Source organism: Rhipicephalus microplus, chromosome 7 (assembly GCF_043290135.1).
Source record: "Rhipicephalus microplus isolate Deutch F79 chromosome 7, USDA_Rmic, whole genome shotgun sequence".
Lineage (NCBI taxonomy): Eukaryota > Metazoa > Arthropoda > Arachnida > Ixodida > Ixodidae > Rhipicephalus > Rhipicephalus microplus.
This window is the reverse complement of record NC_134706.1, coordinates 4,783,471-4,855,559: the sequence shown is the minus strand read 5'-3', so window position 1 is coordinate 4,855,559 and position 72,089 is coordinate 4,783,471. Positions and strand designations below refer to the sequence as shown.

The following is a 72,089-nucleotide window of genomic DNA, read 5'->3' as shown; positions in this document are numbered from 1 at the left end:
CAAATCTTTCTATGAACACAGCGCACACACACAAACTCAAAAGCATAAGAAAGGAACCGTCGGCACGAGCACGTAATAAAGTGAGAACCTTTATACAACACGCACATACACAGACACACATGTGTGTCGGTGCCCGTAAGTGCCGACGCTGAGGAGTCGCCAGCATTGGAGCTCTCGTCTTGAGACACTACCGCGATCTGTTGGCACAAACGACGACCTGAACGGAGCTCCAGAGGTGCATTGGATTGGCTGACGTAAAGACACTGGTCGAGCGAGAGGACTGAGGGTCCGCACAGCACAATCCACCCTCCGCGAGAGAACGTTCAGGCAGCAAAGCACTTCTTTATTCACATTCGAGCCTGATTGCACTACGACCCAAGCGGTGATGACGATTATCTACAGGTGATAAGATAAATTGTACAAATAATAGTCATATATATATATATATATATATATATATATATATATATATATATATATATATATATATATATATATATATATATATATATATATAGTCCAGTGAATCCTTCGTGAGCGGTCACAACGTGGTTTATTTCGCTCACGGAGTATCTACTGGACTATATGCAACGCTACGGCCACTCAACCACCATGCCTGCATATATATATATATATATATATATATATATATATATATATATATATATATAAGAAAATTTGGTTTTTTTTTCACTGATTTACTGGCTGAAACTTGAAAGTATATTTTCATAAGTGTGCTATTTATTGACTTTATTTAGAGTAGATAACAATGGATCCGCACGTAGAAGATTGGATTGATATATATATATATATATATATATATATATATATATATATATATATATATATATATATATATATATATATATATATATCAGGAACATAGGAAAAATCGTTATCGTTCGGGGAAAAAGTGGCATTTCAGCAGCGGGACTGGGCTTCGTCGAAGTGACGCACACATTCGACAGTAAAATGATAAAAGGCAACTAATGACGAAGTATAGCACTGTTACTGGCTGACAGAGATTGTTAGAAGCGGGCGTGGAAACGATGCCCGCGGGATCGGCGAAAAAAAAGATATCGCGCATGAGCCCTTACACCTAAAAACGGAGTAAAATAATGAAGCTGCAATAGATGTGTCACTGGCACAAACTATAACAATTAATGGGTTCAATTGTGAGCAGATTATCGATAAACATCAGCGCGCGCGCAGCACACTTTGATGATCCGACAACGAAATGGAGAACTAATCTATCTGCTTGAAAGAGTAGCAGCAAAAACAATAGGGTGGGTCGAGATGAACTAAATGGGTATAAAAAGGAAAGTTTGCCAGCACTTTCATTTATACCACAAGTATATAGGAGCTTTAAATTCATGGGTTAGATATGATTCTCGAAGCTCTATGTTGTAGTGGGAACAAAAACCAGATTGAAGGATCGTAGTTGCAATATCATTTATCAAATGATTGGCCTGGAATTCGCACGTGTGTTGATATCGGAAGGCTGCAGGAATACTGGCACCATGACATTTGTGGTTATTAAATCGGTATCAGAAGGGCGTTTTGGTTTGTTCAATAAACATTAATTTAAAGACAGAACATTCGAGGAACATTCGAGCTTTTTAAGAATTTAGAAACGTTTGACACAGATGCTGAGTGTGTTAGGACCAGATTACTTTTTCCCTGAACTGATTATTGCTCTTCAGCGCGGAAAAGTTCTTGCGATTATGTGCATCGGCTCTTCTTAGTCGCAATTTCTAGCTCGGCCATCCTTATCGCAATTTTCTAGATCCTTAGCAAGTTTCAAAGCATCATAAACGCCAGTCGCAGGACAAAAGGTGAAGCCCCGTGACAAAACGAGCGGTTCGTCCTTATTTTAGCTATCATGTGCACATGATAGCTAAAATAAGGACGAACGTAGTCAACCTCTCATGAGAGGTTGACTACGTTGGTGGACGGCGAAGCGCTATTCTCAAGAAACGCGTTGGTCGGCACCAGTGTTTTGCCTACTTTGGAAACGAGTGCTCCAAGCACGGAGCAGCTTTACACGTTTTCGATCGCAAATCTCTTAGCTGCTTCACTTATAATATTTTTTCTAATTCGAAAATTTCATGTATATAATAAGGTCACCAGTCACGTACAGATGTCGTTCCGTGTTTAGAAAGCATTTTAAAGCATGCTGGTAATGGTTCTGGACTATACCCGGGTAAGATCAATCATCCAATGGGGCGTTCGTATTGATGTCATGCCATAAAGCGATACTTTTAGCCGAAATATGACTCGTGGCTGCTTCTATAGCAAGACCGAATCCCCTAGGCGCGACACGAGCCGCCAAGCATATGCACTAACGGTTGTGGTATGCAGTTTGTGCCGGATGCGTTTTCCCACTGTTTTTTTCTCAGCTTTAAGAATGCACTAAAGGTAGCCGCTTTTTCGGCAGCAGGCTCACCTAGTCAGTTGGCCGATCTGTTTCTCTGTCACCGAGACTTACGGGAACTGGTCGGCGTGAGGCCTTGCGTAGCTGCTTAGGGCGGTCTATAGGTCGTGGTCTGGCTCCTATACTGGTTGCGCACGGCGTCTGGTTGATCGTTGAGGACTCGGTAACGGAATCCAGCTGCTGCACTCAATTGTTCAAGTTCGTTGTACAGCCGCCCAAATCTCCAACTATCGTGTGCGAGTGCCGAAAATTTTGTGCGTCAGCGCCGTACGACGGAGCCAAGTTGCAACAGGGTGATAAGCGCATGCCCACCAAGCGCGCTCAGCTGTGCCCATCGTTTGCTTGGCTGTTCCTTCGTGGGAACTTCGCCCTGCATTAACTCGCTTGAAACGAACAAGCTGCGCGTCTAGCTCGAATCTTATGTTCCAAAGATCAGCAAGGAACCAAATGAAATTCGCAGGTACCTCGCACGCATTAGTATAAGCTGAGAAAATGTGGATCGTCTGAAGTGGGGTAATGCAGGGCGACGTTATCACGAAGAAATAACGAAGGGTGCTGCATACGATGGGCCCAGCTGAGTGCGCTTCGTGGGCTTGCGGTTAAGGCCTGACCCCACGTATCCGTTCCGGCGCGTCAACGTGTAGCTTTTTGACGTGGCACTAAGCCTTCTCCCGTATTGAGAGGGATAGAGAGCGCGCGTCTTTGCGAAGCCATGCGCCCCTGGCGCGGCACTGCGTGAAAATACCACGCGCTGCACCGAATACGTGGGGTCAGGTCTTTACTCTCACCCTGTTAACAACTTGCCTCCGTCGCACGGCTCTGACGTACAAAAATATCGGTGCTCGTGCACGATAGGTAAATATTTGGACGGCTGCACCATGCCCGGGAGCAGGAAGGCCTATAGGTTGCGGGTCGGTTGGTTCGACGAAATTCTAGTTCCTGTTTTAAACGGCACCAGTGCCGACGATTGTTGCGGTATTGAACTTTTGGCAGGGAATTCACTAGGACTACAAAAACTTGATCTCGTCAGTCAGCTGGCTTGCTGACTGTCGAGATCACATTGGCTCTATCAGCAGGCAAGGAGCAGTGTCTTTGCGAAAGGAAGAAGTATTTGTTGTTCTAAAAAGCACAGTCTCTGGACATGCATAACCATTCACGCGACGCCCTCTGAACTAAGATGGATGCCATCAACAGCGAAAACGCGAGCGAAAGGCAAGCATTCAAATTCGTGGTCGATAAAGTACACGAAACTTGAACGCCGGCAGTAGCTTTGTAGTACAGGTTGTTTAGAGCACAGGCCTCGTGATTGCAGTGTCGAACAAGCTGATTATTCCGCTCGCCATAGTGGCCATTCGTACATCTCAGCAAGACCAGGCTGGCGTATACACGACTGATACCTGGTCGTGCCTTGGCTGTGATGTGAAACAGGTCACGGTAGTTTTCAAAGGTTGCGCGTGCGGTATAGAAGAGTTCAAGCAATTGGTGCCAACTTTGAGGATCAGGGTTGCAGGCGACGATCACGCGCGCGGCAGTCCTGTGGGCCTCTGACAGCCAGTGAAAGCTGGAGTAGCATTGCGGTTATGGTCAAAATGGTCGAAGAGGTATTTGACTTGAGAGTCGCCCAATATCGTCGTAGAAATTCGGCTTGATGGATACTTCCAGTTATTATTTTTCCTCATGCTGTTGCCGGGATTCATTGCAATAGAAAAAAAAAGAACACAGGACCCGGACGTAAAAGTTCAAAAGAAGGTATCAGGGACGTAGGAAAAATCGTTTCGGAAAGAACTGACGTTTCGGCCGAGGGACCACCCTTATAGTCGAAGTGATGCACACATGGGACAGTAGCGTAACATCAGACAACCAATGACGTAGTATAGCAGTGTTATTGGCTCACAAAAGATTGTTAGAAGCCCGCGGGGAAACAATACGCGTGAGAGGACAAGAAAAGAATTTGATTTAACGTCTTCATCTTGAAATATTTGTGCAGGGTCACAGAAGAGACACAAACGGGAACAATGTGTGTCTCTTCTGTGTAATATTTCAAGATAATGTTACAACTTGGCGGGATCACAGTTTTTCATAGATTTAACAACCACAAGTGTCATGCTGCCAGTATTTATAACCTTCTGATATCAACGCACGTGCTGATTCCGGGCCACTCATTTGATAAAAAATTCCGCACATCCCACGTACGTTGGCAATCGACGAAAGGAAGGTGAACGTGTTGTAATTTTTTTATCAAGCTGCACATTAGGAAATCAGACTAAAGACTGCCTCTAGTTATCATCCCCAGACTAACGGCCTCACTGAGCGATTCCACCGCACTCTTGCAGACATGATCGCCGCCTATATTCAACCAGACCACAAAAACTGGGACGTTGTTCTCCCATTCGTCACTTTCGCCTACAATACGGCCATTCAGCGAACAACCGGCTACTCGCCATTTTACCTAGTTTATGGACGCTCCCCTACTACTTTCCTGGACGTCTCCTTCTTTACCTGCCAAGTGAATTCATCTCCATCCTCTTCAGAGGAATACGTTTCACGACTCGCACAGTGCCGCCAACGAGCTCGTGTAAACACTGAAGCCCGCCAGGAAGACAGAAAGCTAGTTTATGATGAATCGCATCGTGATGTATTCTTCCAACCTGGAGACGAAGTGCTCCTTTTGACGCCTGTTCGCACACCTGGTTTGTGCGACAAATTTCAGCCTCGGTTTATTGGACCGTACACAGTTCTTGAAGAGACTTCACCAGTGAATTATCGCGTGACGCCACTTGTAGCCCCAGCAGATCGCCGTTATCGAACTACAGAGGTCGTCCATGTCTCCCGTATGAAGCCCTTCATGCGACGTTCTTTGTCCCCTTGACTTGCCGCGGCCAGGCTGGCCGCTTTCACGTGGGGGGAATTGATGTGGGCATTTAGTATACGCATCCTCTTCACCGGTACATTATCATCATTATCATGTGTGGCTCATGCATCCCCATCGTTGTCGCGAAGCATCATCATCTTGGTCCGATCATCTCAGCTGTCGGCTGCCGGTTCTTCGGGCCTAATAAAGGTCTTCCAAACCAAGACTCCATAATATGTACAATTGTTGCACGTAGACATATGTTGAAGAGTTGCAAATGACCGGTTCTTTGCACTTGCGCAACGATGTCAACAGGAATATGGGAATCAGCAACACCAGATTCGATAATCTGATCCGAATCGCTGGTGCTCGCGAAGATGGTAGCCCTGGATACTCCTATATAAACCAACTCCAGCGCATGGCACTTGATCGATTTGTAAGGTTTAACGTCCCAAAACCACCTTATGAGAGACGCCGTAGTAGAGGGCTCCGCATATTTCGACCACCTGGGGTTCTTTACCGTGCACCCAAATCTGAGTACACGGGCCTACAACATTTCCGCCTCCATCGGAAATGCAGCCGCCGCAGCCGGGATTCGATCCCGAGACCTGCGGGTCAGCAGCCGAGTACCTTAGCCACTAGACCACCGCGGCGGGGCCGCGCATGGCCTCGTAATCTGGCCAAGGAGTGAGATGCAAAAGCAATGAACAAACAATAATAAGAAAGACCATTATAGCCAGAAAGGCGAAGCACTGATAGTAATTGCGAAATAAGTCTATAGCTACTCGCTCCATTATAGAAACCTGGAGGCTTACAAAGAGTGTTCAGCTTAAATTCAGCACGACGAATTGAGTGGGGATGGAAAGAAAATGATGCGTAACCTTAAGAGACAAGAAGAGAGCAGAGTGGGTCAGGGAACAAACCAAAGAAAAGGAATTGTGTTAAAGTCTTGTATCGTAATTTTAAATTGTACAGTTGGGATATCAATAAAACTGTTTTTGTCTTATGATGCAATCACACGATATTTCCCGTTTGAGAAGCCGTCGAAAGGACTGTGCCACCAACGTTTCTATTAGTAAACTTGTCCGTGTGAAGGCGTCTATTCATCGAGACTGCATGTTGAGGGCATGTATTGTCTGGCACAGTCATTCGACTATTCAAGTCATCGTTATACAAAGGATTGCATTGCGGCTTTGACAAGGATGACGAGGAAAAATTTCTAGACGCCTGAAAAACACCACAGGAAGAAGGATCGAGGCACACAGAAAGAGCGTCACCCGCTACAGTCCAGCAAAAAGTACTTCTAATTTACGTTTGTCAAAAATGTCAGGTCTCCCATCTGTACACTTGTCTGTACGGTAGTCCGGAATTTTACCATCGGCCCCTGAGATATTGAGTAGCTTCCTGGAGCTGTACTCGCGCTGCTTTCATCTAAGATATGGCTTTTAATGGTCCTGGTTTTGAGTATGTTTGAGTGTATCTGTATTTTGTTGCAGACAGTACGTCATTTCTGATTCGCTATGATCCACATTGATCTATCTCGTGCTTTAGTTGTAATGTCACCTTGCGTAGTTTGCGTTGAGCTTCTGCTTGTTACATTGTTACTGAAGCCCATCCAATGCTTCGAGCATACGTAGATGTTTTGTTATTCAATTGTTCTACACCAGCTTCGTACGGTACACATGTGGTTCTTTCTTTCCACATCCTTCAATAGCCCTTTTGTGTACATATAGCCCCTTTGTGTATTCTAGAGGCTAGCTATGCATGAACAATATCAATGGATGTCTGTCTTTCGCAAATTGTTCTAACTCCATCTCAATTTGTGATGTATGAAGGACGTCCTTCTTTTCTCTGATACAGATACCGTTCAATTTGAGCTTGAATAATGAAATGATCGCTACCACGATGCTGTTCTGTGTTTGGCAATCTTCCTTTGCCAATATGTGTGGGAAGAGCGAGATCTGGTGGGCATCTCTTGAAAAACAATTTTCAAGGCGTGTGGGTTAGGTTGGTTCCGTAGGGAGTCAGTGAAGAAGATGCGGTATGTCTTTCCACAATCAGCGTCTGACCCCCCCCCCCCTTTTTTTTTTCAAGATTAAAGGAATATAAAAAAACGTTTCTGCCAAAGCGTGGCGTAGCCTGCTCCGGTACTTTTGGATATACACAAAGACGCAAAGAGCAACACTCAAGCACTTAAATATCAATACGGAAATGAGGGCCTACTCAAAACAAGACTTCACAAAGCACAAGTATTTGCACATATTAAATGTTCGCGCGTAACATAAAAGTTCCCTAAGAATATGTCTAACCGATCAAAAGTCACTCAGGAATTGTCTCTTGAAGGCCACCCTCAAGCTGAAACAGTTAGTTTCATATAAAAAAATCTGACATTTATCAAATTGATAGCCCCATATGTGTGGCGGTTGTTTTTGACCACCACACACATTTTAACAACCATTCCATATGTCAAGTGCGTGGTGGTTCAATCCAGCACCACAACACCGAGGCCTTGAAATCGCCCTCCTCGAACGAGGGTACCATGCGGGAGAGACGATCCTCTGCCATTAACATTTATACTGAACGCGGTGTTGTTGTTTGGGACTTTTGCATAAATTTAGAATAAACAATCTTTACCTGTGTCAGTTGTGGGGTGAGCTATAGTGAAAAAAATTACCAAATCTCACTAAAGAGAACCATGTGTAGATGCGAAGCAGCGGACACTGACGCTTACACTGGCGGCGACGTTGGCGTTGGCCCTTATCGCGGCGTTGCGCAGGAGAGAAACCTCGGGAGGCTCAAAGACGCAATGATGGAGCGCTGCTTCCTACTGGAACATGCGAATCACTGCTATTGGGCAATGAAAGACAGAAGACTCCGATTGCACACGGAGACCCACAGTCCGCTTTTCGTTAACGCGCACGCTGCGATTTTTTTTTTTTTTTTGCTCAACAACACACCAGACAAATTTGCCACTGGCCCTACTACGGGGTGGCCAGTGAGCGGTTGTGCAATGCGAGCAGTCAGTTTTCTTTTTTTCTTTTTTTTTTCAATCAAGAAATTCACTAGCAGGCGCTCACTTTGTGTAAACCACATTGGATACATATGCACGTGCGTACGTCGGTGCGTAGTAATCGATGTGGGTTATGTGGTCCCCTTCGAGCAATTATGGGCTCTAGTTGAACATTAATCCCTGCTTTGACATGAAACTACGCCACACTTTCTCTTTACCATCCTTATGAAGGAAGCAGGAAACATTTAGGAATTTAGCTGTATCGTCGCAAAGAAAGAAGGTTTGTGCGAGTGCCTTCTAAGAATACTGGCAAAAGGACATGCGAAAAACAATAGCCCATTCATACCTGCTAATAAATCATAAAGTTTGAACAATATATTTCCGCGCGGTTATTGTCTAGCGTGCAAGCTATGTATATATCAACGTTCAACGCTGTGCGTGCGCTGCAGTGAACACTGTTCCCTGTACTGGAAGGCACCATGGGGATCCATGTCCTAGGATTAATATTAATTGCATCCCTGGAAGTGACCCTAGCAGGTGGGTAAGCGTACTCAGCAAATAATGTCGAAGTATGGACACCATTTCTACGTGAAGCACCATAGCAGCAAATGCATTGTGTAACCCCTCCAGCCGCTGAATATATTTGCGAAAATTTGCAGACTATAATATATTCCACCACTAACCAGTCGATTCATCTTGACAGTACTGAGAGCTGGCCTTTCCTTTTTTATCGAAATGAAAAATAAACGAAGCCGTTGTTGTCACCGTTACTTGGCAACTGCCACCCATGATTGATTAATTGATTGATTGATATGTGGGGTTTAACTTCCCAAAACCACCATATGATTATGAGACGCCGTAGTGAAGGGCTGCGGTGTCTCTAGCTATGGCCGAAGGGCTGTCTTTTAGGTTTCAAACAAAACACTTTAGCAATGTTCGCTTCACGCTCTGTCGCCGAGGCTCATGGGAGTTCGCCAAAGGCACAGTGGTTGTAAAGCACCTGACTATGCCTCCTACAGGGCAAAGGCGTCTCCCACGTTTCGCCAATCAAAGCACTGCTGTGCTTGCTGAGGCCTCATTATCTTGGAAAATCTCGCCCACTCACCTAACTTTCTTTCTGCTTCTTAAGCTTTTACTCTCTCTTGGAATCCAGTCTGTTACTGTGAATGACTGGCGGTTATACAGGGTGCTTTTATTACAAGGAATACAAATTTTCCTTAATGAACATTAAAAGTTAGACACTTGTCGTCCTCGCAGCTTATTTCCATGAGCGAGATGCAAATATTTTGCCACTAATTAGATTACTTGAGAAATATTAATTGATAAAAATAATTGAATTACCTTTTATTATTTTGGGGTGGTTGTTATATGGGAAAGTTGCTCTGCGTCACAAACTATGGCGAGCCTAAGTCTAGGTTTTAAAAATTTTAAATATCACGCGTGGTTTCAGAGATCCATCGTCGAATTTTCAAACCGCGGTGCCAGAGAAGCCGAAACTAACGCACCGAGTGCGGCAAAACCAGCCAAGTGCATCGATACTAACGCACCCCGCGGTCTGGAAATCCGACGATGGATCTCTGAAACCACGCGTGATATTTTGAATTTTTCGAAACTAGATTAGCCATAATTTGTAACGAATAACAACTTTGTAATATAAACAACCACCCTAAAATTAATAATAAAAAGGTTAATTCAAATATTTTTATCAATTAATCATTCCTAAGTGATATAATAAGTGGCGAAATCTTTACACCTCGGCCTGGAAATCAGCTGCAAAAACGACAAGTGCCTACCTATAATAGTTTTTTTTTAAGGAACAAATCTGCAACCCTTAAAAAAAGAAAAATAAATACCCCGTATAGCTTACGCACATGTACTGCCCATGCTCCCTTCTTGATTTCGACTAAGGTGTCCTTAACAGCAGTTTGTTCCGTGACCACTCTGCTCTCTTCTCACTCAAGGTTATACATATGTCATCTGTCTTTACACTGCTTGCTGCGTCATCCTTAGTTTAAGGTGAACACTTATTAGACTTTAACCGTCATGACAGATAAACTATATAATTAACAGGTGCTTCCAATATATACCATTGACGGGAGCATTCGTATGATGTTGATAACGAGCTTAGGGCAGTTACTTGCAGGCAGAAATATCACATGGGCCCAAGAGACGACCACTGCGAAACATTTTTTAAAATTTTATTACCATGGATCCACTATTGCTTAAGTCAACGAATTGATGGTTGTTAGAGTAGTATATCACATATGTGTGCACCGCACCAAGCGCACCAAATTTGGCTTCACCAGACGTCGCGACATACCGTAAAAAACTCCTTTATAAAATTCAGAACTAAACATCATGCATACAATTGTTTTAGATGTGAGCCTATTTTATCTGCAATACCAAGTAATGTAATTTCCACGAGCAAAGTCAAATTTTTGTTTGGGAAGAGGGGTGGCTTAACCCCCTTTTTTCTAATGTCATGCGTGCAAAATGTGGGGGAGGGGAAATGGGCATGGAGGTAAAGCCCTAAACTCAAGCTCCTGGCTATGCCATCAGTTATTCGCAAGATTTACTTTGCCTAACGTAAACCAGTCTTTCCTTGATAGTGATGTCTTAAAAGTGTAACACAGTTACTTACTAAATAGAAACAACCACAATGCAATTACCAGAGCTTTTTTTTTTTAACTCTGTAGTCAAGAGCTCTGAGCATGAGTGTTTTTCTTTTTTTTTTTGTCCTACAAAGTTACCAATGGACGCGAACGAGGCCACCCTGCCACGAGACCCCACAAGCAGTTGTACGACTGTCCACCTCACGAACACTGGGAGCAAAGTGGGAACGACTGCTCAGAGAAGACATGCGCACGGAGCCTTAGCAACTTAGGTTACTGCAACAAGGCCAGTTTGTCCGGTTGTTATTGTAATGAGGGTTACTACCGAAGATTTGACGAAAAATGTGTCCTCAAAAGCGAATGCGGCGGGGAGGGAAAACAAGAAGGTCAAGGCGGAGGAAGTGCAGGAGGCGAAGAAGGCGACCAAGGAAGAGATGGTGACGAAAGCAATGGAATGGGAAGGAACAGAGCACACAGTAAAGTCAGAGAAGGCCGAAGTAGAGAAGGACGCCAAAGAGACAGAGGAAGCGATGAAAGCGAACAAGGAGGAAGAGAGAGAGAACGTGGTAGGGTCGGAGAAGGCCGCAGAAGAGGAGGACGCAGACGAGGCGGAGAAGGCAGTGGAAGCGATGAAAGTGGAGAAGGTGATCAAAGCAACGAAGAAGGAAAAGACAGAGGAGGCACAAGGGGTGGAGGACGAGGCAGAGGACAAGGAAGGGGCAGGGGACGGAAAAGAAGTGACGAAAAAAGGAGACACGGAAGAGGCGGTATAGTGCAAAGGAGAGGCAGTGAAGGAGGCAGAAGAGGCGAAGATGACGACGACTAACAGTTACATAATTTTCAAACAATCAATCATCGCATGAAATAAAGCACACCTAACTGTCAGGTACATTAAAAGGATGACAATTTCTTTAGCTCTTTTAGACAGGGCGCCCTCCTTTGAAGGCGTGACTTTGGTCGTTTTTGGACACCACGGGCTAGCAAGATGTGCAAACAATGAGCTTGTGGCAAATGAAACATTTTTTGCTGAAGCTCATTTGCATCCATTCCAGCCGAAATATTTTGCCACAAATGATCGATTAGGCAAACCAGGTTTAAATAGACGTTGGACGGGGGGCACTTTTACAGAGATTTTTATTCTTTTTTATCTTTCTAGGAATGCTTGCAGTCACGAGATAACTATCACATAAAATTGGAATGAGCCTATAAATTCTTTTTATGAAGAAATATAGCATGTGTGTATGCAAAGTGACTTTATAATTAGGATGTAATTGGAAGCAATCGATATAAAATTCACTATAAATCATTCTTGCACTATTACCTCATTTTATTAAGTTGGGTCTCCAGAACCTTGCTATCTAATTCATGCAAATTCCATGCACTTACAATTGAATCTTCAATTGCGTAGCTGCAAAGGGCTAATGAGACACCTTACATTGCACATGTGTTGCCATGTCATGCTACGACAATTCACCCAATATACCACACCTCGATTACTTCGAATTCTCACATTTTTTAGTAATGTCTTTTATCCTTCATCCCGGACGCATGCATAATGCAAATGTGCATCAACACTAGCATAAAATATGGCTTAAGAGAACTTTTTTCGTGCCTTAAAATCAACTGGCGTGAAGGTGTCGATTCTTAAAGCTGCTGTCTGCCATTCATTCCCAGCACTCTCAAAGTTACAACCGCAGAATGATCACAATTCAATTATCTGTAATAGAATCCCATAATTAAAACAAGATGCAACTACCAAAATGTAAGAAAGCAAGCAAACATACACTCTAAGAAAGAAAATTGATTGTGGAAAGTAGCATCTCCCATGACACTCAGAAAAGAAAATGATTATCTCAAAAAACATTAATGTTTATCTTTAAAGAAAGTTAATGTTTCACATGACTAGAACTAAAGACCATGCGTGCAGACTATATGGCTAAATGAGCAGCCGTGGTTCTAGACATCAGTTTCACAGTGCGTAAGCAAATTATATGGGGGCACACAACAAGGAAGTGTCGTCTCTGATAAGCAACAGGATGGCGATCAATATGCAGTCACTTAATTTTATAAAAACACGGTATGTACATCACACCCCTTATGTGTTGACGGAAATTCTTTGAAGGCTTCACACAAAGCTGGAGCACTGCACATGAGCAAACGCAGATCGCATTGGCACATTTCTTCCTCAAGTGTCGTTATCACCTTGTTACACTATACATAATTCTGAAGGCAAACTGCGCCCTCAGTGCTCGAGGAGCTTCGGTACTGTAGTAGATCATTTTGTTAAGATCACAACGCCTTCGCAAACATTACAGATTATTCTGGAACCCACATGGCCGCTAGCGATAATGCTAGAATATTCGACGGCACGTGTATAAATACCGACGCGCTTCATCACTTGTCAGTTGAACGACGGCCGACGCTCTGCTCGCCATTATCATTGCCAGTGTGTATCTTTAATCGGATTCCCCTTGCTGGACAAAAGTTCGGCCAATTAGATAAACACTTTCATTTGGACAAGTCTTTACCTTTGTCAGTGTCAAGACCCTGTGACAATACTAACGCGATAGCGTTAAAGAGCTCGTGTCGCAGAAAACCCGCCGCCGACGTCGGCCCCGTTGGTTGTGAGCGAAAAATCGTCTGTGCGTCTGTGACCAAAAAATCAAGTTACCGAGATAGCCGCAGGAGGCCACTACTTGTCCACGTGCGTGCGCGTGATCACACTGAAAAAGCCGCGCATTCGAAGAAAAAAAAAGTGCTCAAGGCCACGAGGTGCGGTAGTCTCATTGCTCGGCCACCTCTCTGCTTAGCTTCCAGCGCTTTCGTCGAGACGAGAAAAGAGATAATGCAATTGCAGAATGCGGCAAATATTTGTAACTCCACTTGCACTGGACGAATTCTTAAAATTTTTGGGGCATTGAATTTGTGAGGCAATTAATTAGTGAATTCATTACATGGTTACTTGAAAAAGTGTTTCAAAGCCCCTTCAACGCATTTTGTTCGACAGGTGTCACGACGAAAACGAGCCGATTCGGCGATAATAGCGCGTGCTGGTCCAATCTAATGTGTGCGTGTTTGTGTGTGTGCCTGTGTATGTAACAAAACATGTGAATAAGTATGCACTTAGCGGTTGAAGGGTGCACTAGGGCCCCGATTTTGCTACCGCATTCAACTCTTAGGGTGAAGTTTAAGGGTTTCCCTATATTTTTGTGGAAATCCCGCCTGCAAAGCATAAAATGAAAGCTTAGCGAGAAAATGAGCATTATTTCCAGCAGAACACCAGCCATTCCTTTTCTTACTAACTGGCACTTTGAGCAAGAGTACAGTCACATCAATAAATGCTTTACCACACACATTGCTTGTAGCAACTGACCATGTTACACAACTTCAGTTAATTACGCATTGTGTGGTGTGTGCGATGTTGCTGTCATATGTCAAAGCTGTTTGAATAAAAATAGGTGTGGACTTTTGCGACGTGCAGCAACACACAAGCACATGTGGTGGTAAAGCCCTAAACCCTACACAAACTCTACACAAAGCCCTACACAAACTCCGTCTGAGTTTGTGTAAGTATACACACAGTCACGCACCTTCAGAACAAAAAAGGAAATACAAAAATAAGGGTTGCAACGTAAGCAGAATGTTGTACATCGCCACATATGAGTGTTCTGAACAGCTGCCGGATTCTAGTAATCAATGTAATGAATTTTACATGACAAACACCACATGATTGCGCACACCATAATGAAGGGCTCCAGAGATTTCAACCATCTCGTGTTCTTTAATTTTCTCTCACAATGTGCAGTAGCGTTTCACCTTTACTGTAATGTGACCATGGCTACCGGGATGAAACCCGCAGTGTTTTGGTCAGCAGCCGAGTGTTGTAACTGCTACAACCCCACAGCCGACAACTGGTGCACTCTTTCGAGCCTCTGAACGACAAGAAAGCATGTCAATGCCGGCATCCACGAATTTCCGTATGACACTGCACAGCATTAAGAGTCCACGTACATTTCTAACACAGTGACCAGTATGCAGAACATAACAAAAGATGTGGTGCAGATAAACAAGCAAAGCCAAAATCTGAATGGGAAAATATTTACAGCTTCTTTAAGATGCAGTCTCTTTTAATGTAGCAATATCTTTTATTGTAGGTTGTCCCCGAGGCACACTTTATGGAGGCGGTGCCTCTGAATAATGATGTCGTCCATGAGAAAACTGATGCACTAAATGTGCTCAAGTAGGCAAAAATTTTTAGGAGTTATTTTCTCACAATTTAAATAAATTAAATCATGCAAGCTAACTGAGCTTTCTTTGAAACAATGATGCAGAAAGGTAGCCTTTGTAATCCGAAGTGTGCTCAACATGCGACGATGTATTTATGTTCAACCCAATTGACACTGGATGGACTGGCCGCACATAGTTTAAACAAGGGTGAAAAAAAAAAAAAGCTCTGAGGAAGCACCATGTGACAATATTGAATCCCTGTCATAAAAAATGGAACAGGAAAACGCTGGTAATTTTAACAAGAGTATGAAACCTGAGGTGGGAAATCCCCCCCCCCCCCCCAAAAAAAATGGTCAGAACAAGTCATTGTTGAGGTTTCTAAGACAGCCTTCCAATGAAACCAAAAACAACATTCTTTCAAGACAGAAAGTAATATGTGCAAACTCATAAGTAGAACAAATAATATCCCAGTGTCCAGTATGCTGGACATGGTTTTCCAGTGAAAACGGTAGTACTAGCCTTCTTTATTTTTGTGAATGCATTTCAATGGCTCCTTTACCAGACAAAAAACATCAAAATAGTTTGTTCTGCCCAACAAAAAAACAGGGGGCTGAAAAGGATATGACAAAATAAGAGATTGTTGTTTCAGAAAAAAATTGGCCCCGTATCTGCATGTTAATCTGCAAATGTCATCAAAAGACGATAGTCTCGCGTGTGGAGAGAATGAACAAAACATTTATTTGATGTTCTGCGCAAGAAAATCGGTGAATGGTATTCCGGAGGCGCTGCGTTAGAGTGCCTCGAACGTGCAGCGGAGGCGAACGAGCGCATAAAGTCACGTCACAGGTGAGACATGAGCGCCATCTGGCAGTTTTCTTCGAAAACAAAGCTCGTGGCTCTGAGATGGGTGTGCGTGCCCATCTCAGAGGTGATAAGGTGTAGAACGCAAGGCGACGGGTAGGGGCCACCACCGTCTTGTTTAACAAAGTGTTGGAAACATTCGCCTTTTCGTGCAAGCGTTGCATGGTCAGCGCAGTGTGATAAGCGCTACGGTCCTTAAAGATACTTATGTATGCCTTTTCTGGTAAAAGACCCACATACAGAATATATACGTGTTGTTATGGTGCCTCAGATATGCATAATAATTGGTTTTTAATTGACAATCGCACAAGTATGAACGCTGAATTTTGAGCAACATTGGTGGGCGCTGTGGATGGGGTCGGCCGTTAGGCGTTTCGACTGGTGCTGTTCAGAGCACCCGGCAACGTTAAGTGTGGACAAACAGACAAATGTACAGACATACAGACCAAAATTTTTGCGTCGAAGGTGCCCAACAAAGACTATCCTCTTTAAAAATGATGCAGACAGGCGAGTGTTGACCACATGGCCAGTAATACCTGCCAAGAGCTCGAGGCTTGTCACAATTACTCGCCACACAAACACCAACAGCTGTGGGGAAAGACAGTTGCGTTTTCTTTAAACCACCTTCACATGTCCAGCTCTACGATGACACAGCAACAATTAGCTGAACTAGGCAGCCCCTTCCATTTTCGGGCATGTGACAAGCCCCACCTTTTTTTTTTAATAAAGAGGCAATGTTCTGAGCCATATAGCACACAGACTAAGTGATTTGTAAAACTACACAACATAATAAAATGTGACAATATTAGACAAGAAAAATTGTCCAGTAATGTTCACGTTTTACGAAACAGTGCTGGCAAAAACGTTGGGGCCCATTTTTGATAAAGTCACCAGAAGCCCTCAAAGGCTGCAATTCTCATTACGTCAACTGGCTGCTTTTACTTATTACATACGTTGTATTAGCTAGTAGCCAACAGCCACTTGCAATGTGAAACCAGCACTGTCCAGGTGGCACGCCTAAAATTTACTCGATGCGCCACCCTGGCGAGCTGGCTGAGAAACGGCTAGTAATACAGAGCTGACGTGGGGTGTACTGCGGACACATTTCAACATGCCTTCGTACACCTTGCACACGCTGAAATGCGTGGTGAATGTCATGCGACACTACAACTGATTTTGTTCGATGCACACCATGTTGTCGATACTTCAGAATGTACAAGCCCAGCAAAGATTACAACACTTCGCTGAAAACTGTGATGCCGCGTTACCAGCGATTATTCTTCGCTATGCTTTCAGCGATGTGGTGTCCACAGTCTGCTACATAGTCTGCAACTACAGCTCCCACCATAATGGGAAGTGTGTCACCAAAGATAAGCTGTTTGGTGACACACTTCCCATTATGGTGTGATCAATGGCTGGCACAATTGCACAAAATGGTCGTATCGCAGTTTTATTAAAAAGCAAAAGTTTTTAAAGTTGACGAACTGTGAAGTAAATGTGAGGCGACCTGCACATGAAACACCAGCTTAAAGTGTACATTAGTGGTGTAAGCCAAAACGAAAACGTGTCGCAGTGGTCGTGCTATAACGAAGTTGACTCTGCACCATCTGCTGACAGTTTGCAAGCTTGCAGTAGGCCGTTGTTTAAGCCCGATATAAGAAAACAAAAACCTTCGAAAAACATGGTTGTATTAGACTTTGTGGTGGTGTCATATTTAACATGCGGTGTGTGTTCAGTAATGGATCAAACGTAGATCATAGTTTATCTAGCAGGCATCATTTTGTAGCCGGTCTGGCGATGTGCACGTGACAGTCAGATACAACACTATATTTACTTGAATGTCACGGGAGCTTTTTTTTTCCAGATTTTCCGGACTAATGTCAAACCTCGAGTACCTGCACCAAAATCATCTTTTTTTTTTCTTCATTGACGTAATGAAATGTCCCCTCTCTCATTAATTGTGCTTGTGTTACAATAGAATAAATATGATGTATATAATGTGCAGCGCGATTGAGAATCGCACATGGCGGCATGGTTCACGTTAAAAACCACTTGTATTTATATGCCCAAATGTTTCCGGCCACACCAGACAAGGCGGCACTTCATGCCCGCAGAAACTCCAGCAGTGGTTGCCTTTAATGAAGCCTTCTCAGTGCCAAAATCTGGAAACTATGTTAACTTGTGCAGAAGTCATGGCTTTAGCTAATCTATCGATTTCAGCTCAAACAATCCCAGTCCTATCAACTATAGTCCTGCGCAAAGACAACAACAGAAATGCTATGCACAAGGCAAATTATCCATTTTATTCCTGTCTTGCATGTTCTGCACAGCTATCTGGTCACTGCAACAGTACCAAGGTCCATCAATCCACATCTCGGATAACACATGCAGCAAGGAAAAATCTCTTATATACAATTCCACATTATGACACAAGGATGTAATCAGGGCACACTTGTCTAGGCACCTCTAGCACACAGGACATAAACACATATTACAACATTATTTTCGACGTATCACAACACAACTAAACACCTGACTACATTTCCACGTCGTCATCATCGTCGTTATATGGCAGAAAAAGCTGCACCTCCTTTGGTGCCCAAAATAAGCTGCACAGTAATAATTAAGCACAGAATGACTTGCAGTGCGTTGGCCATTTCACACTGTATTGCTCGTCACAACGCTACCCAGCTTTGTTACGTTCTCTCGAATAATCAAAGCAGTGTCAGTTGACCCTCTTTCTCATAGACTGCAAAATATCTTCAAAAACACACACACACTCGCACACAAAAAAAAGTGCTAAGCAAACACCAGAGGCACATCTGCCACCAGCTAGTGTTAAGGTTCCCTTGAACACTGTTAATGAGCAACAAGTTCACTCGTATAATGTGGCCTCACCAGTACGAAATCATACATTCAAGAAAAAAAAAAAAAGACCCACTCTGGGAAAAGCATGACTAGTCCCAGAAAGCCCACATATTTAATGCAATGTTCAGGCTTTCAGCAGCGTAGAAAGATGAAATGTTAAAAAGAAGTGTGCTTGATTAAAATGAATGAATTGTGAATCAGTTGCAACCAGTCAGCATGATAATAAACAATGTGGAGAACATCACACATCTCAAGTCACTTTGGAGATTTACAGGCTGTCACGTCTTGAGGTACCAAATTAAACTCTGAATAATGATGTATGAATAAATAAAAAATTTCAATATCACTCCACAATATCAGTTCGCAAAACTAAAAATGTCACTGGTTTCCTCATCACCAGTACCAGCAAAAAAAAAAAAAAAAAGAAACAGCAGGCATGTGTTAATTAGCTCATCCTATGTACAGTGGCTTGCACCTAACATTAAGCCAATAACTTTTATATTCTTCTCATCTAGAACTTCACAACATAAGCTCATTTTTCTTGACTACAATTGGAGACAATAAAAGAAAAGTGTACCAAATATCTAGACCAAGAGTTGACTGAAGCTTGAATGCGACCAGTGTTTCAACATACACACACTCAGTGATAAGCCATGCCGACTTCGCCATCAAGGTGGCCGAGAAGCGATTTGAAATGATGGCTACACATCCAGGCTATGTTAAATCTACACTCACTTGCGACACAACGCACATACACAGCACAGCACATGCATCAGCGTTGGCTACACTAACTATTTACACTACATACAGGGTTTCTCAAAGCAGGCACGTTGAGACTTGACAACCAGAAGTGATGAAGACGTGGCGAGTTCCCTGGCTGGCTAATATACGAGAGCTGTGAGAGCGTCCCCATCTTGAGCACCGTAATTGGCCAGCACAGTTTACGCACAATGTCTGTGTATCTGCAAGTGCACTTGTCACAAGAGTCCACGCATTGAAGGTCACCACCATGACTGTGATGCCGCAAACAGTCCATGTTGTCATGATGCTAGCCACGTAACGGTCCTCAGTTAACACGGCCTGAAAATAAAATTTAAAAAAAGCCATATCGCGGATGTCAGGTTTGAACGCACCGTGACCATCTGTGAAGCCGAAAATGGCATCGCGTAATATTGGAGCTACACACTCTCACAGATTGACAAAAAATGTGCAGCTCCATGAGGCTCACTATAGATATATTTCTTACTTGCCACAGACTATATCTGCAATGGGTTTCAAACAACATATGAGTAAAAAGAAAAACCAGCACATGGAACTGAAACTTGCAGCACAACAAAGTAAGGAGGGAAAAAAGTTCAGAACCCAGCATTCAATAACATGAAAAAAGATGGGAGATACACATAAAGAGATCGGATAGCAACTGGATGGGTCAGGAAACAGAGGTGTGGCAGATGTCCTACATGACACCTGGGCGAAAGAAACGGATCTGGCCTGGCAACGCAGTGTGTAGAACAGACAACTGCTGGACAGAAAGAAAACGAGAATTGTTATTAAGGGATAACCTCATCGCCGTGAACATGAACTGCAAGTGCCACGCCCACATACTTGCACCCTCACATTTCCCTCTATTTTTTCCTCTGAGAAACAACAAATCAGAACGGTTTTTCCCACATCATTGCAGCCATTACTAATCCATCAAACTTCTTGAACAATCTAACAAACTTTCTTACCGAGTGAATTCACCTGGCTATACTATACCGGTCCCTTATTTAACAACACCATGAGGGGTCTTTGAGGGGTCTTGAAGGAAATAAAGTGATGTGATGTGATGTGACTGGAAACACAGTTGGGGAAAGCAGACAGTAAGATAGAGTGATCAAGAAGTTCGAAGGAATATAATCTAATTATCTCACATGGGGTAGAGTAAAGCGGAAAATACTGAGAGAGGCCTTCTTCCTGGAGCCGACTAACACAAGTTGAGAAAGATGATTACGATAATGATTATATATGCAATTGTAAAGTGCCTATGCACCCTAACTGCACTGAGTACATACCTCCGCTATGAGAATGCCACTTGTCAGTACTAGCTTGTCAGTACCAAATGCCTTCTTGAAGTGCTACGCAGAATGGTGTTCTCGCTATTTGTTTATTTTGTATACCCATTCGTTGAATGAGGGCCAACTGCCAGATGACTGGAAGATCGCCAAAATTAAGCCTTTACACAAAGCGGGAAACAAGTCATCTACGTATTCCGAATTACCGACCGATTCTAGAACACATTATTCATAAACATATAATTACCTTCCTTATTCTCATAAAGTATTAACAAATGTTCAACATGGGTTCAGGCGGGGCTTTTCAACGAATACTCAATTAGTGGAAATTATGCATGACTTTGCTCAAGCAATTATCGAAGGGAAGCAGACGGATGCCATATTTATGGATTTTCAAAAAGCCTTCGATAAAGTTTCGCATGCTAAATTACTTCACAAATTAACTTATATTCTACAAAACAAAAAGATCCTTGACTGGATAACAGCATACCTAACAAACAGGCGTCAATTTGTTACGGTAAAAAATACATCGTCTAAACACGCTCCTGTAAACTCAGGCGTTCCTCAAGGATCCGTCCTTGGGCCTCTTTTTTTTTTTCTGTTATATATAAATGATATCGTCACTGACCTTTCTGTTCACATTAGGTTGTACGCCGACGACTGTGTCTTATATAAAAAGATCACCTCAGTTGATGATCAAATTAAACTAAATCGGAACTTTCTAAAAGTAATTTCATGGTGTGACAAATGGCAGATGCCTGTTAATTTTGCTAAAACAGTTTTTATGAGAATTACCCTTAAAAAAGACCCTCTTTTGTTCCAGTACTCCACCAACAATACAATTCTGTCAGAAGTAACTCAATACAAGTACCTTGGTCTCTGGATTACAAAAAAATCTATCCTGGTCAAAGCACATAGATTTTGTAGTAGCTAAATCTCTCCGTAAACTTTTTTTCCTAAGGCGTTCTTTAAGATCAACCACACCAAGTATTCGTCTCCTCGCTTACAATGCCATTATCCGTCCTATTTTTTTCAGAGGGCGGCAATGCCACGTTCCATTTCCCAAGTTTTTGTTATCGTGCCGAGACACCACACGATTCTCGGTGTAAACCGCGCCTGCAAGTTTCGAGAAGGTTCCGGACTGTAGTAGATCATTTCGATAAGATCACGCCCACTGTGCGAACGGTACAGATTGTTCTGGAACCTACGCCACCGCCAGCGATAACGCTAGAACATTCGACGGCAAGGGTATAAATGCCGACGCGCTTCGCCGCTTGTCAGTTGTTGATCGAAGGCCGACGCTGCGTTCGCCGCTATCAGTCCGAGACTGCTATCTGTGCAAGACTGCTGCTGTAATTAGACTTTCCCTTTACCGGGCACAGGTTCGCCCAAATAAACAGTTAAATCCCAACACTAAGTTTTCTGTCTTTGGCCACGTCACGACCCCGTGACATCTGGTGGAGGTGCTGCTTCGTTCATGTACCGGACGCCCCCGTCAAGCCGTGAACACGTCAAGCCGTGAAAAAATTTAGGCTGCATGGGGGGCATTTCGCTAAGCTGCCACAGCAGCTAATTACCACATACCAGTAAAGCAACTAAACTTATATTTGGCTTTAGCACTTCTTTACAACCAAGTCTAGCAACTCAATTGTCATTTGCCTTTAGCATTCTTTTACGTGTGGCCTCAGCAAATGCACAGGAGGCTAGGCTCACCTCCGCTACGAGATGCAGCAGCTCTTGCGGCAGTGGAGCGCTGCCACGGCCGAGTGCCGTCTGTGGTGCTTGTTGCGGCCGGCCAGCCTGAGCTCTGCCCCACGGACCCCGACCGGGTGAGAGGGTGCGAGCGGGAGGCCAGGTCTGGAAGAGGAGCCGTCTGCCAGCGACGAGCTCATGAAGTACGACTTGAGGCACGACTTGAGGGGCGTGGGCAGCGGCAGCTGCTCAATGCGGTGCGAACTGGTGCAGCTCACGATGGAACGGCAGCACAGCTCCTGCAGGGACAGTACTGCACAGCAACAGCAACGAAAAAATTCGTTAACAGGTGAGCTAATCGCAATAGCGAAGGCCAAGCCATGGCCACAGAGATCACCGTCGAAGCTGTGACTTTTCTGACTTTAGAGATTTCTGACTTTAGAGATTTTTTAGAGATTTGGGAGCACTTCAGGCTCATGCCAGGGCTGCATAGATGCTGCATCAGCCTTGATGTGAGCCTGCTGTGTTGCCAAGGCTCAAGAAAAGCCAGGAAGATCACTGTTTCATCAGGGTTCTAGAAGTTGGGCATGTACAAACAGCAAATCTTACATTCAAAGCAAATTCAAGGCAAACAGTGATTTGTTCGAATAACTTTAAATTGAATTTACGCAGTATATATCACATATTAAAAACTCAAAGGTGAATATTTGTCATGATCTAATTAACCTGCACAATACTTTTTATACTGAAACCAGGCATGTGCAAATTTCAATTTTTCTAAATTTTTATTCGTAGAGAAGTAGAAAAAACCTTGAATAGTAGCAAGATTCGACTTATGGTGGAATGTAACTGATATCATAAATATAAGACATATCATAAATATAATTATACTTAGAGCATACAAGCCAGTATAACAAGCTTTTAAACTTAAATATGGCGAATCAATGCAAGGGTAAAATGTTCATTTAAAAGGCCAGTAGACGGCACCCAATTCTTTTTCTTATATCCCCAAACAAGCTCGCCGCTACATACAGCAAACCCTGGCGAAAACATTTTCTAAATATTACAGCACATTGCGCCAAGTCCCCCTCATACATGCAGCGATGAAATCTTGCCCATGGGTAACTTTAGGTACATCAGAGCTTGTCGATCGGTCTAAACCAGGTCCCAAAATGCAGTTGTCAAGGGAATGTCCGTGCTTCCCAACAGGCCATGATTCTATGCTATGTGGGGATTGTGAAAGAAGCATTCAGCTGTGTTCAAAAGAAAGGTGATCTCAGCTGCCGAAACTATCAGCAACTGTGCTGCTGGTCAACAGTTAGGCGTAGACGAATGAAGCATTAACCGTTGGCGGAAACGGATGGAAGCCCTCTTCGTGTGCAGTGGCCTAAAAAATTTCTGGGGGCCGAGAAATTGAGTATTTATCGATGCTGAATGGAAATGGACAGACTTCGTACAGGAGCAATGGAGCCCTTCAGGGGCTCCCATAGATACTCAATACTCGGCACGTTGCAGAGTCACCTCCCTGAAGCGAATGCTGTGCAAATCCTGCACAAAGCTCATCATCACCCCACGAGGACATCCCAGCTGCAGCCGCTTGTGTGAGCCAAAACAAACCATTCAAAGACCACATGAAGCGCATGTATATAGAGTGAATGAGGGCCGGAGTACCGGAAGTGACCCCCTGCCGGATAGATGAAACAGGCCTCACCAGCGATGTTGTGCACACGGAACACAAAAGCTTGAATCTACATTCCCGAGGCGCTCATTCGTCATGCCTTCAAGAAGAGCTTGATTTCAGATGCCGCTGATCGCACCGAAGACGAGGCGATGTGGGAGAACATCTTTGACAAGGGAGTTGCAGATTAAAGTGTCAGATGACGGTGAATAGATGTGTGAATATATGTATTCAGTTTCTGTTCTCATCAGGCTATATCAGTTTTTTTTTTTTTTTTTTTTCCTCGTGTTTGCTATCCCTGAAATACACCTTGAACTATACGCGGGTTCGGACTATATGCGGCTTCGTACAGTATATACGTCTGGTTGTTCATTTTAGATACTCCGAAATTTGGAATAATTCGAATTCGTTGATTGATTGATATGTGTGGTTTAATGTCCCAAAATTCGAATTCGTGTCGAAGCACATTTTAATACTGTTATATTCGCACATGCCTAGTTCCTGCCATGTAACGGGCTGTCATAGTCTCTCGACGAGGCCACAAAAGCTGACTTTTGGGGGGCCTTTGCAGCATAGAGATCACATTCCAACCGATGTATCAACACCCAAAAAAACTTTATTAAGAAACCTAAATAATACGCACCAATCAGACCAATAAGTTCATCTTACCAGACCCTGTATCATTACATAACGGCCAGACCCTGCATGCCTAGTACTGGTTATTACACTAATTGGTTTACCGATTACGCCAAAGGTTCATTGATAAAGTAACAATCTCTCTTGTCCATGGCTAAACTGTAGACAAACTTTTTGAAATAGATGGGAGACACAAGAAATGGTAGCTGCAGCATCTTCGTGGCATGCTTCTCTCAATCTACAACTGAGCCCGTTTTGAAATCATATTGCATTTATTCGATTGTAATGCGACCAGAAGTGCAATGTGAAAGGCGACTTTTCACAGTGTCCAGAAAGCTTAAAAAAAAGAATGAGAGAATTATGTGAATCATTCACTTTCTAGACAATTTGAATTTCAGTACTTCATTGTAGTAGGAGTCCACTTCAGGCCACAGAAATCTGGAAAAAAAGCTTGTTACATTATTGCAAATACGTTACTCACCTCGGTTTGAGCGCCACAGGTGCTTCATGCCATTGCGGCGTAGGGCCATGCGAGAGAGCTCCACAAAGGACTCTGTCACATTGAAGTCGCACAGCGGGCTCACCTGGTGGGATAAAGTCACAATAGGGTGTCAAATTGTACCCTTGCAAATGCAGATGAATCTTGTTATATCCCCTTCAGGTGCAAATTGTGATGCAATGTCTACAAATGCATAAAATTCACATAGACTAGTCTCAAGACACTAAAGATTGCATTCTAAGAAAGGAAATGAAACAATGTATTGTTTTGAGTGAGGCTCAGTAATTAACAGTATTCGAATGTAATCTGATATTTCATTATTCTGCAGTCAATAATGCTTTATTGTAACATAAAGAGATAGAATTATAGGCTTAAAATGTGTGCACTATCTGTTTCTAGTTGCATTAATTTTGACAAATACAAAGTAAGAATACTTCTGATCTTGGTTCTGGAATGCAGCACATTGAATAACCCATTGAACATCGTACTGCCTTCACTGCAGTGACTCGTTATAATCATACGAAGCATATTGAGGGCATATTGACTATGCAGAAGGTTCAACCAGTGAACAATGTATGTTGTGCTCTTTTGGCCATGAGTTGGCACATCCAGCATAAGCAGTATGTGTACAAAAACATAGCCACCACCACTGAAGGGGATACTAGAGGCATACAAGCAAGAAGCAGATAGGTATAAAGTGTGCCATATTGAAATAGGGGTTAATCAAGAAATGAGAACATGATACCCGCTTATGCACTGCATATAAGGGACAGTGCTCCCCATTGCACGTCTCATTATAGGGGGTTCAGCTGCGCCATAAAGTATAGCGCGGCACTATGCATTTATAAAATGCCAGAACATGAAACACAGTCACAATGAAAGCCGTAGATGTGGTCTCACTGGAGCCTGCATAAACACTCTTGTGGTGACTATTATCAGTTCAATTGCAGGATACAAACTATGCCATACATCACAGTTTAGCAACCCACTAGAGATGTGCACAGGTTCCGGGTAACCCAAAAGCGCGGGCAGGCTGACGTCTTCTCATCTCAGGCTCAGCTCTAGGTAGGCTTGAGTTTATTTAATTTTATCGGCGACAGTTGCCTAGGTGAAAAGGAAATATCAAACCCAAAATATAAACATGCGGTTTTCCAGCACGTAGATTCTTTTCCACCACCGCCCCTCACCCTCTTTTTCGGTTCTCCTTTCCTTCATCCACATCGAATGCAAGGGCGCTCAAATAAAGAAGGACTTAACATGCAATCAAACGAACAGTACTGTAGCACAACAAAAAGAAGAATGCCTCGCAACTGAATGCTATTTGTCATCAATAAACCAGCACACACCACTGTCTGCAGATGCCCTACACAATCCACTTGAAAAACCAACGACTCTGTTTGCCAAAATTGTCCAGTAGATGTTCGTTCTACCTCACACAAGTAAGCTGAACACAGTGTTATTTTAACTTATACTTTGAGCTGATTTGGTTCTCATCGTCACAACACGACAATGTCATTGGTAGTGTTCATATGAATAAGGTAAAAGTACAAGGGAACGTGAAACCTTGAAGAGATTAAAAATTCTTGGGAGTGTTTACGGCACAGTTGTGAAAGTTTGAAAACCAGCATACATAATCCGCAACGATAAATAAAAAGGCAACCTCAGAAGATTATCGAAGCACATAAACAACTTCTGCACCCACCTCAAAGAAGGCCATGCCATGCTTGTGCGCATACTCGGCAGCCTCCTGGCGGCCCACCTCGCGATTAAAGGCAAGGTGCAGTCGGTTGCCCAGCAACACCTGCACATTGAAATATTCACAACACTTGGTGAATGAACGAACACTCCAATTAGAAAGGCCGGCTGTCTAGGTGAGAAGTGTTTGCTGTTGAGCCAGTCTGTCCATACTTGCACGAACCAATAACTATAGTGACGGTAACGACTAATGATGAGCTGTCTTTAAAAGGTAAAAATTAAGGCAGCTTCAACTGACTGAAGCCAAGTCTGAAGTTAGTGCAGAGCTGGGCAGCCTCCTTTCTTTCTCTTCAGTTTTCTCTTTCTTCCTTCCCTTTTCACTCTTTTTTCTCTATTTCTCACTTGTTTGCTCTTTCAATTTTTTTTTCATGGTTCTGCATGTGTTTCCCTAGCAAGAGTAGTAATGTCCACAGTAATTATTATCAAGAAGATGCTTGAAGAACAAAGGAAAAAGACCTATTTTCATCGCGAGCGCACTCTCTACATGCTTCAGTTGGCTATGCTATTCATGGTTGTAGCTGCTTTCGGCCAAGCGAGGAAGACTGCGTACGATCACAGCACACGACAGCCCAGTTCCTTAAAAGGCTCCGCACCTAAACTGGAGCACATTTGTCTGCGCAACATTGCCATGCACATCAGTGTGAGCCACGGGTGAACAAGACTAGGATTCTTCGCAGAAGCAAAGATACAGCCGTGCAAGAATTGTTAAAAAGCTTTCCATAGTGAGAAATTGGGGGACTAGTGAATCAGCGAAACATCGATTACCCTCTTCTTAGGAAAAGGTTGTTTTTTATTAAGGGTTGATGCTAGTGTGTGCGTGAAGGTGTGATATTTGGCACTTTGCATTGGAACATAGCCTGTGTTCACGATTGCAATAAATCAGCCGAAAGTTTTTAGTGAATACAAAAATGTCTAAGTTACATGCACAGAAGGTCACTAAAACAAAGATACAGTAAAAACTGAGAGGCAGGCAGGAGACACAGAGGCACAGGTGTGGCTTATTAAAATAGAACATCTAAGACAAAAGAAAAAAGTTTTGTATGGACTTGGGAACACAAGAAGTGTTCTGAATACTAGCAAAGTTAATCATATTTAGACTGCCACATAGTTGCTATTCAACTTGACATGAGTAGATGCCTTCAATATTTATCATTGTGCAGGGTAGCAAACAGCATTTTTTTTGTTAATGTTCCTGCAATCAGCACTAAATTCCTCTCCCTTAATGATTTCATAATTGCGAGCATGGTCTCACAGTAGGTGGAGTAGTTCTTCTGCTGTGGAAGCACGGTTTGTTAGCACAGATTTACCAGTGTTTTATTTTTTTATTGCAGCAGTAAGTAGTAAATAAATTGTAAGCAAAGTTCTTACTGTGTTTCAGTTTGTTGACTCGTGCTATGAATGTCTCAAACTGGCGTATGCTGGTGCTGAACTACATGCTGTGAAACATGTCAGTTACAAAACAGCTCTAGGCAGGTGCTCAAGAGAGTTGCTGGTTGAGCAAGTTGGGACATTTTTATGCCAAAAGAAAGCTGCTAGAATGTTGAAAAAGGAAAAACAGAGAGAATGCACTTCAGCTCTACAATATGTCAGTTTGAAAGACTGGAGCAACAGTATGTTGAAAGCGATTCTTGCTTGGAAATATATCACTTGTTGGTAAAGCTATGATGTGGCATGAAAGCCAAGATATGCGGAAACACTTTGAAATATACGACTTCACGCAGAAGTACTGGTGCTTAAATACTGAACAAAACTTTTGCCTTCAACATTCTCAACAAAATCGAAACACTGGGTCCTGAAATAGATAGAGACAACCTCCATTCCAGGTGGGAATTACCGGACAAAATAGTGATTTCAATGCGTGTTCCCAAAACTGCCGCATCTAGTGGCCGCGCCGTGAACTAGAGGAGGTGGCGTTTGGCGACGTCACAAACGCCCAAAGCGGGCAAGCCAACAATGGAAGCTGTCGCCCACATCTCTAAACTTGATCATCTCTCCTTCGGTTTCCTGAATCGGTACGAACAGCACCGGTAGAGAACAATGCTCCGGTCTAAGGTAAAGCATCAGCGCTTTTGTGGAAGATGGAAAAAAGGAGGAAGACAGGAACACGTGCATTCAGCTCGTGTTCGCGTGCAGCTGCCACGCTCTGACAATCCATCAAAAATCACCGAGTACCAAGAAATGCGGGAAATTGACTCTGTATATTGGAACAGCCACATCTTCCAAGTAGAATTTAATGTTTTGTCAGCTTTTCCAATTTTCATTCAGTATCCCTTATTTCCCTTTGTAATATTTTACCTTTTCCTTTTTTTTTGACAAATAAAAATAAAATTCGGAAAGAATGTATGCTTTGCTAATCATAGCTACATTCAAAATTCCTTCCTAGTGCCCCTTTTCGTTAACGTCGCTGTGGCTGGAATCCCACTGCTCCAAGTAAATATGCTACGCTGCAGGAAAGTGCTACGAAATGTGTGATATAGGCACATGTATAATTTATAATTCCATACTGTAATACCAATTTGTCGTATGAAACATCACATGAAACTTCCTGTCAGGACCAAAATACATTTTGCAATGTACAACTGACCACCAGCCTTACTTGTACGACAATGGCATGTGACACAAGTTAAGGCATGTGTCCCTAATGTTTAGGGACTAAAGCAACTAACCGGCTAAAAAAAATAAGAAAATAATTACAAGCAACAGGTAGTAGAATTTTAAATATTAAAACATTGTCCGTGTTAAAGGCACACTTAATAGACAATGAATCTGTTTAGATTGATCACGTGTTTTCTGATAATTCTAATGTCATCAATTTTACCATCACAGGTTTATTGATTGAGGAGTAAGTCAAGGACAAGGTTTAATTTTTGAACTGCACATTGAAATTTCTGCACATGATGTGATGAATTTTGTATTGTATTTTTTGTATTTTGGCAGGATCGGCTAAAGGAAATTTCTTTAAACTTAGTATGTCAAGTCTATGGTCTCCGCAGAGGACAATTTACTGAATTTTTCCGAGTAAAAAGTATGTTGGCTCTTGTAGATGCTGCCAAACTCTAGGTTGTCCCAAAACTGCCATTTCTTTTTTGCACATTATCTCTCTTGCTAAGCATCTACTCGCAGCTAGCGTGGCGATTTGCAATTGTGAAAGGGTAATTGACTAATATGAGGAATATTATTCCTTTATTTAGTGTCGACGATGTTTACAGTTGGGCAAGTTGGAACATGTCGTCAATAATGGCAGTGGGTACAAACACTAGACAAAAGACAAGAGAGAGGACGAAGAAGCAGTGAATGCTTCCAACTCAAATCCGACTCCGTAGGCATACCACCCATATACGTACAGAGGAAAAGAACCACACAAAATGAAAGAGAACAGAAATTAAACCAAGTGAGGGAAAGCCCATAAAGATGTGCAACGTCAGGAAACACATTAGCCATGTGCAGAGTGATCTGCGGGACCCCTTCTTATGTGCAATCATTACCACGATTTAGTGTAGTTTTTAAGGGTACTAAACAATATGTAAAATGAGAGATAAAGACAAGCATGCTTTGTGAATACAATTAGCTTACGCCATGCTCTCCTGCTTTGCTTAAGAAATGAGTTATGATGCAGCAACGCGGGGCTTCACACCTTAGAGACTCCGGGCGCATGGCGTTCCACTTCCTGGAGCCAGCGTCCCAGACCGTCGAAGGACCACCGGTTCGTGATGTCGTAGACCAGGAGGATCCCCTGGGCCCCCCGCGAGTACGACCGGATTATCGTTGAGAAGCGGCCCTGTCCTGATGTGTCCCACAGGTGCAGCCGCACTCGCTTGCCGTCCAGCAGCACCGTTGTCGTGCGGTACGAGGCAAAGCCACCAGGGGCACTGCAAGACACACCCCACCACCACCATGTTCATTTTATTTCATTTTATTACAGTGGGAGAGTGCACATACAATGTCAACAAAGTTCAATGACATTTCTGAAACAGGAGATGAAAGCTGAAGGCCAAATACGATAACAATATATAGCAATAACAGCATAATGCCACTCATCTAGTACAATGTGAAAATAGCAAAATGAAATAGAAGGTGTGATACATTGCACAAATGACAACAATGACATATTTATTTATTTAGTCATTTATTTACTCATTCACCCATTTATGCATGCCCTCAATTGCACAGGCATTGTAGAGAGAGGTGGATTTCAATACATGAAAAAGGAGGCATTCAATATCACACAGTATTATGAAGTAGTGCCAGAAAATTTGGATGATTACTTAAGCATAATGACAAAAACTGGAATGAAAAATCACAGCAATGAACTATGACAACTGTAACATCTTATACAACGAATGCAAAGTGAAATATGATGATTAAAAGTGATGAAATATGATGAATAAACAGAGTGCAGGCTGCCTGTTAGCTGTGTGATATCAGTGGATGTTTAAGAGACCCTGAAATGTTTTTGACGATTTTGTATAATCACACTGAGCCATTAAAAAAGAAAGTCCTAAGGATCATTTGCAGATTAATTTATTCTCTCTCTATCCACTGTATAATTTATTACAAGAGTTTAAACATGTGAATTGCTACAAATTGCAGCTGCTTAGCTTAACCAAGTTTTACACTGCTTGTGCCTTTTATACGTACATATGTCCCAGGATGAAAAGCACCTGATGACCGATCTTACTGGATATCACAGTCTAGGTCCCAGAACCTCCTGCAGGAGGCAAGCGCCGTCTGCTTGTGTTGCAACGTGCTATGTGATGACACGAGCTGAGCGACAGTGTTTATCTAGAGGTTTCTTTTTTTTGACTCAATGAATTGACCAGCTGTGTTGTGTACCGTATATTTAGCGATTGGCAACTTGTAAAGCTGCGACATCTTGTAATGTTTGTGTGGAAGATATCTGGGAAACAGAATCGCTTTAGTTCATCGCTGCAATGAGCGTCCCACTCTTGCTGTGTGGTAAACGCTATGATAGCTGCCATAACTACGATCCATGTGCCTGAGGCTGTAACTTTACCCCTGAAGGCACAATCACATTACCAGAGTTCACGCTTATCAGTGATCGTTCTGGAGTTCTTTCTTTGTTCACATGACTTTGCAGGTTGTTGCTGTATGGAAGAACTGAATAAGATCAGCTGGTCACCTATCAGAGCATATATAAACTACTCTGCGATATTCATCTTTGTTGCCAGATGCTCATAAAAGAGCTGCGATCTTCAGGGAGGCCAGCCTGTCTCATGAGTTGAGAGGGCAAGACAGGGGTTAGAAGGAGGGTATAGACACAATTCTCTGTAGTGGCTTTCGTGCATAGTGTGTCACTAAATGTGTCGTGCAGATGATTTCATGAAGCTCTAACCCAAACACTGAGAAAACTTATAAAAAAAATTTCAGGGTCCCTTTAAAGGAGCACTGACATCAAATTTCAGGATCGAGATATGCCCTTCCTGCGATTGCTTGGTGTGTGTAGGTCGTCTTGGCCAAATTTGAATCGAATCCGTTGCGTGGAAGCTAATTTATTTCGACTGCAAACAGCGTACGAGAGTTTAATAAAGATGGAGTGCCCTGCGACATCGACACCAGTGCTACAAGTTCGGTGTGACACATTCTACACATACCATCCTGAGTGACGATGCGCTAGTAGCCATGACGTCTACGATCCGAGTGTTTTTGTCATGGCGCCCACTGGCGTCGAATCCTGGAAACGCACTCGCTCGTCACTCCTGATCTTCATCTCACTGCTTTGAATGATTTCGTGAAATTACCGAGGTGCAAACCACCATTAAAAGATCGGCAAAAGAAAAGAGCACGATTCAATGTGTGCTTGCTGGTCAGCATGTCGGGGAACTGTTAAGGGTAGCAGATGAGTTGCAGCCGTCTCGTTCGAAGCGCGGAAAAAGTGCAACGAGGGTGTCTTTTTATATCACATATATTTTATACGCCAACACGACCACAAGCTATCAAAGTGTAAATGCATATAGACAGATATCATCGTTAAAAAGAAACATGCAGGTATCGTTGAATTTCAGTTCATCTGTAGACTTCTTCGCGTCTGCGTAATACCAGGTTACTGCCGCTGCAACTACGAGAAGCTGGATAGGTGAGGGCCATCTGGAGGCGCAAAGAAGAACCTGGCAAGCAGGGAATGTATTTCTCCACTGATGCTCATTCCCGATAGCGATATTCGAACAATTGATGCCTTTGTGTATACCTGAATGCTGTGTACACCAAAACACACCAATATAGCTAACTGAGATACAAGAGCGAACATGGCTGAAGCATGGATCCTTGGGCACCTCTTCAGCGCTGCTTGGAACGGCATTCATTTTGAAATTGCTGTTCTGTAAAGGGTCAATCAAAGCAAAAATAATTCGTGAGATCGCGAATCGCACGGCTTCCAAGCTCCAGACTATCATATTGCCCCCGAGTCGACACTTTGTACGATGACGACGGCAATGCAGGCGACAAGACATGACTGAATATGTGCGCCTTGCAGACGAAATGTTTGCGGAGCAGCTGGGCCTGACGTCGCTCTTTTCTGTGGAGAAGTGGTCAGCTGTGGCGCGATCTGGAGGTGACCGCGAGGTAGCGCCACTGGTATTGCTCGAAGTGCTGAAAATGGCAGGATTGCCGGCCGTTTTGAATTGTGCTAGATATCAGTGATATAAATCAATAAAAGTAATAGTTATACATCTCTCAGTTGCGTTTTAGGTCACGAATCGCGGCTACGAGGTCCATAGCTACTCATTGATGCAAAAACCTTGCCATAGATAAATTTGATGTCAGCGCCCCTTTAAAGAACACTAGATGGTTGAAATGTCCAGAGCCCTTCACTATGGTGTCCTCGTAATCATGATTTGGTTTTAGAACGTAAAACCCTCGATTATTAAATAAATATTGGAAAGCGAGGGAAAAAAATTTAGATAAATGTATAAGTGAAACTATGCTCTAAACTGCACTGTATCAGCAAGGCAGTGCATGTAATTATTGTTAATATAATTTAGCTAAAGAATGTAACCCCATGACTCGATGTTGCAAATCATCCAACCTTCGATTATATAAATTTACGTTTCTTTTAACCCAGAAAATTCAGCATGTCCGATTACACATAGAACAGATGAGCTAAACATTTATCCATATCTTGTATTACACATTTCCCTAAGAGAGATGTATAGTTGGCATTTGACTCAATCTATGGTTCAAAGTTCACCGAATACGGCAAGTGAAGTAGAGAGGGATGTAGTATTTCCTGGTCTGAAAACGTGCCTGAGCATCTTGCCTGATGAATGTTTCATGCTTTCCTCTGCCTCACCAAATGGCCTTCTTTAATGCACCTCACAAAAGTAAAGCTTCCCAAGTGTTACATAAGTGGTCAACTGGGCAAATTCAGTGATGAAATATTTGAGCCTATTGCAATGTTTTGGCAATTCAATCGTATATACTGACAACACTAACTTTTTCAAACCAGTGCACATAATTAATGAAAGCCTGATGTACGGCCTGTTGACATATAGCTATCAGTGATAAGGGCACGAAAGTGGGAAAAAAAGAAAAGACAGATGGCCAGATTCTAGCTCAGAAGATCTCCAAAATTAACTTTTATTATAGAGAGAACTGGATCCAGCCAAGAACTTAGTTAAGAGATCCTTAGGAGTTCAAGACACCACAGGGTGTCCACGAGAGAGAAATAAACCTTTTCCATATTACCTTCTCCTGCTAACATTTGCAGTCACAAACGTTGAATGCCACGCCCAAGTGGTTATGTGGGTCTCAACAGGTAATATATCTTGCTGTGCATACAAGCCTTCCTAGTTTCAATGGACATTATCTACATCACCCGCACCACTTCCCACAAAGATAAGCGGAGCCTAGCAAACACTGGTGTGCAGGCACTGCCAAACCCGAGCACCCCTTTGCACTTGTTTGCTGTGTCCACACAAGTGGTACCACCAGAGAAGCGATGTCAAACTAGGAATGTCACTGGAGACAACATTTTGACACGATGATTGTCTTTTATGAGGCAAACAACTACGTTTACTAAGACAGTCAGAACATACGCCCCAGCAATATTTCTTTCTCAATGCCTTTTCATTCCTGTAGGCATCCCTGCGGACTTCTAACTTTTCTTTATCTAGTCATATGAATTAGCATGTAAGTGCTGTGTGTAAAAGCAAAGCTGCATTGAAAATCAGCAACGGTGATATCAAGTTAGCGCTGTCTATGCTTCCCACAAATATGAACCTTTTAACATTCCTTATAATCATGAAACAGAATGAACATGCCTTTGAAGAGAGGCGGTATAGAAGCAGGGGCAGCGCCAGGGAGAGTACGAAGTGGGTCAGGAGACCCCCCCCCCCCCCCTAAATTTCAGCCTAACATACTAATTTCAAGCATAATCAAAACACAAGCCTTAAGTTCCCAACCTCCCTGCTCCCCTGAAAAAACGAACTCGTCGTGGATGCCCCCAGTAGAAAAATCCTTGTGCCACCCCTCTATACAAGCATATCTGTAGTTTCTGATCCCACATTAGCTATTCAAATTCAGTGATGTACAGCACTGATGGATTGAATTGCAACAATTCAGGGCTAGAACTAATGCACATAGTCACAATTACACTACCGTCACTTCTGTGTCCCATCAGCATAATATAGGCTAGTACAATTATATCAGAGAAATCATTCCTTTTAGTGGACCAATTCATAATGACATCATGCGGTTATATCAAGCACATACCAGTTGTGCTAAATGTCTTCATTCAGTGCCTCAATCTATCAACAATATGTCATTTACTTGTCAACAAGTCAAGGCCAACAATAAGTGGTCTGCATATGCATTGATTCATTTGATTCACACACTGGCAATATTAACAGTTCAAAGGTTTGGGACTGGCTATATTTCACACAGGAAACCGATTTCTGCTCATGAGATACTTCATTTTCTTCAATGTAATGCTTCATTAAACAGACCTTATGGCTTACATTTGCTTTATTCAATCATAAAAATTTAATGTGGAAAAAGATTTACTGAAACTACACTAAAGTTCTGTGAAATGCGATATTGAAAGAGGAGTACACCCAGACAGGTCACCATTATTTACAGCTAAGTATTAACTACATAGACCATACAAACCCTGATCAGCTAACGCAAGGAAATGTGCATATGATATTGCATGAGCGACATTACGAGGTTCATTATTAGGGGCTTCAGAATAGCAGTGAAGTCAGAGATGTGCACACCATAAATCACTGTTGTAAAAATCTATTCACTTATGCAAGATTAATTCCAGCAGCTCACTACATGAGTAGCTCCACTGGTGTTTCAAGGTTAACGCGGCTTTCGTTCTGGCTTCGGTGTAGGTGGGGCCAAAAGCAACTTTGTCTTTGCTCATTAAGTGATGCCTCTGAATAAAAACTATACTTTTACTCCCCTTTAACTCTTTCTGAGCATAGAGTATTAAGATGGAACAGAAAGAACTAGCTTTCTTGCAAATGAGGCTGTCAATCAATCTGTTCTATTCCTTTCCATCCATCTGTCCGTCCATATGTCTGTATATTTAACCGATCAATCAATCAATCAATTAATCAATCAACCTGTGCTATTTCCGCCCATCTGTCTGTCTAATCAATCAATCAATCGATCAATGTCTGTCAATCTCACTATATGTCCCCGAGTGTGACCTAAGACGTGCTCCTCACCTGAAGGGCGACTCGAGCGCGCCGTCCTCGAGTCCTCCGAGGATCTCGCCCTTGCCGACGTCGCTGTCGCCGACGAGCAGGAACTTGAGCAGGTAGTCGTACGCCTTGGCCGACGAGCCGCCACCCTGGCCCACCACGACGCCGCCGCCCGGGGGCCCGTTGGCGGACACGCCGTTGCTCAGCGCAACATCCATGGCTGCTGCTGCTGACCCTCAGCGGCCACGCCACCACCACCGACGAGGCGGCACAAGCGGGCTAAGGTCGCGATGCTGCGAGAGAACAGCGGAAACGGACGCTCTTAAGCACGAACACATTCGAACTGGAGACTTGACAAGGCAACTAGCTCTCGCCGGACTGTTCCTTATTTTATTTTTCCGAAGGAAGAAAACGTTACGAGGGAATATTGCGCAATGCAACAAACGACTACTGCGTCGGCCCGGAACGGGATCAAAAAGTCAGGGCGCGCGTTACACTTTAGAACTGCCAGTCTTCTGTCGCTTTTGAAATCTCGCCCGTAAATAAGTTCACTGTAACCTTGAACCGGCAGAACAAGCATGCTTCTATTAAAAACTAACAGATACCAGACACCTAGGTTATCGACGAATTTCATTTTTATGCTTGATCTAGCGCTGAAGCATAATTAGAAAAACGAGAAAACAAGACAAGACAGACGCTTCGTTTTTTGTGTGTGTGTGTGTGTGGTAGTGCTTTACAGTTAAAAAAAGTATTTTAGCATACACTAAATAGCCCAGCAAAACGTTCTTTGCTGGTTTCACGCAACATTCACTTATACCAATGCTGAGTACTGAAATACCTTCAGATGGCGTATACTTCTTGTTCCACGGTTCTTTCGCTAGCAGTTTCGGCCCAAGCACGTGACTCCTAGGAGACAGTTTACTGACCGAGAACGCTTGTACGGCTGCGTAACGCTGCACTGCCGTAGTTTTGCCAGCACTACACGCGCCTTCTGTCACACGGCGCGATCACGCATCGGGTCGGTTTCCTATGCTTCATAGAGTTTCCTAAATATAACTAGAGGGGACTACGGCGCTACGATCGTTCAGCGACCATGGGAATGATGGGTAGTACACGCATTTGCCTAGTCTTCGTACTTGTGGGCGGCGAATCGTACTTGCGGCTTCGTTTATTGCTGTGTTTTGGTTTTGTTTTGAACGAAAGATTGAACCCTTTCGAACTTCGTGACTCGATTTGGAAATGTAAGTCTAAAAGAATAAGATGGTGAAGCGCAACCGCTGAACATTTGCAGATATTTGTTTCGTGAGAAAACAGCGCCAAGCCACACGAACATGCACGGAGCCAAAAGCAGGCCAGAAGTACGACTGTTAGACAAATGTGTGTACTACCCATCATGCCCATGCTCGCTTAAGCGCCGTGCGTTGCAGCTCCCGTAGGCACTAGCACCAGAGTTCCCTCTAGTGTATATTAGGAAACTCTATTGACTCGTGCTGCACAATAAGCTCTCCCATCAGATCCACCTGTTTTTCATTTTCTTGTTCTGCTCTCTGCCGTTTTAGTAGTGTCTTGGTATACAGGGCCCGAAACAACCAGCATCGCCAGAAGTAACACCTCAGATAACAAGAGGCTTCAGCCATATATAGGGGAACAGCGCATGCGCCACGGCATCATGACGGACAGCACTTTCCTCCGTGGCATCGAAGACCTTACTGAAGAACTGGGAGCAGCAGAGCGCTTCGCGTTCTGTTCACGTGCGCCGAAACAATGTGACAGACGACCAAGATGGGACTCAGACACGAGTCAGACCTGTGGCGGGCACATGCTATTATTCTGTCGCGGTGTTTAAAGCAAGTGAGATCAATTTTACGGCGTAGCGGAGAAGTACGTGGTTCGAAAGAAGGGCTAACCTTGAAACACGCGCGCATACGAACTCCGCTGCCATTAAGAAGGCTGCGCAAGTAGAAGCCGGGTGGTGCGGGGTGTTGCGTAGACGTGTAGAGAGAGACTGCGGACTCCACCGCACGTAGACAATGGGCGCGAGCAATGAAGGAAGTAAAAAGACCAACGGATGAAGGAACGCGACGTAATGGCCGCCGAAGAACAACAACGAGCACCGCGTCGTGCAGAGGGCGCCGATCAAGAAAGCAGGCAATCACATGACTCTCGCGAGTGTCATTACGCCATGACAGCCGCCCCGCGTTTCTGCGAGAACGGGAGGCAGGGAGGTTAAACCAGCAGCAAAGACCCGCCACGAAGCAAAAGTCCAACAGTGGTATAGCTAAACCCCGAGAAAACAATGGGACGAGGCGCACTGAAGCGGCGCCTTGTGATGTGGGAGGGAAGCGTGGGGTGAGAGACGACTGGCATATAACAATGAAAAAGAGAAAAGCAAGGTCGTCGTGTACGGGGGACCGCTGCTCCACGTGAACAAAAGTATGCGGCAGTAAAGTAAAGTAAAAAAAAAATCAAGCTTCAGGTAAATTACACAAACACGCCTCGTGAAAACGGGACTGCATAATAGGTACAGCACAGCATATATATGTCACGAAAGTCGAGGATAAGTCAGCTCTCTCTATAGTGTGCAACTTCGACCGATCAACTTGCTCATTCGTGTTCTTGATTTTTTTTTACACGGCCAAAAACGCTGACTTGGAAAGATGCCGCAATTTCAAGCGTAAGGTTTACTAAGAAAGCCCAAGATGCCTCATCTAACGCAAAAAGCGACCGTAAGCGTCAACACGAGTGATGCAAAAAAAAAATCACAATCAATCCTATTACGTCATCTGACCGCTTAAGTTCCTAAAACCTGAGACGTCATAGATGACACCATCACTACATCACACTGTGGCCTGACCAAGAGTACGCCGCTCCTAGATGCACGGCAGGACCACGTGACGTGCAGAAAAGCTTCCAGTGCCTCCGATCACCACGGAGGCAGTCAAACGACGTGGGGTTTAGAAGCTTATGGGGGTTGTCGGATACAATCCACGGACACGAAAAGTGATGGCCGTCGCCTTCCAGTCACCTTGAGAATAAGGGAGCGTGCTTTAAGATTATGAGTGAGGCAGCTCAACAACTTGACTGATTTACGAAAGAAATTACGCGAACAAAGGGGGGGGGGCGGAGACAGAAGCCGGACGACGATGGGCTTTAAGACCATTACAGATGGCAACTTTACAGGGCACCACGATACCTTTTTTTTTTTTTGCGTCCCCGACAGCAGTGTCTTTTTTAAGGCGATAGCCTTCGATGCCTCATCAAATGCGAAAGTTGTGCCGCGGCAGCGTGTTTAACATGAGTGATGTGTAAAAAAACACCGTTCTGTAATGACGTCACAATTTATGACATCACTGTGACTTCATCACATGGCATCATTGTTGGGTCGAAATGGGGCCCATTCCCAAAGGCAGTGCAACGCAAGGTGATATGCAGAAAGCTTTCGGGGGGGGGGGGGGGGGGGTTTACTACATTAATTTGGAAAAAAAAGACTGATTGATATGTGGGGTTTAACGCCCAAAACCACCACATGATTATGAGATACGCCGTAGTGAAGGGCTCCGGCATTTTCGACCACTTGGGGTTCTTTAAAGTGCGCCCAAATCTGAGCACACGGACCTACAACATTTCCGCCTCCATCGGAAATTCAGCCACCGCAGCCGGGATTCGATCCCGCGACCTGCGGGTTAGCGGCCGAGTACCTTAACCAATAGACGAACGCGGCGGGGCGTTGGAAGAAAGAGAAGGTTGCTTTATTCGTGGCATTGGAATCGACCGAAACCGATGAATTAGTGACCCCGTGAGCTTTTCATTGAAAGCAACGATAAGAACAGTTTTCAAAAAATAAAATAATGAGGCCAGTACTTCAATAAAGAGACGTCGTACAACATCACTCGTGTACTACGGACGCCCTACGTAACCGAATGCCGACAATCAGGGGCGCTACGCCCACCCGTGCAATCTTCGTCAAGGCCCAAATCGACCATTCAGGCCACAAGTGGGGGCACGAATGGTATACACGAACGAAGTACAACACCGGTCACGTGGGAGGCATTCGCTCGGGAGGCATCTTGAAGTGCGCCACGATGGAAGAGGCAGCAGCTGTTGCTATAGTGCGACGCTCCTTCTGCGTCACTTATTCGGTGCTGTTTAGGTGGTCGTCGACCGCAACGCCTACCGCGCCGCGCCAATAGTCGGTATAACGCCACTGCTTCATTTTCAGTCAACGACCCTCTTCCGTAGGCGAGAGATCAAGCATATTCGTACAGGAGGAGATGCGCGGTAACGCGCGCAACAAGCGTAGTTCCTTAGAGAAACGAAAGCATGAACGAAAAATAATAAGAAACTCGCAAGGTGCCTTATTTGTCGCCCGAGGCGAAAGCGATTTTCTCCTCAGTCAATGTGTTCATCCTGTATTATAGAATGTTCTTTGCATAACTTTACTTGCGACACGAACAAACGTATATCCGTTCGAACAGGAACACAGCGATCGGGAACAAGGAATCGAGACAAAGCGAGTCAGCAACCGGTGCGTCAATCAAACGCCCTGTCGATAAAAAAAAAAAAAAGCGCCGCTTTGCTTTTTAGCAACTGCGCAAACGAGGCGACCGATGCAGCCCGCGGCTACGACGACAGGACAAACGGCAACAAGGGGAAATAGCGCGCACGTGCACGCACTTATTGATTGATGATTGATTGATATGTGGGGTTTTAACGTCCCAAAACCAGCATATGATTATGAGAGACGCCGTAGTGGAGGGCTCCGGAAATTTAGACCACCTGGGGTTCTTTAACGTGCACCCAAATCTGAGCACACGGGCCTACGTGCACGCACTTAGTATATGCAGACACACAGTGGACGCATCCACGGCAACGCAGCAACGAGTTCAGCTTGCGAACACCTTGCGTTGAACGAACACCTTGCGCGGCGTCGATGAAAATCAGGGGGGGTCTGTGCGATATCAAAACGCGGAATGCAGCACCAGGGGGTTATTGGCCTCGTTCCCCCCTTTTTTTGCGGACAAAAAAACCAGCCGAGCTGAAACAGTGTTGAGAGAGAGGGGAAGAGACGACGAGGTCGCGGAAGGACGTTCGACTAGCCCTCACCCCCCTTATATCAACTACTCCGATAGCACAGGGGAGGGGGGGGGGGGGGTTCGATTGTCACACGCGGCGGTGGTGTCGCGTGCGAAATCGCAGTTCCGCGGGAGTCGATGGCATCGACCGCCTGCCTTCCTTACTGTCGGTCGGTTCGTTGCCATCGTTGTTTGTTTCATTTTCTTCGAAAGCCGGCGCCACCGTGTTCAGGGACAAAAAAGAAGGAGACGCGTTTAGAGCAACAACCACCGGCCTCGAAAAAAAAAAAAAAACACTGGACCCAACCCCCCCCCCCCCGCCCAATCACGCACACGCACGCACCACACACGACCGGATGCTTACGTTATCTACCTTCGGAACGGGGTCTGGGACACGCTGAGTGCGGCTTAGAGCGTAGGTATACGGTAGAGACGCACTTATAATTGTGCACGGGATAGAAGAACAAAACAAAAGATTGATAATAAAAAAAGAAACGCCGTGGGCAGGTGGGAAGAAGGCACGGAGGAGTGTTGCGTGGTAGGACGGCAGGTTTATAGTGAATGGGTAGCGTACTGGGAAATGCGGAAACTTCGCCCCCCCCCTACACAGAGAGAGAGAGAGAGAGAGAGAGAGAGAGAGAGAGAACGCATTAGAGGGCGGACGTACTAAATGGGAAGCTAAAGATGACGGCAGAAAGAACGGTAAGCACGCAAAGCGGTAAAGCTCTAACAAACAGGCGCTAAAGCATCATCAGGATGACAAAGCAACTAGAGAAAAACACATTACGATAAAGCAGCGTGTAACGAAACGCACTAGGCGTAACATTAAGAGGTTGCAGAACGGCAGAACGGGTCAAGGGGAACAAACAGGAGTTGCGGGTATCTTAAGTTGACATCGACCGAAATACATGGATCTGGGGCGGCCACGTAATATGATTGAAAAAACGGTGGACAGTAGCGGCAACCGAACGGTTACGAAGGGATGGGAAGCAAATTTTGCCCGAACACGGGAGGAGGTTAGATACAGCGACCAAATCGCGAAGTTCGCAGGCACTGAACGGAACCATGCAGCTCAAACAGGACAGGGTAATTTGGACATCATTGGGTGAGAGAGGGGATTGTATTTCAGTGGACATAACACCCGCTGAGAACGGTGATAGAAGGAGCTTTGCAGGCGAGGAGAAAATAACAGAGGCTCAGCTAGGATATGACAGGATATACTTAGCGTGCTCGGACGGATGGACGGACGAACTGACTAGCGAGCGAGCTGACGCCAGTCAAACGCCAGTCCACAAACTGCCACGTCACTCCAGGATCGTCCGGGCCTTCTTCGGGGTGCCAGCTCTGCGCATTGTGACGTCACTGTTTCTCGGGCATGCGTAGCACGACTCTCGAAAGCCACGCGAAGTTCCTCAACCTCGGCCACCGTCGCTTACGCTACGAAAATTCGGCGAACTGACGATAATGTACAAACTTACAATTAAAATGATGTTCAACTTCTGCACGCATGTCACAAAGTTGCAATTTACAAACCTAGTTCACAAGCGACGTCAATTTGGCGTCAAAACTACCACGTCGTCCTTCAGAGAGCAAGTGACAAGCAATGCGGCGGGGCCACCATTTTCATATCGTGCCTGGGTTCGCATAAAACTTCTCCGCGGACCGCAGGTTGCCGACGCCCGTTTTGAACGAACAGCAATCATATAGGCAGTTTAGTAACGCATTGTAAAAAAAAAAATACTTTTTCATTCATTCGTTTGGAAAGGGCCGATGTACATGATGAGTGTGTTGCTGAACAAGGGCCAAAGAACGCCATGCTCGCATGCGAGGGTCGATGAACAAAGAATCGCGATTAATAGATATCCGAACGATATGGTTGCAAAGATGAAGCAAATCAGCTATAGCATGCATTGAAAATGAAAGATAGGATGACCGGTGACTAAGAAGTTAGTGATGCGGAGTCATCGAATCAAAGAGAAATGCTGCAGTTTTTTTTTTTGTACCAAGACTATTGAATCACACATAAAAAGAACATAACCTATATATTCTTACATCAAAAGATCTACGCACAGAGGCGGCGCCAGCTAGGGGCATAAAGGGGATGGAGCTCCCCCCCCTTCCCCCCACGGTATTTTCGCCAGCACCCCTTTGCACCCGAAGAGAAAACATTAAGTCCGAAAGCAACGCACAAATTCTATGCCTTCGTGCTCCCCTGAAGGATTTCAAGTGTCGCCGTTATCGACCCTGGCTACGGCAGAAGAGCACATGATTTGAGCCGAAACGTCACCTGTGACGTCATTGGTATAACGGCAGCACGTGGACATGTTCGCACAGTAATGAGAACAGCGAAGCGGAACGGCGTATGTTCAAGCGGAATTAGATGATTAAACTAAACCCGGAAGCTGACCATCAACGTTTCCGAGATTTGGCGAGACTCGACACTACTTCGCGAGATCGGTGTGAACTCAAGTGGTGCAAAAATTAATGAAATCACCATGATGCGATTACGTCACCGCATGACCTCACGAATGACCGAAACTTGCGGTGTCATAATGTCACAGGTGGGCGATCACGGAGGCAACGAGGCACGTGACGTGCACGAAGCCTGTAATAGCGCTGATCCCGGAGGCCATACAAAACCACGCTAGGTGCAGGTGACTTTCGGGGGTGAGGGAGATTCAGTACAACGTAAGGAAAAAAGAAGGATCGAACCATTCCTTGATTTAGAGGATACTTGAAAAGCGCTAACGACGAAGACGGAAACCCACAAAACAAGAGTGGTGTATGCATGTGTACGTGTTTGCAATGCTGTTGTACCGCCCGTGTTTCGTCTTTGGTCCTTCGCGCTTATCGTGCATCTTCTCGTCATATTGCGTGAACGATTAAAGCCCTGCCAACGACACGGACCGACAACTGCTGCTACTGGCAAAACAGCGATAGGTGCAGTTATGCAACGCCGCAGGCATGACTTTGCCTTCGTTGAGGGTCGTATACGGCGGCGGCGGTATGACGTCACACGTCACGTTCCAGCAGAGGCCAAGCGACTCCGACCTGTGAAGTGCAAACAGACTCTTCTCCGTATGCGAAAAAACGTGAGCGAACAATGAGGGACGGCGATACAAAGTAGCAGCGACGACATGCGACCGAGCCGTCGTAAACAGGAGAACACTTCGCGCCGGCCCTGCGCGAAAACAATCGTACAGCAAAGGAGGGAAAAGAATAATAATGAAAAAAAAAAAACACGATACTGTCTCCGGCACGGCGACGAGGGGCCGTTCTCGAGAACACTGCGTCGCAATGGTCGCAACGTACACGACGTGCGCTGCTTGTAGAGCGGCGTGCGCTGCAGAAGTCGCGAATGCAAGGCGCGCGTGACAGCCTCCGCGTCGTGCGCAAAGAAAACGTTACACAAGCGCGACACACGCAACAACAACGGCGCCGAATGCGGTGAAAAGACTTGACGAAAATTGCGGTCTAAGGTCGTCTCGACCTTAGGAGGATTCTCCTGAGGAGGATCCTCCTTAGGAGAATCCTCCTTAGAAGGTCCTTCTTCGAATACTCCTTAGAAGGTCCTCCTAAGGAGGATCCTCCTTAGGACTATCAAATCCTGCGACCTTTTGCAGGATTTGAAATAAAAGTGCTCTACCAGGATTCACGTATACGAAAAAGCGTGGTCGTCTCAAGAAAGATATAGAAGCCCAACGCAGGGTTAAAAACAACGTATGCGTTTGCTTCGTTACGGAGAGTGTATTACAACAAGAATAACGTTTCGTTTTCTGGCATCTTTGAAATGACTGTCTACATCTGCCAAAAAAAAAAATGTAGATGGGAGGCGGGTGCCACAGCTGTCGACATGTTTTGGTTAAGCGTTATGTCACCACCTCCTTAACTGTCAGATAATAAAACACACTTCTCTACCCACTCAATTACAATGTTATGTTTGGTAAGTAAACCACTGGGAACGACGGTCGAAAATCTAACGCAACAGACCTGTATTGATGAGTTTAAGGAGACACTAAAATGAAAAAAAAATTAGCTTAGACTGATAGATTGCGCTCTGAAAACTAAGATACCTTATTTTATCATTGTAGTTCTTAATTACCAGCGAAAATTAAGGCAATACTTTAATTGCTAAGCTTCGCGCTGAAATCACCATGCGTGAAGTCACAAATTTCAAAGTGATACTTCTTTTTGTATTTTGATGACATAGGCTTAACGAAATTTCCTGAAACTCTGCGTGTTAAAGGGACACTAAAGACAAACACTAGGACTATAAAAACTCCCATGCCACAAGTTTCGCTCTCATAAGTTCATTATTAGCGGAGAAAATGAAGGTGGAAGTTTCATTTTTAAATTTCGAGCCGTAATCTCTACGCGTGACGCCACTCATTTCGAAATGTATTTTTCGCATTTTCACAACACTGGTTCGATGGAATGTTCTAAAATTTGGTATGTTAAGTCGATGGCACCCACAGATGACAATGTACTACATTTTTACTGGCCGCCGCAGTGGTCTCGTGGCTAAGGTGGCTAGTGGCTGCTGACCCGCAGGTCGCGGGATCGAATCCCGGCTGTGGCGGCTGCATTTTCGATGGAGGCAAAATTTCTGCAGGCCCGTGTGCACGTTGAAAAACCTCAGGTGGTCGAAATTTCCGTAGCCCTCCACTATCTCTCATATTCATATGGTGGTTTGGGGACGTTAAACCCCACATATTTATTTATTTATTTTATTTATTAATACTGTAACCCTCACTTGAGGGTCATTAAGGGAGGAATATAAACACAAAACAAAAACATTACACAATGATTAAACAGACATTACGTTTCATGTTGCCGGTAGTACAATTCTAGCGAACACTCAAACGCTTTGACATTTGCGCTCGTAACAGCGTACTCTGGAAGTCTATCCCACACTTATATACTATACGGAAAAAAAGAATTTTTAAAGCCATCCAGACGCGTCCAAAAAGGCCTTATTGGGTGACTATGGTTCAACCGAGCTCCTCGTTTGGGTGCAGGTTGTATGTATGTGTCTTTATTTATTTTCATTTCGCCTCTTATAATTTGAAACAGAAGTTTTAACCTTTTAATCATCATCATATTCATTTTTACCGCTCAGGAGCTATACGCAAGACCCAGTAAACGCCTTCAAAGCCTATGACGTCACGGAGTTGGGTGCGGGAATCCCCACCCACATTTTGTTTTCGCGCGCTTTCATTTTCCCGCTTGCCAAGCGTCGTGTCGCTCGCGGTAAGAGCGGTGTTTTCGGGATTGCGAAATTTTATATCCTTTACTAATACGCGAAAAGTCACTTTATTTTTTTTTTTTTGCTGTACCTTAAAGATATCGCAAGCGAGGCTGCATAAAAGCAAGCGACGCTCTTTTCATGCTATTCTCGCGAGATTTCTTTCCGGACGATCACTTCACGGGCGCGGCCGGCTCAGCGCCTAGACGGCGAACGATCGGCCATACTTCTATCCACAGGCCCGCACATGACACTCCGCAGAAACAGTGCAGATACACCTCGCCGTTCCGCGGTTTGGCGTTGCGCAAGCGAATTCTGCCACAAACGGGGAAAAAAAGTACACCGGGCGCTTTTACGTGCACGTACCGTTTCTCAAAGAGAAGAATACGAAGAAAAAAAAACCTAAAAAAAAGCGCATACTTCGCAGAGCCGCCGCGTCAGCGCATCTACACGTATCGGGAGTTCCGGTTTTCACGCACGACGCGTCTCCCGAATTTGCAATTCTCTCGATCTCCGCTCGCGACAAAGCTCGAAAAAGGTGACGCCCAATTTTTCGCAAGGCGTCGTTCAAAGCGTGCACCTGGTACAGTCGGCATGCATCGTTCCATGAATAATATAAATAATAATAATAATAATAATAATAATATTAATAATAATAATAATAATAATTGCACGCTTCTCTGTGCAAAGCCACCCTCGTCTCCTAAAAAGATGTATTAATCCTCTCAGACCCCCTCCCCCCGGAAGGCTTTGGCAGCTGAGGTAGTTTTTGGCGGCCGAAAGGAAATCTGGAGTCGAATATACAGAGCTCGTAAGCGCACACTGACATAGGCAGCGGGATTTTGTCATGAAAGGCGCAGTGTTGTTAGCTTAAAATTTCACATACGAGAAATATGCTGACGTAAGAAGTCTCTGCGCATACATACGCATCCCGATATGCACTATCTACGGGTCGAACGCGATATTGCCTTTAACGGTGCTTCCACAGGGACTGGTTGGTATGACCTTTGCGAAGTGAAACAATGCGCTGCGTAGGTGAACGGAGGCGAATGACATATAAACGTTAGCACTCCCAAGATCACCCCTATCAGAAAGAAATGAAATTTTTGAAGGAAACCACGTCATCGCATACGTAACTGAGCGATAACACGTGTCGGTGACATTTTTCGAGACCTTGATATTCTGGTGTGTGTGTGTGTGTGTGTGTGTGTGTGTGTGTGTGTGTGTGTGTGTGTGTGTGTGTGTGTGTGTGTGTGTGTGTGTGTGTGTGTGTGTGTGTGTGTGTGTGTGTGTGTACTATTAGCACCGAATACCCCTCTTTTCATGTTCCTTCCTCGTTGATTAGTCTGTCCATGCTTGAATAAAGTATAGTTGTTGGTCTGCGCACCCCCCTGAGCTGTTTTTCTGTCTCTCTCTGTCTCTTTTTTCTTATACCTGTGTCTTACCCGGCAGCGCATCAAAACATGATGACACAAGAATCTTATCCCTGTCCACCTTTGCGTTATTGCGCTATTGATCTTTTCGCCTCAACGCAGCTCAGGGTTTCATTTTGTAACGCTATTACCATATACCACGCATACGGTAAGGCTATAGCAACGCTGTGAAGAAACCGTACGCTATCGCACCGACGTAAAGGTGCCCGGCTCTAAGCGACGCGACGCTAAACAACACATAAAAAACTATCGGCTAAGTATATACGACTCCGCTCCGTCGATCGCAGCAGCAGGCGCGACAGAAAAAGCTACGCTGCGCCCAAGCGCTTCGCTTCGCCCACTCGCCGAAGCCGCCCACGCACCAACGGTGAGCGAGCCGCAACGGCAAAAAATCGCCCGAGCGCGCGTGAAACGCGAATACGCGCCGCGCAACAAATAAGTGGGCCACTGCAGTCACGCCTCGAAAAACGCAAGCGCGCGGGACCGTGCTTGAGGCGAGCAACAAGGCGCGAGCTTTTCTCTACGCTCAGGTATGATACAAGAAAGAAAAAAATAAAGTAGTAACTGACAAAATAAGACGAAAAGAAAGAAAGAAAGAAAGAAAGAAAGAAAGAAAGAAAGAAAGAAAGAAAGAAAGAAAGAACGTATACTTTCTAGTTATTCCCGTACCTCTAGCTCTACCTTTCGGTCTTTTTTTTTTCTCCCCGTATTCCGCTTCTTTTATCCGCTCTATTTCTCCGCTCGCTTGAACGCTTCTGGAGCAATCGCTCCCCTCCTCTCTCTCTGCTCTCTTGTGTTGCGCAACAAGCTGCCCCAACGTAGCGGAAGCCGTCCAGCCCGAATGCCACACGTGTACACAAAGCTATAAAACTGAGGATATACGAACGAAGGACAGATAGCTGGCGTGGTGTACGCGCGAAATCGCAGAAAATGAAATGGGGCAGACAGACTGCAGACTACGTGACACACTAACGGCTAAGGACTTACTAATAATAATAATAATAATAATAATAATAATAATAATAATAATAATAATAATAATAATAATAATGGCGGTTCTGCGCTCTATAACCACGATATATGAGGTACTAAGCCGCGGTGGAGGTCTTCGGAAATTTCGACCACGTGGCGTTTCAAAAACGCACTTAAACCAAGAATAACACGAAGGATTTCGATCCCACGACCTTCGGGTCAGCAGCCAAGCCCCCCCCCCCGGAATAAATATCCCACCGTGGCGAGACGACAAAGAACTAAGAATGCACAAGAAAGAGATAGCGCAGAGTATACGTTCAAGTTGTGAAACGATGTTTCGAGAAAAGACGGGGGAGGATGAAAAGTAAGATACGAAACACCCCCCGCTCGTCCGTTTGAAGTAAATCTGCTTCCCCTTTCCTGGCTTCAGCACAGAGGTAGAAGTATAAATAAAACAAAATAACATAACGTCATGCCTTACCACTGGTTGTCCTTTTCTTTACATCATATTTTTACGCCTTGAACCCTTCTGAATATAAAAGCGCACGGTCAGCCCAATATTAGCCGCAAAAAACAAAAAAAAAAAAACATGGTAAGCCGTCACGCCATTGGAAGAAGAGGCAGCGTTGCGTTTCGTACGTTTCGTTCGGCTTTTATTAAACTGATGCACAGTGTTAAGAAAAAAAAATATTTGCAGTAATAATAAAAAGAGAGTATGCCCTACTTAAACTGTTCTTTTTAACAAGTCCATTTTGTCTTGACACGTACTATATCATTCTATATAAGATGAGACAAACGTTTAGCTTTCCGTTGGGCGCCGTCAAGGAGCAAATAAACATTTACAATAACCTTCTCAGGTCTAACATGCATCTATTTTTTTTTCTTGCGCCATAGTCTTACAACTCTCAGAGATGAGTATAATGATAATATAAGATACTTCACGTTATTATTTGAGAGAATCACATACGAGGCAGATCATGACGCTTAAAAAAACAGAGAAACAGATTCTAAGGCAGACATTGCGCGATACTTTTTTTTCGGTTAGGCTGGGGCTATCTTCATTACGAAGTTTTCAAACAGGGACCAAACATGTTAAGGCTCCTAAAGCCCACTACGTGTACTCCCTTTGGGTCAGGCAAGAGCTAAGAGCTTTCGGATAGGGTCCGCAGCGGTTTGGACACTCCCCCAATAACTATAGGTCTCCCTATTCTTTGCCCGGAGCCGTCGATTCAGTGGTTGCCGTCATGACTGACGCAACGCGTTTGGGGAAGGTTTTGGGGTCGAAGTCATGTGTTATTTTTACGCAATAAAACGTCGTACAGAAAAAAAAATTATATACAGACGAAGGTCCAATAGTGGAAGACTGCAGCGGGACCTTCGGTTAATAACAGGTCCCCGATAAATTCGAGAAACAGCGTCCCCAACGCAAAACCAGAACGATGTTTGGGTCTCGCGCATGCGCAGTGGCCTTGACGCTATTTCACTAAGGGCCCAAAGCGTTAAGGGCTTCTATTTGAAAACGCCCTATCATCTCCAGTAACCCCCCTCCCCCTCCCCACTCATCTACGCGGGCCTGGTCTAAGGACATTTTTTAGAGCGTAGGCGAGATCGGATGATCGTCCCTTAACTAAGGAGAATATCTTTGGTGCATGGTCTCCAAATACAGAGCCGTCCACTGTTAAAGGGAACACTTTAATGAGTACCTATCATGTTGAAAGCCCCATAAATGCTGGTAGACGTAGAAAAATTGTTCGTGCATGACACTGCTCTATCAAAAGCAGTCAGAACAGTCAACCAAAAGTAGTCTGACGCAAATGTAAGCCACTATGCGTTTGCCAGTGAGCGAAACCCGGACATAGTGCACAAGAAAGTGTTTCCTTTAAAAGTGAGCCCCTCTGAATCAGCCCAGAAAGCCACATCAGCCCCTCTTCAACTCATGGAGGCAACAAAACTGTGCGGCCGCCTGTGAAACCCTGCACTGTGTGTGTGTGGTGTGCAATGCGTCTTTCCAATTCTCTTTTGCACCCTTATTTTCCTCTCCCCACTTGTAGGTATAGCAAAGTGGACGCAGTCAAGTTAACCTTCCTGTTTTTCTTGTATTCAGTGCTCTCTTACGAGTGTAGACATCTTTGGAACATGATTCATAGCGTTAGCGTTAATAGCCTATAGGGTGCGTTCGTCAACTTAGAAATATGAGATCCGTACGTAAAAAACTTTATTTAGCCTGTGACGCATGCACAGTGACGACAAACGCGAAATCTTTCCGCCTATGCTATTTTAAAGCTGCCAATTCAGTTGTTCCTAAATGAAAGACAACAGCAAGCAGCTGCGCCGAGCGACGAATGAAAGCGCTGCCCGGACATGACCACAGAACAGAAAAAAAAAGTCGCCATCACGTATGCCTCGACGCGCCAACACTCATTTTAGTCATCTCTCTATTTCTCACTTAAAAAATTAAGCGAAAAAAAAAGGCGGCCGTAATTCTCTCGTTGCGGAACTACCACCGCCGTGTCATTCCGAGATTTATGTTCGACGAACGTAACAATAACTCTGAAAACACGAGCGCAAAGCCAGGGCGGTTATGTCCGACAGCACACGTTTGATGCGTAAACGATTAATTCTTTATTTAGAAGCACGATGGCTGGGGTATAATAAACGGTTATTTCAGGACTTTATTTCTCTTCCCTATATGCACATTCCGGCTTGGGAAAGTATAAAGCCGCTACTGTTGCCGCGACCCACCGTGGTTTATGGCTCAATAATTTTCAGCGCTTTACGTCCGATAAAACTACGCCATTTGTTTACGAGAGACGCGTCGTATAGTGGAGGGCTCCGGAAATTTTTACCGCCTGGGGTTCTTTGACGTAAGTCTAAGCACACCTTTCTGTAAATAAATTCTCTCTCTCTATATAAGCGCACGGGTCTCCAGCATTTCGCTTCCACCAAGATGCCGCGGCTGCAGGGATTCGATCGCGCGACCTCTGGATCAGCAGCCGAGCACCGTAACGCTACATACCACCGCGGCGGGCATGCAACAGTATAGCGATCATGCTTCACATGTGCAAAATAAAAAATGCACGAAGCAAGGGAAACCAGCAGAACCGCTATAGAGCGTCGACCGCAGGACATACTTTCTGTTTCTCGATCTAGCATAAAGCATATAATGGACTATATCCGTTAGAATGGCAACAAATTCCAAATAAACACTCATTCAAGTATCAGAAATTTCAGCTGCTCAGGAAGTTCCAGCAGATTTTTCACCGATAAAAAAAAAAAACCTCGAAGCACGCTCCCCGCACAGCTCTGGTTGCCATGTCCACGTTCCAATCACACGCACCTTGTCGGGATTCGTAATCCAGCCAGCCTCTCGATATTCGGGAGATTCGTAATGTGCTGGGGCACGTGACCAAAAAACAAACAAAAACAAACAGGTGTGCAGGAAAAGCCGGGGAAGAGTGGGTATACGACACGCGCACAACACGGCGGGGTGTTTACATCGCGATCTGACCTTGGTGGCTGTAATGAAACGACGCTGCAGGAATGGTTCTTGGTTGTTTCGCGCGTCACCTATAGCGGCATTTCACAACGACCCAGACTACGACCGACCGTTTGAAATTATATTGCGAAAAAGCAGAGAACTCATAGATGCCACCCCGTTCGAGTTTCCTTACATCTTCTAATTACCTTGCAGTTCGAGGGGAGCAGCGAAGTAAAACATAATAATAATAATAGACGAATGATTGCTAGCATTGATCGTGGGCGTCAAAGATCATGCGAGTATTATAATTATGCAGCACAAGCAGGCGTGCCTCATTAAGGAACAAAACCTGCTGCGTCCCCCGACAGCTAGCCGCTTGCAGATGTCGATGATCTTTTTCATATGGCACCAGTGTGTCACCACGAAAGTGATTTTAAGCATTGATTGATTGATTGATATGTGGGATTTAACGTCCCAAATTGAATTCAGCATGCAAGCGGAATGCGCTTGGGCGATTAATATATATATATATATATATATATATATATATATATATATATATATATATATATATATATATATATATATATATATTAACAACTGACATACGGACCTAACACGAAAGCACTGAACCCAGAATATGCAAACCAATGCGAAAATTATCAACAATCGCGAGAAGGGCAGGTCGTATTTGACTCAATCCCGTTTGTTATGACGGCACGCATAGTTTTCTTACAGAACTTGAGTACCAAAGACGGAAGTTCAGAGACACAGAGAGGCTTGAAGTTATCAGAAGTTTTCCGAAAAAGAAAACAAAACAAAACAAACGGCACTGGAAACAGTGTTTTGGCAAACTGACTTGTCCTCGTCAGACCAAGATCGTTGCATTGACGAGGAAAAATTGTCAAAACGTTGGCTCCAGCGACATTCTTAGTACTAAATTTTCAGAGGCATTTAGTCCATTACGTGTATTCGAGTGACAGTATATATATATAAGAAGTAAAGACTCACAAACTTTCAAACCACGGCTACAAGAATTCCATAAGCAGGAAACAGCCTATATTTACTTGAGATCATTTGAACTACACGCCAAAAGAAAAATAATCTAAAACTATGAAGTCGAGCCAACTCGAATTCAAGCCTTTCAACAAACGCATTATCACGACAACAGCTTGGCTGCTGTCTTCACCAATTAGTGAAGCGACACTGTACTCCTGTCAGTCTAGTCAAGCTTGCCGAGAACACGGTTTAATCATGCAAAATCAATACCTGCTCAAATAATGGGTTCAAATTCTTGTGCTCCCTCGTTGCTTTTTTTAAAAACAACGAAAACACTTTCGCCGAACTAGAAATCCTCGGGTTAGCACACCGCAGAGCCGCGGAAAACATGTGTTGCTCGATTTAGCCATCTTCGACGAATGCATGGTTGACTTCGGCGCAGCTCACTGCGGCCTCCGTTCTCTGCCCGCCACAACTTGCCGTCTTTATCTTTCCCGTAGTACGCACACCGAGCGAAACTAGCGCAGAGTTTTCGTGGCCTAACTGTAGTACATCATTTTGTTAAGATTGCACGCAGGACGCGAACACTGAAGCTTATTATAGAGCTTGCACGACAACCAGTGATAAGGCTGGAAAGTTCGACGCGTGATGTAACGAAAGACGGCGCATCCCAACGATGGTCAGTTGAGCGACGGCCGACGCACCGTTCGCCGCTATCAACGCCAGTGTGTATTGTTGTAATCTTCTCACCAGCCACAAGTTCGGCCAAATAAACATTTGCACGAGGAACATACCGTGTGCTCCCTTTGTCCCCGTCTCGATCCTGTGAAAACATGTACCTTTCAATAACCTGAGTGGGTTATTTCGGGTGCCCTCCACTATTATAAATGACTTATAGTTACAGCCTCGACGTGGCTTATGGCGTCGTTAATTAAACATCAATATAAAAAAAAGCAAAGCACACCACCGTGATTGACGCAGAGAAGCAGCACCCGAGGATGACGGACAAGACTATACGCTGGACAGGCAGGCCGTCGCCCGCAGAAGACGACAAGCTCGGGGTGGGCTGGCACGGGTTAAGAGCCACTTAGCAGCAACCGCAGAAAAGAAGAGCTCCAGAACACAACACACACGCGCGACGGCTCGAGGAATTAATAAATAGGGGGGGCCACGGGTAGACGTATGCGGCTTCCCGAGGGATCCGCGAGAAGCACTCTATATTAATCGCGTCGTTTGACGCCTCCGTCGGACGGCGGGAGAGGTGCGACGCTCGTGACGACAGCCGACGATGAGAGAGAGGCACTGCGAGAACCACGCACTCGGAAAGGAAAACGTAGCGGTGATTTAGCGCTGTTAACCGCGGAGGAGAAGTACACGTTAGCATTACGTTTAATTACATTCCGGAAAAAATTTGCATAATTTGTAGCTTCATTACAAAAGACACGGAGCAATGCATCGATGTGAAGCAATCTGTCTCCATGGGACACGCACTCCTTCGAAAGTAGCTGTACATCAGACTGAGTGATTGTACATACACAATGAGCAGTATCAAACCCCAGAAATTGTTATTAGAAATCTGACAAAGAAAAAATACAAACACTAAAAACGTCAAGATGATAACGCAAAGTATTTCGTTGCGTAATACTGGCATCATACGGGAGCGCGACCAAGGGTCAATCTGCATCTGATTTCTTGATTGCGATCGACAAGTCGGTCGCTGCTGCATGGTACCGACTAATCCGGGCAGAGTTCGACGCAGACGTCAGCCAAATCGCGATAACGGAATCGTATCGCAATCGTCTTGTTCCCAATAGGTCCTGATCGCGACTGAAGTGCCCGCGTGACATTGGTAGTACGTGCAAGAGCGTTGCAGATATATACAATGGATTGACACACTAACCTGCCGAAAGTGCACTTCTCGGTTATATCTCCTCGCAGATCAGAACGTGACGTATATAGCAAAAAAGTAAATAGAACGGAGTCCCCCCCTCCCCCCCCCCCAAAAAAAAAAGCAGATCAGGCCTAGTTAGAATACGCTATATAAACACAGCCCGAAGCGAACCTGTCTGTCCTTGGTCGACGTTTTCGCGTCGGGAAACCCTCGTGGTTGAAGATCGTAGTGGGAATCACCCGCGACGGATATGTCCCGCTATTCTACCTGAAACACGATTGATTGATTGATCGATATGTGGGGTTTAACGTCCCAAAACCACCATATGATTATGAGAGACGCCGTAGTGGAGGGCTCCGGAAATTTCGACCACCTGGGGTTCTTTAACGTGCACCCAAATCTGAGCCCACGGACCTACAACATTTCCGCCTCCATCGGAAATGCAGCCGCCGCAGCCGGGATTCGAACCCGCGCCCTGCGGGTCATTCTACCTGAAACACGCCGGCTCTGAAGCGAGCCGTGCTTCTGTTCTCCCAATAGTGTTTGCCATAAGTGTACACGGATATGTTCTTGCTTTGAGCGCCCATCGAAATGTTGTCGCCTCGATCGAGAATCGAACCAGTGTCATCGATCTTATATGGTCAAGAACAGCCCAGCCACCACGCTGTATGTCGCAGAAAGTCGTTTCGACTTGTACTGCAGTTTTGTATGCACGGCTGCGATCACTCTTTTTTTTTTTCAGCGCTTAAGGCAAGAACTTCCAGGGGACGATGACACAATGCAAACGACAAAACATGCCACGAAGTGCTTTTGCAAACAGGCTATCAGAGGAGAAGATACAGACGTTCCTCTACTATCAGTGTAGTTCACGCTTCGTTCGTTCCTTTAAACAGTCTGGTAGGCTTTTTTGTGTGTATTTTTATGGACAAACACTGGGCGAAGCTGCTGCATTGGCGACGCCAACACGACACGTCAACAAAGGCAACGAGACAGAATGAAATCCCTATATAACCAACGTTCCACCGAGAAAATGACCGTTGTTCCCGTGGAGTCCGAGTTTAAAGTCAGCCGCAGAACAGAGTGAACGCCTTGCTAGTGCGGACTGCACGAATACGCGGTAAACCCAACGTCCCTACATACGCATACTCATAGAGTTTCCTAAAATCAACTAGAGGAGGCTCCGGGGCTGCGATCGTTTTCGTTCAGCAACCATGGCGATGATGGCACGTGAATTTGCCTAGTCTACGTACTTGCGGGCCTCGAATCGCACTTGTGGCTTCGTTTGTTCCCGCGATTCGGCTTTATTTCGAATGAAAGAACGAACCGTTTTTGAACAGCTGAACATTTGCCGTTTTGTTTCGCGACAAAGCAGCTTCGAGCCACGCGAAGCCAACCGGAGCCGAAAGTATGAAAATTAGACAAATCTGTCAACTACTACGGTCCCTAGAATATACTATATTCTAGGGACCATAGTGCTACCCAGCATTCCCATGCTGTCTAAAGCGCCGTGCGTTGCAGTTCCCATAGACACTAGCGCAAGAGTTCCCTCTAGTGTATTTATAGGAAAGTTTATAGTCTACACTATGGGACTCTTCGAAGCGGGAAATGGCTACCACAGCTTCAGTTCGATTCGTTCAATACACGTGACGGAGCTAATATTTCGGGGCGTAAGTGAACTCTAATAGGAAAGTTAAAAAACACTTCGCTATATAGTAAGAGTAAATTACCCTTAGACAACACCAAAGATCGTTGCTTCACAAAACGCTCGCTAACCTACAAGTGGCGAAAAAGGAGCACTGCAGGGGGCGACGCCATAATAAAGTTGCCGCATTAGCTACAGCCGTGACGACATTGATGTTTCACCTACGTTGATTCCTTTGTTGCAACACAACGCCGCGACCTGAGTAAACCACGCACCTAACAGAGAAAATTCTACAAGCGACTCGAAAAAAAAAAAAAAGTCCAAATATATTATTATAGGCGGAATTTTTAATTCTGCTATAAATTCAAAACACACGGGATTACCCTCGCACGAATTTCACGACTATCGAAATGCGCCCACCCCTCCCGGGAATCGAACCCTCGAGCACGGCAGCGCGACACCTTCTGCGCCAAACGAGCAACGAACTTCTGACGCGTGGTGACCAGAATCGGAGATATATTACCCACTCCGGCATTTAGATTAACGTATTCATGAGTACGGACAGAGTCATCCGCTGACGACGCATTTCTGGCGAAGAATACTAATAACACATGCGCTTAAATCTGACAGCATCGCTTCGGGGTATCGAATCGGGAATTTCGGACGCTTGTTTATTTATTCCCAGGCCGAGATTCCACGCTGTTCGATTCACAACGCGAGCTGCTATCTTTTCATTGGCGCATTACAATTGCGCGAATCGATGCCATCGACCACGCTAGCGGCTAGAAATAAGTACATCAAGGGACCATGTTTAGCATCCTGATAAATAATGCGTTTTTAATGTAGTAGCCCTATTACGTTTATTGGCGTTACTTTTTTAATGGATAGGGTGGCGTAGGCCAATTGAACCGAGCTTGTTTTCACAGCGTAACACTGCAATTTTACTGCAACACTCATCAGATGCCAGGGGCGCAGCCAGAATTTTTTTTTTTTTGTGCGACCTCACGCTCACATGCAAAATGGTCGGCTCGGAAGGCTGCTGGGGAGGGGGGGGGGGTGTTGTCTGTAAGTAGTACTACATTGCGTCATTAACTTTCCGTGGGCGTGTTTTTTCTACCTGCGCGCGTTCGACGTAAACATCTCACAACGGCAGCCCAAATTTCTACCGCGTTAAGTGTGGAATCTTGGCAGTTTGCAAGGCGCCGATTTCAACTGAAATCCCCTCGTTGCTAGCAACAGGAGAAGGAACACAATTAAAACTCAAAGCTTAAATTCCTTGCCTCGGTGTATTACCGCGGTAGTATGCTTTATTCAAATCATCAGCTAACTCCTGATCTACCATCCATTACTAAAAGCCACCATCACCAAAGTATTGACCCTTCTTTTGCCCGTGCACACTTTTAAACCCCAACCTAACTTAACAGAATGTTGCAAGTTCGGATCCTGCTGACAGCAAGTTGTCCTTTCGTATGTTTTGTTTTTTTTTCATCACAATTAATACAATAAACTTTACAATCAAAGTACCCTGTACCAGCTGCGGCTTCATTATCTGCCGGTTTTCATCGAGGTTGTCCCAAAACTAAGAGACAAGCCCTGAATATTATTTTCTTTTTTCCGCTTGTGTTGTCCGCAACTGCCTTCATAGTATAAGTCTACTCGTCCTCTTCCTTTAAAATGCATTCTTGGAAAGTGTCTAATTATACGAAGTCGTTTAATCTTCCTTGTTTTGTATATAGGTATAGTCTGCTTTTTAAGGTGTTGTGTATTCACACTCTCTCCTGCATGGTTAATTAGGACTGTACTCGCTAATAATAAAATCGTCACAATAAACGCATACATAGGCGTCGCGTGAATAACAAAGCTTCTCCCCGATTTCAACATCAAAACACACCGGCCACGCTTTTAATGCGAAAACGTCGCCGTAATCAAGCCATGATATCGCATGTTCCGCAAGAATTTCACGTAAACACCACGTCGAAAAGGTAGGAACATGTAGCAACTTCTTCCGCTGCAAAGGAAAAGATAAAAGCGCGGCAGCGAATCCAATTTGCAGCGCGCGATTACTTGAGAAGCGAGCCAAGAATGCATGCACCGACGCCAGGTGTTTTACTTTCACGGCCACCGAAACGGCGAGCTAGCAGTGCGTTGCTTACAGGCTGAACGTTTGCCGAAAGCATTCCGATCACTCGAAACTTTTCGATATTTTTTTTTTTCTTCATGAACATACCGGGAGAAAAACAGAGAGAAGAATCGCTGCGGTTTCGGGACTTCGGACGACTCAAAAGATCATAAAGAAATCCAACGGAAGTGAACGCAATAAGACGTCACACTTCTTTTTTTTCTTTGTAAGTGTGGGTGTGAGCGATGATATCCTCCACCCAGAGAATAGATTTCGCAAATATGTAAAACGACCGTCGGGACGCGCGCGACTTGACGCACGCACCGACACGGCTTTCGGTGAGGGCCAGGAAACGGGGAGTGCCGTCGTACAGAGACGACGCCGAAGAAATAAACACGGCTTCGTGGCAGACGTGGGACAGACTCGCTTCGGCAGGCACTGTGACGAAGGTCGAAAATATTTCGTGCTCTTTCTCCCGGCCGTCCCATTCCAGTCTCTCCGCAAACCGCGTCCAAAATAAACATGCCGTTCCCCCGCCACAACCCACGGTACACAAGCTGCGCGCGCCGCAGAGCGCGAAAATTCCAGCGTACGTAACTCGCTAGCGGCAACATCTCGTAACGCCGATTGCGGGCGTGAAGGCGAATCAAATGTATCAATAAATCACGTTAAGTCCCTAGGACGAAACAAAGAAAACGAGCGATATCGAGCGACGCGCCGGTCTGTCGTGAGGAATAGGCCTAACAACGACTCCGATGCTGCGAGAGCGCGTCGCTACGTCAGCCGCCCCGATACCACACCTCGCTCGGTACACAGAAGGGCAGTACGCGTGGTTAGTAGCGTCCGCTTGCCTCGCGGTACGGACCAACATTCGTGACGCTGTCCCGGGTGTTTCGAAGCGAACTGGGTACGCGACGGAGTCCAAGCACTCACCGTGGTTCGTTCCAGAATAGAAGCATCCTCCACTACAGTAGCAGCCGTGAAATCTCTCCTTGTGCGCGACGGGGAATAACAACAAAGCCGAGATTGGCGTAAAGTTCCCTCGTTGGATGGCTGCTCCTCCTCCCCCGAAGAAAAAAGCGTATCCCGGAGCAAAGTAGCACACGCACGAACGATTTCGGACCGAAAAAAACTGACCCGAATTGGCGTACAACACGCTCGCTAAACTTGATAGCAAACGACACACATATGAACTTATGGATTGCGGCTAGGCTCGACTTTCGGACTGCAAAACAGTCTCGACCGCAAAAAAAAAAAAAAAAAGTTCCAGTTTCGGTTTTTACTGAATAAATTATCTTTGATAGTTCATATCTTGATTATTTTTAAAATGTTTATTTTTAGCAATTAGTTTGTAGTTTTGTGCGTGTGTCAAAACAGACTTGCTTAAAATATTTGCTACTTAACGACCAATCTTGAAAGCAATGGTTTTGTTTTTTAAATATTCTGTTTGAAAATAACAAAAATCAAAATGTTTTTGTATGTTTCATATTATTATTTTAATTTTTGTTTCAGCATTTGGTCAAATAAAAAAAGTTTGTACGGAAGAGCGGCGCTGCGTTCGCGGTGCTAAAACGTTTATGTGGGCAGGGTGTGGGCACTTGCAAGTCTCAGAGGCGTGCACATAAAGGCTCCCTGGGCAATGCGTGGAGCAGTATACTCACTTTCAAGCAATGTAGTTAACTATAACAGTGATTATGAGCTTATTGAAAAGCCATTTGTAGTAAAGTGTTGTCATGTTTTGTTAGTTTTGGGCTTGATATAGACAAATAAGCGTTGTAAGTTCAAAACACTGCTTTTCAAGATGGCAGCCCCCATGTCAAAATACAAAGTTCTCCTCGCGATGAGATTTCTGCGGCTTGCTTGCTTGTGATTTCACTACGCTTTCGTCTCTGCGCCTTCGATCGCAACGATTCGGTGCTCCTAGCAACGGGCTGTCGCTCGGCGCGCGTAACCGCCGAGATTGTACGTTCAACACATCGTCGCTTCGCGACACGCAGCAGAGTGGGGCGCGCTAATGACTTCCACTATCAGTCGTCAAGAGCTGGAGAAACACAACGCCGAGGACGACGCGTGGATATTGTTTCGAGGGGAAGTGTACGACGTCACGAAGTACGTGAAGGAACACCCCGGAGGTCTCGCTATCGTCAGGTACGCCGGGAAAGATGCCTCCTCGGCCATCAAAGAGCAGCCGGCTCACAGATGTGTCTTCAACTTCATCCTCTCGAAACTGAAGACTTTTCACGTTGGGAAACTTGAGGAGTCGCCTGAAAACGCCAAAGACGTTTCGACGTCGTTTTCTTGAAGACGAAAGCGAAAATTGTGCTATACGACGGCGCGCTGTCAACAGTTACTTGTGTCGCGCTGAAAATCACCTAAAGGGATCACTGATGCCTTAATCGGCGCCTTTACCTGCAACGTTAGGAAGAAACAGGTTGATATCACTTAGATTTAACTCGCGCAAGATTATCGTGTGCTGTGCAAGTTGCATGTACTTGCTACGTCTCTGCATGCCAGTTGCTTTTTTTTTTTTTTTTGTGTTTCCAGAAGCGCAATGCTAGTTTTGGAGTTGGCCTAAATTTTACTCCGCCCGAAATAATGGACAACTCCATTGACACGTTTACTACCTTTCGCTAGCGTTTTCTCCTTTAGAGGTAATAAATATTGTCGTTATTATACTTATATTTTGAGGGTTAGTAGAGGGTCATGAGACGAGTAGGCGCCTTGGTCGGTAGCAATATCTTATGTTGTAACGTATGCTGTAACTGTGACAGTGTTATGAAAAATTCAGCGTTAATACAATTGTTTTTAATTATTTTGGAATAACAGCTTTATGCTACGCATGTGCTCGTAGCGAGTTATCAAAATCAGGGTTCAAGATATCACATGTACTGTCCGCGCAAATGACACGCGTACAGTGGCAGGCCTTCGCAATGGTATAATGCGCGCCGTCCAGTTATCCCCATCGACAAGCGCGAGCATCCTGTTCGGCAGCTCTGCGCATGCGTGCGTGTCTGTCCATTGTGATAAATGGGCGGCGCGCACTCAAGGAGGATTAAAAAATGGCTGGTGTGGAAATGACTGCGCAGAAGTGAAGCCGTTCTTCTGGCAAGATGGTGGCTGTGGCGGCCATCTTACTAAGGGCATGATAAGTTATCACCCTTCAGCGATTTAAAACGAAGCGTTTCTCTCGCAGGCCCTACGAGTTTAATGTGAGAACTTTTTCGGACCACATAGCGCTCCAAGTGCGTCTTAGTGTTACTAGTTTTCCTTCGTGAGCCTCTAATTGGAGGCAAAGTTCTTTGAAGATTCAGTTATCCATACTAGTTTCTGTGTGTTATTTCGTCGGGAATAACTATCTTTTAATACAGAACTAACATAGCATTTGCGCAACATATCAAAGCTACTTGAGTTTCAAGTGGGCACTATCAGAAAAGAGCATGTTTCCGCCATCTTGGCAGTGGCAAAAGGTGGCTTCACTTCTTCTGGCAAGGCATTGCTGGAGCTTCCACTCCAGCAATTTTTCTTTAATCCTCCTTGCGCGCACTATACCATCGCGAAGGCCTGCCGCTGTTCGGGTTTCATTTGACGTGGATAGTGCGCCTAAGTTCATGGTTAGCTCACCAGTACGACGAGTAATTTATATTATGGCTCTTTATAATATTTAGGATGTTATTAAAGTGTGTGTCACGTAGAAGCATTGGTGAGCGGCCCTTGCCTTAACGCGTATGGGTTCGTATTGTTAGGCATGCATTTGCCGAGGTAAACATGTGAAACAGTATACCGTGTGTTGTCACTTTTATACTTGAGAAACTTGTGAACTCGAGCTTGTTGGTGCACATTCATTGTAAAAAAAAAAAGTGCGAAAACTACCAGGAAGAAACAAAACACAAACGGCGTTTGTTCCTCCTTTTGTTAGAATTACGTATTACTTGAAAAGCTTAAAAGCTTTCTATAACCAATTCTAGGCCAATTCCTCTGAGTGGGTATGAGCCATAGTAGAGGCAGCATTATTATCGGCACTCTGTCCTGCTTCTTCTGTTTCTTTTTTGTCGTTTTCGCGCTGTTTTTTCGCTATTACCTTTATAATGTAAGCAGAAAGCGTCATAGTAGTAAGGTTACTAATTTGACAGTTTATACCTTCATTTACTACATAGGTAGTGAGACCCGTATTCAGAAACCAGGCTCATTCTTATCTCGCGTTTTCCTTAACGCTATTGTGCCTTTGGTGTGCTTGGTGAACAAAGCAGGCCAGTATTCACAAATCAATCTTGCAGCTACTCTGTTGCCATTTTTGAGTGCTTATGACTGACGTAGAGAGTACAGCAACCAAAGTAATGCTTCAGATAACGATAAGGTTGATTTGTTAATAGGGGCCTTAATGTTGTAACAACCTAAAGTTCGTACATCTACTTTTTTAACAGTGTGAGAAACAAGATTCTCTCGCATCCAGCATGATCGTCTGCGTCGGGCCCAAGGGTTCTGGCAAGACGTCGCTCCTGAAATGCCTGCAGCAGCGTATTAGCGGCAAAGGAAGAAACGTCGAGTTGCAGGAGACGCGGCCTACCATAGGGGTCAACATGACGCTGCTGAAGATCTCCAAGAACAAGACTTGTCAGGTGCGCGAAGTGGGCGGCGAAATGGCGCCCTTCCTGCACCAACAGACCTCGGACGCGACAGGTGTGGTGTACGTGGCCGACTCTTCGAACGTGTTTCAGTTTGGCGAGACTTACGTCACCCTTCTGGACCTTCTGACCCTCGAGAACCTGAAGAGCGTCCCTTTCCTGTTGGTGTTCAGCAAAACCGACGCCAACCAGGCGGCGCCGTTGGAGGAGTACAAGGACGCCATGAGGCTCGCCGACGTGCTCAGTGCTGCCACGCAGGACATAGCAATGGTAGACGCGAGCTCCCTGACTGGCTACGGCATGGACGAGATCGTCAAGTGGATGGCTCGCGTCACTGCAGACTGACGCCAATTATTTCGCGCCAAGTTTTAAAACGTTTATATAGTCGGGACCATTCATTAGGCGACTTTAGTGCCGTGGGCCCATGGCCCTTGGCTTCGCAAGCTCTTGTCTTCTTTAGTATTCTACCCCAGGCACGTAGCGAGGAAATTTTTTTAAGGGGGGGGGGGGGGTCACTTGAAAATGCCTTGACTCTTTGAGGAAGGTGCTTACTTTTCAGCAATAATTTTCGCTAAAAAATGCACTATGAAAATCGGGTGACCCTCTAAGTACTGTCTTATTTGATTGACTTTGATTGATATGTGAGATTTAACGTCCCAGAACCACCCTGTGATAATGAGAGACGTCGTAGTGGAAAGCTCTGAAAATTTCGACCGCCCAGGGTTCTTTAACGTGCACCCGAATCTGAACGCAAGGGCCTACAGCGTTTCTGCCTCCATCGAAAATGCAGCCGCCGCAGTCTGGATTTGATCACCCCACCTGCGAGTGAGCAGACGAGTACCTTAACTATTACACCACCGTGGTGAGGCTATCTTATTTACAGCTTTGTAGTTTAATTTTTAAATGCATTTTTCTAACTGTACATTTTTATACGAACAATTGCAGGGAAGAGAATGCCCGTATCCCAAGACCCCACTGACCCCCCCCCCTCCCTCGATCCCCGAAGGTAACCACAAAATACAAAAGAACGCAAGAGCTTCGGCACACAAGCCGCTTTGGCCTCGGGCACTAAAACTCTCCAATGACTTATTATTGTAGTAGCTGAAGGCATGAATAGTATGCTGACTGATTGTAGACCTACTGAAACAATACACGAAAGTATTTGTGTGAAGTGATTGATCCTTGCTAATGAACAGACATGGTAGTCACTTGCGCTATGACTCAAGTCGATTATGATGATTCCAGGAAAGTACTACTGTCTTACTAGTTATTGGTTTCACTATGTATGTTCAATAGAATAAGAAAAGTTCGAAGAGCTCGTTTTTTTTAGATACAACCAATGAAAGACAACTACGACAAGGAAAACTTTTGCTATTACAATTGTTGGAAGTTTGACAGGTTTTTTTTTTGTTCTTAAAAAGACTTTTTTGTAACATAAATATATTACGTCAGCCACTTTGACTTTTTGTTGTAATCATTCCAATCTGAATGAAAATATTTCGATTGTAAGACCACCAGCACCAACAACCACGTAAAATCATTACTTGGTTGGCTTTTCAGAATCCCGGTGTGGGAATGGGCCAGGATTCAGATGACTGGTCAAGTACGATTACTCATTAGTCAAACCAACATGGTTACAACATTTTGAGGGGAAATATTTATACGCTTTCATCAAGCGGGAAAAGTGACCATCTACGGCAACTCGAGGAGTACGAAAGCTAAGATAACATCATACAAGATTTCGGCATTACTCATACGAGATGTGACGTCACCACAGCGTTACAGATAGCCGAAATCGGTTACGTCATAATGACATGTGACCGCTTGTCGTGCAGACTTCTTCAGGTGGGTAAACGGAGGAGGATTATTACAATAGTCTGAAAGGAATGCATAAGAAATCCAAAGTGTTTTTAAAGGGTACTAACACCTTTTTTTTTCGAAGAGGAATTTACTCTGCGATGCCAATGTCATGTATACAGAGAGTACTCTGAGCAGGTGTGACCATCAGCAAATGCTCAGATATTTTATTTTGGTATTAGTCTTCGTTTTCAGTGCGCACCCACCGACATTGATACTAAGTTGACGTCAGGCTGCAGCACTAATTCTGGTGACTTTACGCTGTAGTCTGGCAAGGTGGCCGCTTGGGCGCCAACAAAGCATCAAAATGAAGGCTTGTGCATCACTGGCGGAGCCAAGGAGGTTGTAAAAAAAAAAATTCTTTATACCTCCTTGGACGGAACCATGCTAAGCCACCATAGTTAAAGACTCTAGTCACTGAGTGGTGCGGTCTTGGAAACGTCACTATATCTTGCATGAGCACGTGACGAGAAGCTCGTACCGTGGCACGATGTCAGGCCATGGTAGAAACCGAAACTAGCTTTTAGAAACATACTGCAATTACTTTTTTTCTGGTCGGGTGGTCGAGTGCCCTTAGTGTGTTTATTACATGAGGAGTGGGGTTAACAATTGATGAGAGTAATCAACCCATAGACTACAATTTTATACATTTGTTCATAATACAAACAAATATGCGTGTACGCTAAAAAACACACGTAACGTCAGAGGTTGTTGGTTTGAAGATGGTCAGTTACACGTTGAGCGAATGAACGTGAACATATGTCGACAATGACTGAAGGGTGGTCGTTCCAGTATTTTGACGTGCAGAAAAAAATATGTTCCCAGGTAAGCTGATGTGCGCAAATTTATTTCATCATACTGCGGGCCGAGTGCCGGCCCAAAGCAGGAGGGGCATACATATCATCGACATCAACGTGAACAAGCGTATCCAGAATTTACACACTCAAAAAAGGGTTGAATAGACAGACGAACAATTGCATGTGCAAGCGGCACTACAATAACGCGTTCATAGGTAAGGTTACAAAGTGGACGCAAATGAAAAGGCGCATAAAACAACCAACACAAAAAAAATATACACTGGAATCATATATTCACTAACAAATATTCCTCTAGACAGTGATGAAAATCGTGTGCTTGAACGACGAACTCTGGTAGACTATTCCATTCCGATATAGTTCTCGGAAAAAAACTATTATAAAAAGCAACAGTACGAGCAAATATAGGCTTCAATGCATGGGTCGACGTGTGACGCGTTCTTCTTGATGTCAACTGCCCTAGAAATGACGGTGGCGTTATATTCATCCTTTTGCACAGAATGCTCTGCAGGAAAAATAAACGGGCTATCTTCCTACGAGTTTCCAGGGGCGTAATCTGATTATTCTGCATTAGCTCTGAGATAGCCTCGTGTCTCCTATACTTTCCAAAAATAAAGCGAACTGCTTTCCTTTGAATTCTCTCGAGCTGGTGAATGTCTTTTTTTGTATATGGGTCCCAAAGCGCACATGCGTATTCCAGTTTTGGCCTTACTAACGCTAAATACGCCAAAAGCTTGATATTAGAAGGCGTGTCCTTAATTTTGCGTCTAAGAACGCATAGTTTACGAAACGCCGAGGAGCTAATATCTGTTATATGAGCCGTCCACGTTAAATCGTTGGTCAGTGTGACGCCTAAATACCGGTATTGCGTAACCTGCGGAATCACTGACTGATTTAGGCGGTATTCGAATACGCTTGGTTGCTGTTTTCTTGAGATGCGGAGTAGCACTGACTTTGAAGCATTTAATTGCATTTTAGAGTCCCCACACCACTGATCTATTTTCAACAGTGATTCCTGGAGAACTTCGTGATCGTTAATTGAATTTATTTCTTTGAATATAATGCAGTCATCTGCAAATAACCTTATGCTAACTGATTCCGGTAATATTTCTGTTATATCGTTTATGAAAATAATAAATAGCAACGGACCGAGCACACTGCCCTGTGGTACTCCAGACAGAACTGCCAAAGTAGGTGATAAACAGCCATTTATGTCTACAAATTGTGATCTTTTTCGCAGATATGCAGTAATCCAATTAACAAGGTATTGAGGAAGCCCAAGAACACTTAGTTTGTGAAGCAACTTCGCATGTGAAACTTTATCGAATGCCTTACAAAAATCTAGTAGGAGCACATCTACCTGTCCAGATCTGTCTAGTATTGCTGCGAATTCGTGGACTGTAGTTACGAGCTGAGTAACAGTCGACATTCCTCGCCTAAAACCGTGCTGATGCTGAGACAGAATGTTATTCATTGTTAAAAAATCAAGAATTTCACCGGCTACAATGTGCTCAAGAAACTTGCATGATGTACATGTGACAGACACTGGTCGATAGTTTCCTACAATGCATTTGTCACCTTTTTTGTGGATAGGCACTACTCTGGCATTGTGCCAATCCTCTGGTACATCCCCAGACTGTAATGACACTTGGAATATTCTCGTCATGTATTCTGCTATTTGATCAGCATAACGGTTTAGAAATACATTAGAAAGACCATCTGGTCCAGCACTTTTTCTAATTTTTAGATTACGTAGCATTTTCAGAACACCCTCCACCGACACCACGGGAACATCTCCGATAGAAGAATTGGACACAGATGTCGCTGTAGTGTCACTACCGTTAATAAATACGCTCTGAAAATATTCGTTAAAGCACTTGGCTATTACCGCCTCATCCGTCACTAGTTCTCCATCAAGTTTAACTTCTTTTATGCAATCTTTACGGTTGGAAAGAAAACGCCAGAACTTCTGTGGATCGTTCTTAATGTACTCTGGGAGTGTGGTCTTGAAATACTTTCCCTTCGCTAGGGCAATCTTAGCGGTTAAGGAATGTTTAAGCTCTCGAAATGTTTGTGTTCCGGTCTTATGCTGCTTACAGAGTCTTTTTAATTTTCGTTTGATCTGAATGATCTCGCGGCTAATCCAAGGGTTGCGACGCCCTTTTCTGACTCTTTTCATGGGTACAAAGTGTTCCGTACAATGATTTACAACTTCCTTAAACCTCTTCCACAAAAAATGAACATCTTCAAAGCCATGGTATACTAATTTTCTTTCCATATAATCAATAATACTTTCATCATCAGCACGTACATAGTCACGTATGTACGCTAATGAGGCAATTCTAGCACTAGCAGCATGTGGAGCACTCCAGGAAAATAACAGTAACCTATGGTCTGAAATGCCGGGCTCTATGGTAAGTGTTCCGTTTGAAAACTTTTGACTAATAAAGAAAAGATCTAGTACTGCGTTTTCTCGAGTTGGTTCCTGTACAACTTGGTCGAGGTTCATTGCTAAAAGTATATCTAATACAACATTGCAGGTTGCATATTTTTCCGATCTAAATTGCTTCCAATCTATGTCGGGCAGATTAAAATCACCAGTAATAATAACATTACGATTTCGATGCGGCAACAGGAAATCATACAATTCTTCAAGATACGAATCAGCGGCATCAGGTGGCCGATAAACTGCGCAAAGCAGGAATGTGAAACCCAATATTTTTACATTTAAAAATAAACTTTCATGGTTTGGAATCTGGTCCATAAAAGTAACAGCTATATTTTCTTTCGCTACAACCGCAACACCACCACCTCTTGAAACTCGATCTCGTCTGTACAACTTGTAACCTGGTGGTACAATTTCGTCACTACTTATTTTGTCTGAAAGCCACGTTTCAGAGATTACAACAAGTTGTGTATTGTAACTAAGCAGCAGCAATTCTAGTTCATCTATTTTATTTACAATACTTCTTGCATTCAGAGAGAGGATGCGCAGTTGCTGTGGCACCTGGCATAGCTATCTGTCATCCTGTACATCAGCCATTTGCTTTAACAAAACACGTCCGTTTGAGGCATAGCTCCAGACATAGAATGAATTATCAATACGCAGCCTGTCGTTCACTAAGGAAACCTTCTTTCCGTTCTCTTTATCTGTTTTAGCACTTTGCCACAAGTTCTTTCGTTTCCTTCGCGTTTCAACAGAGAAGTCGTTTTGAAGGAATATACGACTTTCTTTCAACTTCCCTGATTTACGTAAGACTTCTTGTTTTTCCAAGTAATTTTGAAAGTACAAGATGACTGGACGGTTTGATGACGCCTTTCCTAGTCTATGTATTCGCGCGACAGACGAACAGCAAACCCCAAGCTTGTCTTCAATTATTTCCTTAATAACTTTCTGCCTGAGCGTCTCGGGTGTTTCGTCTTTGGTTTCTTTAATTCCAAACACTACAAGATTAGATCTTCTACTCCGGTCTTCCAGTTCCACCAACTTTTTTTGGTGCGCTCTCATAGCTTCTTGAATTTCCCCTAGGTTTACATTGGAGCTAGCCATAGCATTAGTCTTCTTTGTTACTTCCTTAATTTCTTTTTCCACTTGCGACATTCTGTCCGTCAGAGACTCTATGTTTTTATCAGTTTCATCTAGTCTTTTTATGACGTCAGCCAAGTCGTTTCGTATAGCCTTCTGTCCGTCTATAAGCGTTTGAAGCATCTTAGCGACATCAGGACCAGGGTTTTCTTCAACGTCCCCGCAGAGCAAGAGTTTACAGACATGAAAACACTGCAATAAAATTCTCAGAAGTCTATGTGGGCACGGCACAATCAAAATGCATCGATCGTCACTCTTGTATGAACAGTAATAACTAACCTGAAAGCACAATAAAGAACGCATGTTCAGAGCTCTGCCGACTGCGGTTTCGCCGGGCCCACTGAAGTTTTCGGTCATCAGCGTCGGGTATATAAGCAGCTTCACTGGTGACGTCACTCCCCAGGCTCCCGTGGTGGCGCTGACTGGATCCAGTGTTATGCGGCGGTAGCTGTAATCTGCACTGTCAGTCGCTGTCGTGATAGCCTCTGTAGCTGGTCGTTGCGTGTCCGAAGCTGGTGCCGCCGATACGACGGATAGCAGTAGTGCCTGAAAGCACAATAAAGAACGCATGTTCAGAGCTCTGCCGACTGCGGTTTCGCCGGGCCCCATCAGTATGATGAAAATTGGAATTTTGTAATATTTTTGAAGTATTCGCATTCAACGAATCGATAAATAATAATCCGCATAATACCGTTTGTAAAGTTGTTTTCGCTGCAAAAAAATTGCTAGGTCGTGAAGACAACCCTAAAGTAAACATACTTTGCCGTGAAGCCTTCCTTCAAATATAAATGGGCCCTCATCATTTAATGAATATGGTTAGAAAACGGTGTCGTTCCGTGGTCGAGGCTATCGAGAAAACGCGAAGCAAATATTGTAGCGCAGCACGTGGCCTGTAATTCAAAATTATTTTCAAAGCTAAAAATTGCTTTCTTCTCTCGGCAAACGACACTACAGGCTCAAAAATCACTTGTCACAGCCAAGAAGCAATATGCGACTCTGGTCACAGGCATTGGCTGATTTGAGCATGGCGCGCTCATCATTACCGAGGCCGCCGCGGGATGCCGCTGTTTGTCCATAAGTACGTGGACGATCGCACTGAGAAGCCGCGTATTTGAAGAAAAAAAAAAGAGGTGCTCAAGGTCACGAGGTGCGTGTGACGTATTTTCTTCGCCGTGCAATTCCTCTCGGCTTAACTTCCAGCTATTTCGTCGGGACGAGAAGAGAAAATGCAATTACAGTGTGCGACAAATTTTGAGAACTCCGATCGTACTGGACTGATTCTAAAAACTTTGCGGCGGTAAATTTGTCAGGCAACAAGCATGTTTACTGGCTCTATGGCTACTTGATAAAGTGTTTCAGGGCCCCTTTAAAAAAAGTATGTTACCCTAAAATCAATTCTACAATTTATTAAGCTTGTTATGACGGCTTATATACTCCAAATAAATTAAGTTCTAAAACGTTTAGTATATTAAACGTTATTATTCGCATTTTACTGAAACTACTACTCAAGGTTGTT

The 72,089-nt window shown here is 44.4% G+C and overlaps 2 protein-coding genes across 4 annotated transcripts; one reads left to right on the top strand and one right to left on the bottom strand.

Annotated features, from left to right (window-relative positions):
* Positions 1-19,486: 19,486 nt before the first annotated feature.
* Positions 19,487-60,766, bottom strand: LOC142767230 (ras-related protein Rab-40B-like). The gene is made up of 7 exons (XM_075868502.1): positions 60,627-60,766; positions 36,867-37,135; positions 30,812-31,046; positions 27,125-27,223; positions 25,405-25,507; positions 22,631-22,922; positions 19,487-19,943 (listed from the first exon to the last, which is right to left on the bottom strand). Exons 2-6 carry the CDS (start codon positions 37,058-37,060, stop codon positions 22,636-22,638), a joined length of 918 nt encoding a protein of 305 aa, XP_075724617.1. The 5' UTR covers positions 37,061-37,135; positions 60,627-60,766; the 3' UTR covers positions 19,487-19,943; positions 22,631-22,635.
* Positions 60,767-61,708: 942 nt separating this feature from the next.
* On the top strand, positions 61,709-65,776 carry LOC142767228 (ADP-ribosylation factor-like protein 16). Of its 3 annotated transcripts, none has more exons than XM_075868500.1 (2): positions 61,709-61,841; positions 64,115-65,776. In XM_075868500.1, the coding sequence occupies exon 2, from the start codon at positions 64,145-64,147 to the stop codon at positions 64,658-64,660; it is 516 nt and encodes a 171-aa protein (XP_075724615.1). In that variant the 5' UTR covers positions 61,709-61,841; positions 64,115-64,144; the 3' UTR covers positions 64,661-65,776. The 3 variants fall into 3 exon arrangements, with proteins under 3 accessions (XP_075724615.1, XP_075724614.1, XP_075724616.1); XM_075868499.1 differs by lacking the exon at positions 61,709-61,841 and adding an exon at positions 61,985-62,124; XM_075868501.1 differs by lacking the exon at positions 61,709-61,841 and adding an exon at positions 61,997-62,124 and having other exon boundaries at positions 64,144-65,776.
* Positions 65,777-72,089: the final 6,313 nt, after the last annotated feature.

Excerpts from the sequence above, each read along its gene's own strand:
- LOC142767230 (XM_075868502.1), bottom strand. The coding sequence starts at position 37,060 with ATGGATGTTGCGCTGAGCAACGGCGTGTCCGCCAACGGGCCCCCGGGC. Across the intron at positions 27,224-30,811 it reads ATGCGCCCGGAGTCTCTAAG|GTGTTGCTGGGCAACCGACT; the intron begins GTGTGAAGCCCC and ends TTCAATGTGCAG. Across the intron at positions 22,923-25,404 it reads CCTGTGGCGCTCAAACCGAG|TACTGTCCCTGCAGGAGCTG; the intron begins GTGAGTAACGTA and ends GTTGCTGTGCAG.
- LOC142767228 (XM_075868500.1), top strand. The coding sequence starts at position 64,145 with ATGATCGTCTGCGTCGGGCCCAAGGGTTCTGGCAAGACGTCGCTCCTG.